The 68,517-nt window shown below is 48.2% G+C and overlaps 4 protein-coding genes, 1 long non-coding RNA gene and 4 other non-coding genes across 17 annotated transcripts; 4 read left to right on the top strand and 5 right to left on the bottom strand.

Annotated features, from left to right (window-relative positions):
• Positions 1-8,198: 8,198 nt before the first annotated feature.
• Positions 8,199-8,271, bottom strand: Trnak-cuu. The gene has a single exon. It is a non-coding gene; the product is annotated as a tRNA-Lys (tRNA).
• Positions 8,272-19,517: 11,246 nt separating this feature from the next.
• Positions 19,518-31,238, top strand: Alox12 (arachidonate 12-lipoxygenase, 12S type). 2 transcript variants are annotated; one of them, XM_027426936.2, is made up of 14 exons: positions 19,518-19,652; positions 20,186-20,387; positions 21,388-21,469; positions 21,571-21,693; positions 21,797-21,900; positions 22,150-22,310; positions 23,176-23,319; positions 24,430-24,639; positions 27,066-27,152; positions 27,376-27,545; positions 28,041-28,162; positions 30,576-30,676; positions 30,790-30,960; positions 31,059-31,238. In XM_027426936.2, exons 1-14 carry the CDS (start codon positions 19,518-19,520, stop codon positions 31,236-31,238), a joined length of 1,992 nt encoding a protein of 663 aa, XP_027282737.1. The 2 variants fall into 2 exon arrangements, with proteins under 2 accessions (XP_027282737.1, XP_035303702.1); XM_035447811.1 differs by having other exon boundaries at positions 23,176-23,333; positions 24,444-24,639.
• Positions 29,060-38,084, bottom strand: LOC118239154. The gene is made up of 3 exons (XR_004770776.1): positions 37,902-38,084; positions 33,182-36,821; positions 29,060-31,064 (listed from the first exon to the last, which is right to left on the bottom strand). It is a non-coding gene; the product is annotated as an uncharacterized LOC118239154 (long non-coding RNA).
• Positions 35,664-38,342, top strand: CUNH17orf49 (chromosome unknown C17orf49 homolog). Of its 6 annotated transcripts, none has more exons than XM_027426940.2 (6): positions 35,664-35,795; positions 35,954-36,048; positions 36,584-36,685; positions 37,345-37,532; positions 37,746-37,850; positions 38,084-38,342. In XM_027426940.2, exons 1-6 carry the CDS (start codon positions 35,775-35,777, stop codon positions 38,086-38,088), a joined length of 516 nt encoding a protein of 171 aa, XP_027282741.1. In that variant the 5' UTR covers positions 35,664-35,774; the 3' UTR covers positions 38,089-38,342. The 6 variants fall into 6 exon arrangements, with proteins under 6 accessions (XP_027282741.1, XP_027282740.1, XP_027282742.1 ...); XM_027426939.2 differs by having other exon boundaries at positions 38,080-38,342; XM_027426941.2 differs by lacking the exon at positions 36,584-36,685 and having other exon boundaries at positions 38,080-38,342.
• Positions 38,343-38,412: 70 nt separating this feature from the next.
• Positions 38,413-38,492, bottom strand: Mir195 (microRNA mir-195). Its single transcript, NR_105159.1, has one exon. It is a non-coding gene; the product is annotated as a microRNA mir-195 (primary transcript).
• Positions 38,493-38,698: 206 nt separating this feature from the next.
• Mir497b (microRNA mir-497b) lies at positions 38,699-38,823 on the top strand. The gene has a single exon (NR_162767.1). It is a non-coding gene; the product is annotated as a microRNA mir-497b (primary transcript).
• On the bottom strand, positions 38,714-38,794 carry Mir497 (microRNA mir-497). Its single transcript, NR_105246.1, has one exon. It is a non-coding gene; the product is annotated as a microRNA mir-497 (primary transcript).
• Positions 38,824-52,518: 13,695 nt separating the features above from the next.
• On the top strand, positions 52,519-57,255 carry Slc16a13 (solute carrier family 16 member 13). Its single transcript, XM_027426946.2, has 4 exons — positions 52,519-53,082; positions 53,227-53,370; positions 54,304-55,041; positions 55,719-57,255. The coding sequence occupies exons 1-4, from the start codon at positions 52,884-52,886 to the stop codon at positions 55,922-55,924; spliced, it is 1,287 nt and encodes a 428-aa protein (XP_027282747.1). The 5' UTR covers positions 52,519-52,883; the 3' UTR covers positions 55,925-57,255.
• Slc16a11 (solute carrier family 16 member 11) lies at positions 57,219-59,710 on the bottom strand. 3 transcript variants are annotated; one of them, XM_027426950.1, is made up of 5 exons: positions 59,430-59,710; positions 58,983-59,329; positions 58,597-58,740; positions 57,578-58,345; positions 57,219-57,495 (listed from the first exon to the last, which is right to left on the bottom strand). In XM_027426950.1, the coding sequence occupies exons 2-5, from the start codon at positions 59,182-59,184 to the stop codon at positions 57,266-57,268; spliced, it is 1,344 nt and encodes a 447-aa protein (XP_027282751.1). In that variant the 5' UTR covers positions 59,185-59,329; positions 59,430-59,710; the 3' UTR covers positions 57,219-57,265. The 3 variants fall into 3 exon arrangements, with proteins under 3 accessions (XP_027282751.1, XP_027282749.1, XP_027282750.1); XM_027426948.2 differs by having other exon boundaries at positions 58,983-59,193; positions 59,430-59,571; XM_027426949.2 differs by having other exon boundaries at positions 58,983-59,190; positions 59,430-59,569.
• Between the last annotated feature and the right edge of the window lie 8,807 nt (positions 59,711-68,517).

The following is a 68,517-nucleotide window of genomic DNA, read 5'->3' as shown; positions in this document are numbered from 1 at the left end:
CCCCCTTCCCTCTCCAACGTCTTTCCTCCCTACCTCTCCTCCTTTAAAATGTCAGGGGAAACTATACAGGGCTCCTAGACTTCCATTTGCACAGAAGCAAGACAGGTTACTAGTCTTGCTTCTGCTGGAGTCAGGAGGGGAAGCAAGAATTGTCTCTGTGCTAACAGGCCTCCTTCCGACTTCCCTTCTTCCGTGTTTTCTGTCTTCTCTGGCAGGCTCTGGGCAGGGAGAACCAACTGGACTCAACATGTCTATAGTCCACAAGCTTGGCAGCCACAGTGAAAACAAAGACTTCATTCTCTTTCCATCAAAGTTCCAGAAAAGGCCTCCTTTGCTCTAATTAACCCCTTCCGGCCATTCATCCATCCACCTCATATTACCCAAGAGGGTACAGCACCTTCCTTGCTAGTTTCTCTGGATTGCTGAGCAGTAGGTGGGCAAAACCACCAAGCCAGCTGAGAGTCAACCTCGATACCAAAGAGAGCAAAGCAACACTAAGAAGGGCTCTCTGAAGGCTGAGCAGATCTCCAGACTTTATTCTCCCCAAGATAATGATAAGTACCTCTCCTTTAAACCTCATAAGCACCCCTGAGGAACCCGTCATGGGTTAATATTATAAAAATCTCTTAAAAGATTGTCTGACTTGGCCAGGAATGGTGATATACACCTTTGATCGCCAACAGATCTCTGCTGCTTTGAGGTCAAACAGGTGCACATATGAGTTCCAGGACAGCTAGGGCCACAAAGTGAGACCCCACTTCAAACAAAGTTCCACAAAGTGTCAAAACTGGAGCCTGAAGCACGGAAGAAGGATTCTGGAGAAAGAGGTATATCTTCATAAGGAGAGTGGAAGACAGAACAGTTTCAATATTAAAAGCAGTGTGACCTGATTTGTACCAAACTGGTAGAACAAGATATACTGGTTGAACTACTTTTTGCTGTTTTGATTCATCATTTAATGATCACAAGACAGTTCTGGAGTGTCTTCTTAATCAGGAATACAGCCTGGTATAGAGCGCATCTTTAATACTGGTTACAAGACAAATTCCACACTGAATTCTAACCATAGAAATAACAAAAGCGGGCTAGAGAGATGGCTCAGTGGTTAAGAGTACTTGCTGCTCTTGCAGAGGACCTGTGTTCGGTTCCAGGTGTCCATGTCAGGTAGCTCACAACTGCCTTTAACTGCAGCTTCAGGGAATCTATGGGCTTTAGCAAGTGAAAGGGCGGAGCAGATGCCATAACAGGTTGCTTAGTCTTCTCTCAGAGGTCAGGACTCAATTTCAGTTTCCTGAGGCTGAACAAGCAGTTTATGAGGAAAAGCCACGAATAAAGGACAAGCAGTCTCCAACAGCAAGGAGAAGGCCTGGTACATGCAGTACTAGGCCAGGCCTGAGCCAGCCTCCACAGCAGCTCAGGGACAATACCCAGGCCTTCCCAAAAAATGGGAAACTGTAGCCCTGGCCAGTCTCTGACTAGCCCCAGCCAATTAGAACATACCAATTCACTTGCTTAAGCCAATCATATCTAAAATGACCTAACTTCCTTAGACACGCCCCTCAGTAAGGCTTAAAAGAAGTCCCCACCTCCTTCTCAGGGTTGTAGCCATCTTGCCTTTATGTAGGATGGTTGGCCCCAGAATGCTGGAATAATAAAAAAAGACTCTCTGCTTTTGCATCGGACCTGGTCTCTTGGTGATCTTTGAGTGTCTGGACTCAGGGCACAACATTGGAGGGTCCACCTAGATTCCCCCAAGTCCACCATGACTGCCCCTCCATTGAGTTTCAGGTGCCAAACATCATGTAACATATCCCAGGCATCTGGTTTCTGTATTTCTATATCTGGTTTCTGTTTCTAGCTATTGGACCTCCGTCTGACCTAGCAGACGGGCTGGAGGGTCATGGGCTGGAGTCCCAATAGACATTCTGGGACTCTGCAGAGGGGGCTAGAGACCTGTGGGGTAGGGAGTGGGGGATTGGAGACCCCTAGTTTCTGATGAGTCAGCTGGTAGGTGAATGAATGCTCTTTGTTTTTGTCTTGGTCTGCAGGAGAGGCCATCTGTGTGGTGGTCATCTGAGTGTTAGTGTGCCAGTACTTGGTTGTCTGTGATTGTTGCTCATTTGTGTTTACCTACCTCCCTCATTTTCCTAGAGAGAGAGAGAGAGAGAGAGAGAGAGAGAGAGAGAGAGAGAGAGAGAGAGAGAGAGACAGACAGACACAGACAGACAGAGGCAGAGGCAGAGGCAGAGGCAGAGGCAGAGGCAGAGACAGAGAGACAGAGATGACAAAGGACCTCTCCCTCTGTTGTTGTTCTTGCTCTCTGGCCCTCAGCCAGCTACAACTCTTGCAAGGGGCTGCAAGGAGGCTCATATCTGCTCATACCTGGATATGGCTTGGCCTGCAGGAGAGGCCTGCAGCCAGTCAGTGACTCTCACAAGAGGGCTGGGGCTCACACACTCACTTGAGGGACTATAGGGAGACGTGCTCTTTCGAACAGGGCAGCAGGGAGTTGACTGCCTTCAGTTGATGAACTGCACATACGCCAAGCAGGGAATCTGGGGTTTGGCCAGAGGGGTTAACAGTCTCTCTTGCAGGACTCCCAAGGGCACACTCTGTGGCCACCAGCACTGTTCCCCCTCCCTTCCTTTCCTAAGCCAAGTTCTTCACTGTGATAACATCCAGGTCTAGTCTTGGCTGCTGACCAGATGCTAGCTTGATAGTCAAAAAAAAAGGTTAAAATTTGACTTTAAAAGTCAAAGGTACATTATGTTTTTTTTAAAAAAGAGCTGGGCAGTGGTGGTGCACTCCCAGCACTTGGGAGGCAGAGGCAGGTGGATCTCTGTGAGTTCCAAGCCAGTGTGGTCTACAGACCAAGTTCCAGGACAGGCTCCAAAGCTACAAAGAGAAACCCTGTCTCAAAAAACAAAACAATCAAAAAAAAAAAAGGTTATGATTTTGTTTCCACAAAAAATACATGGGTTTTGGTCATTTAAATTCAATGGGTTACAAATACTTGTCATTTTTTTTAAAATTGGGTACAAATTATCATTAAGATAAAAAAACCTACTAGTCTCAAATGTTTCAAACTAGTGTTATATGTTATGCATTATTCATATATATATATATATATATATCTGTTTTTATTCTGGACTGCTGAAAGAAATCACAGAAAAAGACTTTGGTGGAAATTTGCATGTTGTCTGAAAAGCAAAAAAAAAAAAGTTTGTTTATGTCTGGCTGAACCAGAGGAGCAAAGGTACCAAAGGTCTGACCTGAGAGTACATGGAAAGTTGTAAAACCCCAGAGAAGATGTGGACAACACTGAGTTTAAAAAAAAAAAAACAAACTATAAAATATGTTGGAGATTTAACCATATTAGGTTAATTGTGATTGTTTTTCTTCATTAAAAAAAAGCTGGTGATTATTTGCTGCAGAATATTTATGTTAAAAATGGGATCATGGCCGGGCGTTGGTGGCGCATGCCTTTAATCCCAGCACTCGGGAGGCAGAGGCAGGTGGAACTCTGTGAGTTCGAGACCAGCCTGGTCTACAAGAGCTAGTTCTAGGACAGCCTCCAAAGCCACAGAGAAACCTTGTCTCAAAAAAAAAAAAAAAAAAATGGGATCATGGTCTTAAAGGTATACAAATTAATAATTATCATCATTAATAATTATCACAACCCTGTGGGTTATGGGGTTCTATACAACTGGCCACCTATGAAACGACAGGGCTAAAACTATTTTTTAAATTAATTTTTATTTAAATTAAAAACAATCTTATTTTACATATCAATCCCAGTTCCCTCTCCCTCCCAACCTCCCATCCCACCCCCATCCACTCCTAAGGGAGGGTGAGGCCTCCCATGGAGGATCATCAAAGTCTGTCACATCATTTGGGTCAGGGTCTAGCCGCCCCCCACCCCATGTATCTAGGCTGAGAGAGTATCCCTCCCTAAGGAATGGGCTCCCAAAGCCCATTCATGCGCTATGGGTAAATACTGGTTCCACTGCCAGAGGCCCCATAGACTGCCCAGGCCCCCCAACTGACATCCACGTTTAGGGGGCCTATTTCAGTCCTATGCTGGTTCCCCAGCTGTCAGACTGGGGTCTGTGAGCTCCCACTTGCTCAGGTCAGCTGTTTCTGTGGGTTTCTCCAGCATGGTCTTGACTCCTTTGCTCATCACTCCTCCCTCTCTACAACTGAATTTCAGGAGTTTGGCTCAGTGATTAGCTGTGAATCTCTGCTTCTGCTTGCATCAGCTACTGGATGAAGACTCTAGGATGGCATTTAAGGTATTAGGCAATCTCATTATAGGGGAAGGACATTTAAGGTAGTCTCTCCACTCACTATTGCTTAGATTCTTAGTTGGGGTCAACCTTGTGGATCCCTGGAGATTTCCCTAGTGCCAGATTTCTCATTAAACCCACAATGGATCCCTCTATTAAGGTATCTCTTTTCTTGCTCTCCTTTTCTGTTCTTCCCCCAACTTGACCTTCTTGATCCCTCATGTTCTCCCCATCCCCCGCCTTCTCCCTCGAAAGATGGCTAAAACTCTTAACTACTCAGAGTTTCATAGAGAAGTCCAAATCTATTTCTTAAAAAATGTCAACATCACATCTATTGTCTATAAATAAGTTGCAGTCTAACTGCTCCTATAATGTCTATAAAAATACTTATCAAACTAAAAAAACAGGGCCAGAGAGACCCATCTGACTAATATATCTACAGGATAACATAATGGCCTGGTTGTTGTTACCAAACTTGGTGATGTTTTCAAGATTAGGTCTAAGATTTTTAGCTCAAATATATTTAATAGATAATGGTCCTCAAACATGTCAAATATCTGGTCAATATGGCATTTAAGTTATTTAATTAAAAAACTTACTATGACAGAGACTGCCAACTCTTAGCAATGACTCCCAAGGTCTCCAAAGGAGGTATGAAACAATACAAGGACCATGACACCTAGTTGATAACACTGACCACTGGGCAAGATGCCCCAATACAACACCTGCTGCCAGGATCTGCCCCAGACTGTGGGCAAGTGAGACACTGACAAAAAAAGGTCAGTCTCCCCCAAGTTCCTCCTCAACAGGAGAAATTCTTACCGTATGAGTCTTGCAGCTGAAGATTGTTGTCCTGCCAGGGCTACGAAGACAGTTATAGACAGTCCCTGTCATTTCTTAATAGATCTAAAAACTGCTCAGTCTATCCTTATCAGATCTCTGATGGTATTGACGACTAGACTAGCTATAATTTTGTTAGCATAGCAACAACAGACAAAGTCTCCTACAAGGTTACAGCCACCTTGACCAAGTTCGTTGACCAATACATTAGTTAGCTAAAGCTACTAAGTTTCTTGGTCTTTTAAATAAAAAAAAAAGACAAACAGGTTTGCCTTACTCCCAGGCTTCATATTAAGGGATAAACAGGTTTTAAACATAACTTAAAATTGCTGTTCTTAATAATAACTGATTATATCTGTGATAAATAAATAAAAATATAAAATTATATAAGTTCTGAGGGTCTGAGGACATAAAGGCTTGGGTTATAAACATCTAAAATGTTTTAAAAATATTAATAAAGTATATAATGATATAAAATAACTTAAGGTATATAAAAATACTTCAGATTTTGTTTCCCTTCAATAGTTTTATTATAATAGAATTTCAAAAGTTCAGAGTTTAACATTAATAGAATTCTGACAAGCTAATAGAGCAATGGCTGCTTACTGTTTGGGTCACAAGCTCAAGATTTTAAATTTCTTTTGGTTGTATTCTAAACATAGACTTAGATGCTTTTCATTGGACTAAAAATATTTCAGTTCAATCTATACGTTGATCTCTGGATGAAAGAAAAAATGTAAATACTTTGCTTCTGAACCCAAATCTATAGCTTTTTCTAGAACTCAAGGATGTAGTCAACTCCTGCTGTTTTATAGATACCTGTTACCTGCATTTTCTATAATATGGATTTCAGTACAGATTGATAATGCTATTATATCTAGAACTTTTATGTCTTTTCATGAAATGGAGATTCAAACAAACTTCAGAAAATCGAGAGAGTCATAAAACTTGTATGTACTTCTCACAACTCAAAAGGAATCCAGATAAGTACAACCTAAGTTTCACCACTTGTCTATTCCTGAAGATGGTATTTTTCTCTCTTCTGGTCTTGGGAATCCTTGTCTTTCTCAATTACTGAGACTATGGGTCTACAAGTTTCAAATAAGTTCATAAGTTTTAACTTATGTTCCTAGTTTGCATCTGTCTTGACAGGTTTCCACTTGGCTGACAGAAACATCCAAGCATCAATTGCTGACAACAACCTGCTCCAGAAGACTTGAGCCCTGACCTCGCAGAAAGCTGATATGGACCAAGTCAACCGATGTAAATGCTGTCTTTTCACCTAGCCAATGAACCAAATGCTTTTACGTTCCCTCCTTGCCTTTGACTAACATTCTAGCCTCCTAGGGCCCTGATAAAGTCCCAGCATCAGCAGGAAGTAGTTACAGAAGTGAACATGTCCTCCTTGTCCCTGCACCCCAAATGTTAGATAAAAAACAAGTTTCCTATGATAAATAACCTGAGATAAAATAACTGGCCCCCATTCTCATTTCCAAGTTCTTTCTGGATAAGGAACTCAGTCAGCCATCACAGGGTTTTTTGGCCCTTCTGCTTCTTTTAATTGCTATTGGCTTTTGTGTCATTAAAGCCTTAACTAAATGATAATTCCTGTCTGGGTACCGTTAAGTTGATAATGCTAAAATCATAAAATCAGCCGCTGGACCAAACCCATCTCAAGGATTTGAGATGATACGCTACTCAAGGGGGGCAGTAGTGAAAGGGCCAGGCAGATGCCATAACAGGTTGCTTAGTCTTCTCTCAAAGGTCAGGCCTCAATTTCAGTTTCCTGAGGCTGAACAAGCAGTTTATGAGGAAAAGCCATGAATAAAGGACAGTCTCCAACAGCAAGGAGAAGGCCTGGTACATGCAGTACTAGGCCAGGCCTGAGCCAGCCTCCACAGCAGCTCAGGGACAGGGCCTGGCTCCCAGGCCTTCCCCCAAATGGAAAATGTTGGGAGCCAAATTTCAGGGCTTGGCATGAGATCCTAGGCCATGCTTGGCAGGCCACATAGTCAACCTTTACATAGCAGCTCCTTAGAACCTCAGCTCAAGAAAAGAAACAACTTGACCCAGTCCTCCACCCACAGGCTCAGTCACCTAGGCAACCCCTTCCTGGACCTCTTACTCATAAACTCTTTACCCTGCCAAACATCCTCTTTGTGGCTTCCTAATATCCTGCCTACACTAACACCTGGCTCACAAACAACCCATTCTACCCCTCCCCATATCCTGCTCTGCGGACTATATAAGCTAGCCTGAGAAAAAAAAAATAAAGTTTGCCACTTGATCAGAATCCTGTCTTGTGGTCGTTCTTTCTGTGTCTCTTGTCCCCATTCCCTATCCCTGACTCTCTTGCCCCAGGTTGATGTCCTGCAGGTCGGGACAGGAAAACTGTAGCCCTGTACAGTCTCTGACTAGTCCCAGCCAATTAGAACATACCAATTCACTTGCTTAAGCCAATTGTATCTAAAATGACCTAACTTCCTTAGACACTCCCCTCAGTAAGGCTTAAAAGAAGTCCCCACCTCCTTCTCAGGGTTGTAGCCATCTTGCCTTTATGTAGGATGGTTGGCCCCAGAATGCTAGAATTAAAAAAAAAAAAAAAGACTCTTTGCTTTTGTATAGGATCTGGTCTCTTGGTGGTCTTTGGAGGCCTGAACTCAGGGCACAACACAAGCACGCAAACACATGGCACACACACACACACACACACACACACACACACACACACACACACAAGAATTTTTTTAAAAATCTTTAAAAAATAATTAACAACAAAAAGAATATTATAAACAAGTTTGTAGGGAGACACCCTAGCCCCGCCCCACAGGTGCCAGGTGGACCCAGGACTCGCCCATGAGGGCGGGGTGAAGGGAAGTCGGGGTGACATAAGGGAAGGTTCTTAAGCGCTGCACGTGGAGACCCTGGCCCCTTCTCTCTGGCCATGCTAGCTTGCTTCCAATGAGCTCGCTCTGGCTTGCATTTTGCTCTGGTGTTTACCTAAATAAAGAAACCTTACCATCAGGGACTACAGTTCATCTTTGAGTGCACGCGGTAACCCTTAAGAGTTGGCGCCCAACGTGGGGCACGAACCCACGACCCTGAGATTAAGAGTCTCATGCTCTACCGACTGAGCTAGCCAGGATTTTTCCCACAGGACCCCACATGGCTACCATCGTCCCATTTCAGCAGGAGGTAACATAGAAGATGCTATGCCCCAGTTCCCCATTATTATTTATTAGGGTAGTGTAAGCCTAGTTAAGAATGACCTTCTTATTGTTTAGAGTTGGGATTGGAAGGAGGTGTTTAAGTTAGACACCCTTTCCATATGACTTTAAGACTTAGCTGGAATAGACATAGGATGTGCAATAGCAGATTATTGTATCTTCTTATATTTCACCTTTATGATTGCTAATTTTAGACATTTTACACTATTAAGTTTTAATCCTCTTTTAGACTAAAAGGGGAATTGTAGGGAGACACCCTAGCCCCTCCCCAGGCAACCCGGACAGGTGCCAGGTGGACCCGGGACTCACCCATGAGGGCAGGGTGAAGGGAAGTCCGGGTGACATAGGGAAGGTTCTTAAGGGCTGCACCTGGCCCCTTCTCTCTGGCTGAACTAGCTTGCTTCCTGTGAGCTCGCTCTGGCTTGCATTTTTCTCTGGTGTTTACCTGAATAAAGAAGTCTTACCATCACGGACTACAGTTCATCTTTGAGCGCACGCAGTAACCCTTAAGACAACTTGATAGTATGCTGCAGGATAGAGCTGCTTCCTGGAATGCATCTACATTAGGCTGACATGGGGAACTGAAACTTAGCACATCAAAGGAAAACAGAAGATTTCCTGCTCAGGTAGAAACTGGACTATACCCTGGGGGACAGTAGCCACAGAAGCCCTGCCCACACGGAAGAAGGAACATTTGCAACTGGCACACAAACTCCCTAAGTATCTCACAGTACAACCCACCCAGTCCCAGCTTTCAGTGTGAAAACCCAAGGGCAGGATTGCCCCCTCCACCCACTTAGGCTGTGAAAAACAAGACACTCATTAAAATGTTATCAGCCATGAGAAGGACCGAGAGCATGCACGCAGGCACACACACACACACACACACACACACACACACACACACACACACACACGTTCGATATTCTCCCTCCCTCTCTCTCTATCTCTCAATCCAGAAGAAAAACTAAAAAAAGAATCATTATACTTTAGAATAAGTATAATGAATATCATCAAAAATAAGGATGATGTGGAAAGAGGGAAATTTCCCCATGTCTACTCCCTCTCAGCTCTAGACAAAGAAAGATCGATAATTAATGACTGCCAAGAGAGGGAGAATTAGCCTCTCCCCAAGAGTGAGACTCCTTATTGGTTATCCAATACAAATTGGTCAGCCCTGAAATCATATACACACCAACAGCCAAATTGGACTCAGCAGGTTGTAGTTACAGATTTCTGAATACCTGCATACATGTATGTAACAATAGTAATCAAAGAAGCTCTGTCAGTTTGAGATGGGGCATGGAAAGGTTTGGAGGGAGGAAAAGGGAAGGAGCAAACTGATACAATTCTATTTTATTTTAAAATGTATTAAAATAATAAAGTACAAATAAGGGTGGGCAATGTAATCATGACACGGGAACTGGAAGTTGCTAAATGAAACACCAAGGCCTTGGAAGGTGACAACTGTCAGGATGGGAAGGTGGGCAAAGCTAAAGAGCCAACTGTTGCACTAGAAAACTTGGCCACAGAATTCTCTGGAAATGCAACACTCAGAGATAAGGGTTTATAACCAGAGTAATAAAACACTGAAGAAATACAGAGAGTACACTCAAGAGTTCAAACATTAATCTTAAAGCTCAAAAAGAAGAAATGAAAACAATAGGAGGTAAGTAAGAATGTCCTTCTGGACATGGTGGTTCATGCCTATAATCCCAGCACCTGAGAAGTAGACAGAGAATTGGGAACTCAAAGTCATTGATCACTAAGTTTGAGGCCAGCCTGAGATACTTCAGACTGGAGGAGGTGGGGGAAGAGGGAGAGACAAGAGCCAGACAGAAATAGACAGAGACTGACTGACAGAGACAGACTGAGAAAAAGGAAGGAAAGATGGAAAGAAAAAAAGGTGTTTCCTGTGGTACATCCTGAAAAAACAGCATTTCCTTCCCTTTTTGCTTTCTTCCTTTCCCAACTAGACTGAGGGCTAATTGATTTAAAAGGTAGGTTATAGACCACTAATACAGAAAGAGCAGTAGATACAAGATGAGATCTCTTGGTTCTGAAAGTAAATGAGCTAATGGTAGCTAATACAACTGTTCAAAGAACATCTAAAGTCAAATGCTGGGTTTGGAGAGATGGTTCATGGGTTACGAGCATGGGATACTCTTCCAGAGGACCTGAGTTTGATTCCCATCACCTATATGGTGACTAATAACCACCTGTAACTCCAGTTCCAAGGGATCCTATGTACTCTTAGGCCTCTGTAGGCACTGCTCATAATGGTACACAGACATACATGCAGGCAAAACATACATAAAATAAAATACTTAAACATCAAATGCTTGCAGCCTGTGGTGGTCCAATCAACATTTGTACTCAGAGCCAGGAATGTGTGAATCATTAACCCTTGAAGGTGGAACTACGGCTGTGCATAGTGGGGCTGATTGAAAATATTCCTGGAAATCTAATGTTCATCATATCCCCGAATCATCCCATTGGGTCAGCCAACTCCCCTCCACCTCCTCCTTCTCTCTCTTCACCTCCTCCTCCACAGAGGTCTAGAAGTTTATCCTCTGATACAAAAGAGACTCTGGGCTGTGTCCATTAGCAGATGTGCCCTGTTGAACACAGAGGACCCAAGGCAAGCCCCATGCTAATGGTTGAGTCCCCAGTCCTCTTCTTCCCAATGCTGATGGTCTAGCTTCTGTGACCCAAACAGGCATCTAGAAACCAAGTGTCCCAGTGAAAACAGGCTTGCTGATCCTGGCCACAAGTGATATCACACTAAATGCCCAGATCCTTGCCCGGAGCCCGCACTAGTGACCACAGTTACCTTTTCAGAGCCTCATTCTTAAATGCAGAGAGAAAACCATGCATCGCCAGACAGCAAAAAGAGCCAGAGAAGAACTCAGGAAACAAGGGTCAATTTTAACCTAACTAATCTACTATTTAACCTAAATGCAGGACCACTAGGGAAGACAGCACATTCCTGATGCAACGGCAAGGGTTAAAACAACACAAGACAGGGGAGATTCCATAATAGGATCAATAAAGATCAACAAAAGACCGCAAAGACGGGTGCAGTTTAAAGAAGTAATGACAGTGAAGGAGCCATAATACCACAAGTCTAAGTTGCTGCTTTTGTTTTGATTTTTCAAGGCAGGGCTGGTCCTGGAATTAGCTCTTTACAGCAGGCTGGCCTTCAATTCACAGAGATCCGCCTGCCTCTGCCTCCCAAGTGCTGGGATTAGAGGCATGCGCCAGCTAAACTGTTGTTTTTTAAAGCTCTTAAGCTAAAAAGCCTTACCTACACTTTCACCTACAAAACTAACTTCCAAATTCTGAATGACTTTTACTTTTCACCCAGAGTCCTCTTCTCACACAAAATTGCCAGTAAAATATGAGTTGGATAAAGGAAAGTTCAAATATGGAAGACTTCAAAATGTCCTCCTTAAGTGTTTCTCTCAAAGAAATTATGAGAGTGAATGTTGAGACTAAGCTCCAGGTGCAATGGTTGTCTGAAGATGTAAACAGTTCATCATCTCACAATATATATATGTATATATGTATGTATATATATTTCATAGTCATTAATAAATCATCATACTTTTGTAGAGGCCAATGAATTTTTGTCATAAAATTTTAAGCTTAACATTTGTACATGGGCTAGAGAAAGAAAGAAAGAAAGAAAGAAAGAAAGAAAGCAAAAGAAAGTTAACTTCTTTCAGTTTTGCCATTACTGAGGAGAAGGCCTGGAAATAAATAAGACACAGTAAAACATTTTTAGGACAAGCCATTTATGGTGTTGGGAATGTGGGTGTTGTAGGTCAAGTCAGCCAGAGGACATTTCTGATTACAGGAATGGTTCAAAATATCTTAAGAATATAAACAGCAGCTGGGCATGGTATCACTTCCTTGCTGTCAGTCTCATAGAAAACACACACGCACAGGACAGGTTACAAATGCCCATACCTGATTTCTTATCTACCAACACTCTTGGGTATTCCCTTCCTTTCCCTATCACGAGGGAGGTGGCATCTCCCCTGCTAGTCAGGATCAAGTTTCTCTACCTTTCTTCTACCATTGCCCTGCTCCTGGAGTTTTTAAGACATTATTTTCTAATTGCTGCCTGTGACACCTCATAAAATTCAATACCTTCATACACTTTTACATACAGTGCTCTTTGGGGGGCCTGCAAACCACTGGAATAGCTAAGATGTTTTTGTCCTGCCCCCTTTGATGAGAATACATCACCGAGAGCCTGTTCTTCCTTCACACATCCTCAGAATTTTCTCTCCTCCTTCAGCAGTGGTTCTCAACCGTGAGTCATGACACCTCTGGTGTTGAACAACCCTTTCACAGGGATCGCATATCAGATATCCTGCATATCGAATGTACATTATGATTCATAAGGATAGCAACATTACAGTTAAAAGTAGCAATGAAAATAACTTTATGGTTGGGTCACCACAACATGAGGGACTGCATTAAACGGTCACAGCGTTGGGAAGCTTGAGAACCACTGTCCTCCAGGGTCTTCCACCCTTTCTCCAGCACCTCGGCATCGGCCTCTTGCTAGCCCTCTTGATCGCCCTCGCTAGCTCTGCTCCCTTCTTCCCAACATGAAACTACTTTCTGGAAGGCTCACTGTGCTTCCGCCTGTCCTTTTGCCTCGCCTCCACTGAACTGTCCATCCACATACGCGGAAGAGCTCAGAGCTCTGCACCGCCCTCACGGACTGGTCCATCTGAGCTCTCCGGCGAAAGAATGTTAGCTGTGTTAGCCAGGGGAAAGCAAAACCACGTGCCCAATGCAACTTTGCCCCTGCTCTGTGGAGGCATCATGGGAAAACGAAAGTTGTGTATTTTAATAGGGCACGTGTGATGGTTTTATATATATGTTGTGAAATTATTGCCGTAATCAAAATAATTAACACGTCTACATCGTATCTAGTTGCCCCTATATTCTATGTATACCTGTTATTACTATGTTGGGTCCGGGGTGGTACAATGATGGGGAACAGACCACTGAAGTCTATAAAATCAGAAGCAAACTTTATTCCAGAAAAAAAAAATCACTGAGGGACACAAATAGCTTATCAGCTAGCTGAGACTACAGCCAGAGTTCTGGCTTCTGAAACTGTGGCAATGGGGGCTGGTTTGGGGCCTCCTCTTATAGTAAAATCAAGCACCACTGTAGGTCAGAGTGTTTACAACCTTGAGGTCCGGCTTAAAGTCACGTTGCATTTTAAGTTTTACAACTTAGGATGTTTTCGGAAGCCTGTGGCTGACACAGCCGCTTTTCGCTGTCCCTGCAAAGCAGAGAGCAGAGTCAGGAGGAGGACAGTTAAAAATTAAGGGAATACAACCCAGAAGGTCCCATAGAGGCAACGGTTAGAAGCCAACCTTTGTGTTTCATTCCTGCTTAGCTGGGAAGTTGGGAGGCAGGAGACAATGGTTAAGCTTAACTCTGTACACAGTGGCTGCCAGGATGTCTGCTCTTAAGGCAGAAAGTGGTTGTTAAACGTTAACAGTGGCTGCAAGCTTTATTTTTCTCCAAAATGTGTTTGGGCTTATAATTTTAATTTTCCTATATTCTTGGACCCTTTAACTTATATTATTCGTATTTTATAATGAATATTTATTCGTTCTAAGAACACCTGGATTCCCTTAGTAAATTTCAGATACACATTATTACTAACTGTAAGGTGTCCTTGGTTCTTATCATCATTATTATTATTATGGTTTGTGGAGACAGGCTCTCTCTGTGAAGCTTTGGAACCAGCCCTGGACCTCACTTTGTAGACCAGGCTGGGCCTCAAACTCATAGAGATCCGCCTGCCTCTATCTCCTGAGTGCTGGGATTAAAGGCGAGCACCACCACTGCCGGGCTCCTACTCATTTTATAAGCGAGGTCTTGTATACTGTGACCAATATTTCCCCTTTTCTTCCAAACCCCAAGTGCTGGTTAGCTTTTGTCAACATGATACAAAGTAGTCACCTGGTAAGGAAAAACTTCAATTGAGGAATTACCCCATCAGACTGTTCTGTGGGCACTTCTCTGGGCTTTTTTTTTTTTTTTTTTTTTTTTTTTTTTTTTTTTGCTTTTGGAGACAGGGTTTCTCTGTGTAGCCCTGGCTGTCCTGTAACTCAATCTGTAGACCAGGCTGGCCTGGAACTCGGATATTCACCTGCCTCTGGGGCATATTTTTGATTGATTGCTAAATTTGATGTGGGAGGGCTCAGACCACTCTCGGCAGTGCTGCCCCTAGTCAGGTGAGTTCTATAGGTTCTATAGGAAAACAAGCCGAGTGAGCTATACAGAGTTGTGCAGTGATCAGCCTGCCTCCATGGTTTCTGCTTCTGCTCCTGCTTGACTTCCTGCTTTGCCTCCCCTCAGTGGTGGATTGTGACTAAGGCATATAAACAAACAAAACAAAATAAAATGAAACAAGCAAAACCCCAAAACACTTTCATCCCTAAGTTGCTGTGGGATAGTGTTCCATCACAGCAACGTCAATCAAACGAGGACATGCCAGCTCCCAGTGACCACCATTTTACTATTTTACTGTTAGAAGTTCAGCTTTCCTGTAGGTTTCGAATAAGATGGAAAGCAATTAAGGGAAGTCACCAATGTCAATGTCAAACTCTGGCCTACACACACACACACACACACACACACATAAACACACACACACACACACACACACACAGCAACTAAAATATATATATATATAATATATATATATATATATATATATATATGAATCAGATAGGTGACTACAGAGCTCCAAAGATGTCGATGAGTCAGGGCACACACACCCTTTCTCTTTTAGACAAGGTTTTACTATATAGCCTAGGATGGCCCTGAATTTACAGAGACACGCCTGCTTCTGCCTCCTCAGTACTAGAATTAAAAAACATGAACTAACCATGCTCTCTACAAAAGCTACAGGAAAAAAAAAAAAGACAGTATAGCACAGGTTTTTTTTTCCTTTTCTCCTTTCTTTTTTCTTCCATGTTTATTATTTTATTTATTTATCTCTCATATATTACATCCTGACCACAGTTTCCCCTTCCGCCTCTCCTCCCCCACCCCCTCCTCCTCCATTCCCCTTCAGAAAAGGGCATGCCTCCCAGGCATGTCAACCAAACATGGCTGGACCAGGCTTTTCTTTTAGGCCACCACCCAGCTCCCACATTGTGACACACAGACTCATTATTAGCTCCGAATACTCAGCCTAGCTTAGGTTCGTATCTGGCTAGCTCTTTTAACTTAAATTAACCTGTTTCTCTTTATCTACCTTTTGCCTTGGAGCTTATTACCTTTTTTCTTTTCTTTTTCTGTTTTTCAAGACAGGGTTTCTCTTTGTAGCCTTGGCTGTCCTGGAACTGGCCTCGAACTCAGAGATCCACCTGCCTCTGCCTCCCAAGTGCTAGGATTAAAGGTGTGGGCTACCACCGCCCGGCTTGCTTATTACCTTTCTTACATCTGTATACTTAACTTTCACTGCTTCTCTGTGTCTGGCTGGCATTTGCCTGGCTTCCTGCCCTGGGCATGTTCCTTGTTCTCTCCCCCTCTCATTCTTCTGTCTTCTTCCGAGCCTAGAGCTCGCCTCCTATTTATTCGCTCTACCTGGCAGCCTCACCTAGCTATTGATTGTTCAGCTTTTTATTAGAGCAATCAGATGCCTTAGGCAGGCAAAGTGAAACAGACGCAACACATCTTAACATAATTAAACAAATGCAGTATAAACAAAAGTATCACATCTTTAGTCTAGTTAAAATAGTCTATAACACATGGCATATCAAGTTGCAATAAAACTAGGCACCTCTTCTCATATTAAGTCTGGGCAAGGTCACCCAGTAGGAGGAAAAGTGTCCCAAAAGCAGGCAAAAGAGTCAGAGACCACCATGAGTCCCACTGTTAGGAATACCACAAGAAGACCAAGCTACACAGCCATATAAAATAATTAAAACCAACCATCCTGAACAAACCCTCCTGGTCTCTTCCCTGAGACTTGAGTGTTCCCCCTTGTACACCCTCCAAAGGCACACAGTCCCCTCCTTCCTGATCTTTCCTTTTCCACGCCCCCTCCTCCACTCCAACACCCCTGTCATATAGCTGAGGGTGGAGGAAAAGGAAAGAAATCTTCCACACTGTTCAGTATCTCCTCCTCTCTGAAAGCCTGGGGAGGTCTTGGGAGAGGGCTGCATCATGGAAAGACCCCCATGATCCCAAGGGAGAACCTGCCACAATCAGACTCAACTCCAAGCCTCAGATTTCAGGACAGAGCCTTGGCACAGTTACCTAGCGCCACAGCCATGCTCGGGGACCCTGTCCAAATTTGTGTGAACCTGGAATTTGGAAGCTCTAGTTTGTGTCACTGCTATGGTCTATGCAAGATATCCCAGAAGCATTAGGAAATGGCTTTATTAGGTTTTCACAGGACAAAGGTTCTCCTGCCATACCACGTGACACCAGATACCAACGACCACACTCAGAGAGGGGAATCCTGGTTGTCCTGCAAGTAGAGACAGGTTTCCAAATTAGTAATTAGAAAAGTAAATGCTACATTATCTGCCTTGAAATCATATCCTCTGATCACACGCTTAAAATTACATGGTTAATAATGACTTTCTTATGAGTAAATGCCTCAAGAAACTAATATGAGTTTATATAGCCCCATGCTATATATGAGCTCCAAGTAATAACACAGCAAAGACAATAGAGGCATCATGCCCCCCCCAAAAAAAGTGACTGCAAAGTGAGGCATATTGGCATTGGAGAGAGAAAAAGGATGGGATTGTTGTGTTTAGAAAGTTTTAAGACGCATCTTTAGCTATGGGATTCAAGGGTCACCCCGCTTTTCCACGTCTCCAGGGTATAACATGGTGAAAGAAGCTTTGATCAAGAACTTAAAAGTTGCAGAGACAGGTCATGGGACTGTAGGCACAGACAGTAGGCACTGGAAGTCTGGACCAAGAGTTTAGCTTTGAAGTGTGCGCCTGTGCCAACCTGAACTTCCCACTGCAGGGCCTGAGGAGGAAGCAGTGGTGGTGAGAAACAGGGGAGGAACTTCTAAGAATAATACGTTAATACATAAAGTGCTATGTGTCAAACATTGTGCTAACTGTTTGAACATATTAACTCATTACACTTACGCAGCAGCTCAGATTCTTTTCCTTAGTTATTCTCTCTCTCTCTCTCTCTCTCTCTCTCTCTCTCTCTCTCTCTCTCTCTCCATGTAACCTCATAGCACACTAAAGTGGCAGAAAACTAGTCACAAGGCACTAGAGAATCGGCTTTAAATTAAAGAATCATGGGGCTGGAGAGATGGCTCAGAGGTTAAGAGCACTGACTGCTCTTCCAGAGGACCTGAGTTCAATTCCCAGCACCCACATGGTGGCTCACAACCATCTGTAATAAGATCTGGTGCTCTCTTCTGGCCTGCCGGTATACATGCAGACAGAACACTGTATACATAATAAATAAATAAATCTTTAAAAAATTAAAGATGTGAACTAAACTCTTTGAGAAGGCAAAACAGAACCCATGAAAATGCATGTGGAGAGGACCACATCCTGCTATTATGAACCACTGGGGAATGTACAGAAAACGGTGACACCAAAACATTGAAAGACTCCCAGTCGAGAACATGGGGCGTATAGACAGAAATGGGCCTAGATATAGAATGATAACCCACCAAGGACCATGGGCTTCAAGGTTTGGAGTCTGGAAGCCCCTGTGACCTTCCTTACCAACCGTCAGCATGCCAGCTCCAGAAAATGGATCTGCTTGGCCTTAGCCTACTCCAAGCCACCAAACGATAACGTCTTAGTTCATAAAAGCCTAGACAGAGACTTGTACAGGTGAGAAGACCTGAGTGCTGACCCAGTTTTTGGTGTTCACAAAGTCTAACAAGCATCGCTCTAAGTTTGTGACTTTCCTATTCTGAGAGCCAGGACCAGGGGATAGCTTGGGAAGAAAATCCAACCTGGGATCCACTGAAGAAGGGCTCACTTTCCTTACCTGAGAGGAATAAATTCATGGGACCCACTTACAGATGCCTAAGTGATTGTATACTGCACCCTCATACAGACTGGTGCTCTTGGGTGCCTATCATTTTCGGCACCCACTGTCTGGAGGTTGGACAAAATGAGGCATTCACTGTCTTTAGCCTCCCTCAAGATGTCTGGCCCAGGACATTTGGTGTATTTGAATCTTAAAGTCTTGATATTAGGGTAAGTGGGAGAGAAGCTGGGGGTGGGGGGAGAAGGGAGGGCTAGGGTTGTAAGTCTGGAAATGCTGTCTTTTCAGGCTCAAGGCAGCCTGGTGATCCTTGGGCACTCGTTAAGGAGCAGATTTCAAAAGCAATACAGAATGGAGACTGGGGGTGTTGGAGGACCACAGCTGGCTCAGCAGCTGGGCATCCCCCACACCCTCTCTGGCTCACCTTCTAGATGCACTCTCTGGTCTCAGCCCAGAAGAGACTTTTCCCTCCTCTTTTGAAAACTGGGTTCAACCACTCTGCTCGTTATCCTAAAGACCCAGAGACTTTGGGAAGCCTCCTAAGTCTTTTTAGCTCCAGCCTGGATGCTCCCACCCTGGGGAATCCTCTGTAAGTCTAGAGCAGTGGTTCTCAACCTATGGGTGGTGAACCCCCCTTTCACAGGGGTTGCCTAAAACCACCGGAAAACAAAATATTTACAATTCATAACAATAGCAAACTTCCAGTTATAGAGTAACAACAAAAATAATTTTATGGTTGGAGATCACCACAACATGAGGAACTGTATTAAAGGGTCAAAGCGTTAGGAAGGTTGAGAACCACTGGTTTACACACACACACACACACACACACACACACACACACACACACACACACACACACACACACACACTTACTTCCAGGGCACCTTTAGTTTCTCTCACACCATAGCTAACCCGATGGCACAGCCCTTCCCCAAAGCCTGCTGGACTAGCAGGTTCAGGCTAGTCTGGGGCGGGGACTTGAGGAGTGCCTAGAAGTTGAGAGGGCGGGGACACAGATCCATCTTTTAAAGCCTTGGGACTGGGCCTGAGGCGACGGTGGCCCTGGGCTGTCTTCGAATTGAGCTTCACTTGGATCGCCTCCGGAGAGGCCGGAGAGCCAAAGGGCACCATGGGCCGCTACCGCGTCCGAGTGGCCACTGGAGCCTGGCTCTTCTCGGGATCCCTCAACCGAGTGCGGCTGTGGCTGGTTGGGGCGCATCGGGAGGCGAAACTGGAGCTGCAGCTGAGGCCGGTGCGGGGCAAGGTTAGCGGGCAAAAGCTGAGCCCCCCCCCCCCAGTGTCCGCGCTGGGCGTGGGAGGCTGGCAAGGGACAGGAGGCTAGGGGCTGTGACAGCAGGACCGCAATGGAGTTTTGTGGAGGGACGCGGGGCGTGAGGTCAACTACTGGCCTGGGCTGGTCTCCTTTCCGGGACCCGGACCCAGGCATAAATAGCCCCAGAGCCGTCGTAAATTCAGCACTTGTGGTCAGACCTGAAGCTGCTCGGAGCTCCAGCGTGGTGGGAGCTCAGTGAACAAATGAGACAGGTGATGACGATGCTCCAGCATCATCAGCTCAGATCTCTGGTCAGCGCTCTGCAGTCTCTGGTCTTCCCACAGAAACGGGACACCTTAGACCCACCAGACAGGTTAGGGGTGGAAGAGGGAGGGAGAGCCAGAGCGAGGTGTGTTCTTTGACAGCTCTCTGAGGTAAACTGAGGCTCCACAAAGGGCGGCTCCGTTTCCCGAAAGGCTTCTCCCAATTCCTGCTACTAAGTCTGGCGAATCTGGTCCCCACAGGAGGAGGAATTTGACTTCGATATTCCCGAGGACTTGGGGCCACTGCAGTTTGTGAGACTGCACAAACAGCACTGGGTGGTGGACGACGCCTGGTTCTGCAATCTCATCACGGTTCAGGAGCCCTTAACAAGTGCAGAGGCAGTATTCCCCTGCTACTGCTGGCTGCAGGGAGAGGGAGTACTGAGCCTGCCGGAGGGTACAGGTGAGCAGGCAGCATCTCACCCTGCGGAAGTGGGCGAAAGGGGAATGCTGGAGGTGATGTGTTGGGGGGGGGGGGCGCTAAAGGAACCTCAAGAAAGGACGGACAGACACTGGTACAGTGAGTTTCCAGGACGCACGTGAGGAAATGGAAGAAGTTAAGAATTCCCCCAAGTGTTTTCCAGAATAAGTGATATTGCAAATGAATTAAAGAGGGAAATAAGCGATCTGGAGATCCTGTTTTCCTAAATAGGAGTAGGTCACAAAACTGTGGATACAAACAGAAGCAAAGAACAACAGGACGAGTTCTGCGATTCAGAATAAGTTAGGGCACCGGCAGGTGAAGGGTTCACAGAGCAGGTGATGGCCAAGGAGCAACAGTTATAAAGGGATGATGGACAGCTGGTTTGATTGGAGTAGTGAGCACCACCTGGCAGGAGAGGGCATGCATAAGAACTACAAAACTTCAAATATTTGCCATGGCAACCAGGAGAAAGATGTGCAGAGATGAAGGAAATCTGGGGTGGTAAGGGTGGATCTAATCGAGGTGACAGTGGGGACAAGTCAGTAACTGCAGAGCTCAGGAAAGTGAAACGAGGCAATGAAAGGAAGGGTGAAAGTGTACAGACGTCTAGGGTGTGAGATTAGCCAGAGCAACACGGAGCAATAGACAGGTGTGGTGTCGGCGACCAAGATTTTCTCACCTTAATTGGGGCGAATTCCCTCCAGGTTTAGCCATTGGTGAAATAAGGTCAGGTAGGAGATTAGACACGTAAGGAACAAAGACACATGGCAGATATTTGGTCCAGAAGGAAGATGTGGGTTGAAGTCGGTGAAACTGTGAGCACAAGAACCAGATGAATGTCCAGGGATCAGTCAAGTGAGGCAAAGCCACAGAGATAAAAACAACGGAACTCAGCAGAAAGCATGGGCTGGCTGCAAAAAGAGCAGGGGACAAGTGCTCAAAACCAGACAAGAAATACAGCTAATTCTAACTCTCCCAGCCCGCCTGGCAGGAGACAATGCCTCGGATGTCTTCCAGAAGCATCGAGAAAAGGAGCTGAAGGAAAGACAACAGACCTACCGGTGACAGTCTACCCACAGACCTCCCAACTGCCCCCTCTCCCTGGCCCACCCTTAATCACTTATCTCGATACTCTCCCTGAAGTGCTATCCCCAACTTCTAGCTGGGCCACCTGGAAGGAAGGCTTACCTCAGACAATAGCAGCAGACTGTAAGGATGACCTACCTGTGAATATGAGATTCCATGAGGAGAAGAGGCTGGACTTCGAGTGGACACTGAAGGCAGGGTAAAAAAAAAAATGGCTGAAGCTCATGGCATGGGAGCTGGGAGACCCAGGTGGTGTATAGAGAGGAGATAAGGGTCAGATGATATCTTAACACCTGTCCTAGGGTTCTGGAAATGCGTCTCAAACGTATTTACACCCTGTTGAGAAGCTGGAACCGTCTGGAAGACTTTGATCAGATCTTCTGGGGCCAGAAGAGTGCCTTGGCAGGTCAGTGGCTCCCCCAGATCTCCATAACATCCCAGTGGTCCCTTTTCATTGAAATGCATGGTTCCCGTAGCTCCTCGATAAATTAAAATATATTATGCCTGATATCCTCACAGAGGCCTCAAAAACGACAAAAATAAAAATGGCTGAGCATAGGATAGTCTAAATCCCCAAGGTCAAATGTGAGGAACAGAAACATCTAGGCTGAAGTAAATTCCCTCCTCCTTTCTGTGCCTTACCCCTGCACCACAGAGAAGGTTCACCGCTGCTGGCAGGACGATGAGTTTTTTGGCTACCAGTTCCTCAATGGTGCCAACCCCATGCTGTTGAGACGCTGCACCTCTCTGCCCTCCAGGCTGGTACTGCCCTCTGGGACAGAGGAGCTCCAAGCCCAGTTGGACAGAGAACTCCAGGTACCTTCCTCCTGCCTGGCACTGTTCTCTCATTACTAATGTGTAAGACCTAGTGAGACGCCAGCGGCAAATGACAGTAAAGGAGGCACCCTTGGTGCATGCCTTTTTCTAAGAAAAAAATATCTGAAAAGTGGCAATGTCATGTAAAAGCTACAAGGGGCTCCTTATGATTAGGGGAAAGAGGGTGGATCCTTACCGCACAGGCTGAGTTCAGAGACATTAGGAGTAACGACACTCTCGAGGCTGTCGCTTTTCTGGATCCTAGTGATCTTGGTAGGGGAAAGGGCAATGTCTGTGTTGTGGAGGGAGGAGATGCAGGAGATGTTCTGGAAAATATTAGAGAGCTGAGTTTGGGAAGGATGAACTGGTCACCAGAAGGATAAGCCTATGCACACTGTGTTCAGTGGCAATGGCAGTTCAGCGAGCTCTGGGGAATATCCCTCAGAGTAGGTGAGATTCTTATAGAGCAGAGGAGGTGTTGCTGAGCTGATGGGAGCCAAGAGCAGAGAGAAGGCGAGGGATAGGACAAGGGATTGGCCATCTGGACACAGAGTCAGGTTGATAGTGCTTGTGCTACAAACTGGATTGAGCAGGTCTATTCTGAACCCAGATCTGCTACAGAAATTCCCATACAAGACATCTGTTTTCATCAGGTGGCTTTTGTTTTGCGTTGTTGTTTGTTGTTATTGTTTCACTTTAAGATTAGAGGAACTGGACCAACTAGATACTGTAGCTCTCTCTGTCAATAGAACTCTAGGACTGATGGATGACAATGACAAGAAGCTGGAAACAATGTCTTCCCTTTGTCTTGGCCCCTCTATATGTGAACTTTGAGCTCTAAAAATGGATGCATTCCTTTTTCCAGAATGGTTCCCTGTTTGAAGTTGACTTTATCCTGCTGGATGGAATTCCAGCCAATGTGATCGGAGGAGAACAGCAGTACCTGGCTGCCCCCCTTGTCATGCTGAGGATGGACCCCAATGGGAAGCTGCTACCCATGGCTATCCAGGTAAGGCTCCCTAAGTATCTCATTCCTAACATTGTTCTCTGTCACTTAAACTTCTGCACCCAGAAACCCAGTTTCTAGGTGCTTGGCTCCCAGACCACATCTCTTCTGAGAGCTTCCTCATTTCATTGCCTAATCCCCCCAAATGGAAGGGCTTGTTCGTGAGTCACCACCAGCACACAGAAGGTATGGTGGTGCATGCCCATACTCCCAAAACTCTGGAGGCAGAAGGATCATGAGCTCAAGACTACCCAAGGATACATGACAAGTTTCGGTCCAGCCTGAGCTGCATAGTAAGATCTTCAAACAAACAAAAAGAAATGGCCTCTTGAGTTCTCATCCTATTACCAGCAGTTCTCAGATATTAGTATGCTTCTGGGTCACTTCAAACCCATGTTATTAAAAACGTGGGTTTCTGGGTGGGGGGGTGTAGCTCAGTGAGAGTCACTCACCTAGCATGCACAGGCCCTGTGGGGGGGGGTTGTTAAGTCCCACCCGCAGACTTTGTGGTTCAGGGTATCTGAGGTGGATCTAAGAAAGTGCTTTCTTTACAAGTTCCAAATTAATGAGGTTAAGTAGCTGAGGACCACACCAAGAACCACTATTAAATCTGTGTCCTCTGCTCTATATGTCCGTTGTCTCTTGACTCTTCACCTACACTCCCATCAGTCATTGACCAGCACTGTCAATAATCTTACATCTCCACCCTGGAACTCACCATGTAAACCAGGCTGGCCTTGAAACCACAGAGATCCATCTGCCTCTGCTTTGTGAGTGTGAGAATTAAAAAGGAACACCACCACACCTGGTTCACGTCCACGAAGCTTCTGCTCTCCATCCCATCACCCGATCTCTGAGCCCCACCACATTCTTCTCACACCACTACTAGGACCTGGTTTCTGCACCCCTGCTTCCCATCTCTCCTGCATTCAGTCTGCCCATCGTGGCACAATAGCTAGGAAAGCAGGGTGATGGGTCTCTCATTCTTTCTACTTAAGTGTAAGCTGCTGGAAGGAACCCATTTTTGCTTAGTTGTCAATTTCCCCGGGGAACTGTGTCCATGTCATACACAGAGGGGGAGTTCCCTAAATACTCAATTTCTATTTCTTCCAGATTCAGCCTCCCAGTCCCAGCTCCCCAGCTCCAACATTGTTCCTGCCCTCAGATCCTCCACTTGCCTGGCTCTTGGCTAAGATCTGGGTTCGAAGTTCAGATTTCCAGCTGCACGAGCTCCAGTTCCATTTGCTGAATACTCATCTGGTGGCTGAGGTCATCGCTGTTGCCACCATGAGGTGCCTCCCAGGACTGCACCCTATCTTCAAGGTACATACAGACTCTACCCTCTGTCTGTCTCCCTTAGAACCCAAATGAGATGTTTTGAGACAAAGTCTCTGACTAGACCTGGAGATCACCATTTTGGCTAGACGGCTGACCAGCAAGTCCCTGGAATCTACCTGTCTCCACCCTCCACAACTCAAAGGAGGTAGATACAACAGCAAAATCTTCATAGCAATCTCTGGGTGAAGGGGAGAGGGTTGCAGAAAACTGTATCAACACCTTGGAACTTATTTTAGTCAAGCTGAGTCATTTAGTGCCTCTTCAGGACTATTATAAGGGAGATCTCAAATTCTCAAACATCTGACCGTGTCACAGTGGACTTACAATACAGATGAAACACTGTCAACTGGGAGTGGAGAGAGTGTTACTCCTTCCTTAGAAGACAAGTGGCTAAGAACCAACTAGGGGCTTGGACAGTGGATAAAATGCTTGCCACTCAAACATGAGGATCCCAGTTTAGATCCCCAGCACCCATGCAAAAATCCAAGCATGGTGGCTCATCTGTAGCCCCAGCAGTGTGACGATGGGAGGGCAGAGGGGAACCAACTTCCAAAAGTTGTTCTCCAACCTCCACATGGGCACCATGACACGCATGCACCCATACACACACACACTCACATGCAACTAAAATAATATAATGAAGATAAAAAGATTTGAAAAATCTTGACAACATGTCACATATAGAGAATATGCCAGACAAAAATGGTGCAAGTGTCAGGGCTAGTTTAAGGGCAAAATGAGGTGTCTGTTTTAGCCACATGGCAAATAAAGCATTGTCTGAGTATTTAAGTGAGGAACAGGAACACAGCAAGGAGAACAATTAAATCCCTCCAGCTGGGTGCTTCCATCTGCCCACCCAAGCCTGGCCAATATAGCTGTGACCCCTTTGGTAACACAGGCTGATTAATTGTCTCCTGGATTTCATTCATGCCACGATGCCATCTGCACCTGCATCGCCTACTCAGTGTGTATAGTTAAAGCCTATGTTCACACTTGAAATTTTCCCTCTGGCTCAGCCTCCTTCTGGCTCCATCCACCCTAGCAACTACATCCCATGGCAAACTTGGCAAACTACTGTGTATCACAGGACACACAGGAGGGCTCAATGTGCCAATGCCCCAAGGACCACCTCTGTGCAGAATCTGTACTTCGATTGTCAGGGTCTAAATCCTACATCTGACCTTGATATTTTCCAAATGTCCACTTTTTTGCTTTGTTTTGCTTTTGAGTCGGGGGTCTCCTACAACCTAGGCTGGCCTCAAACTCTCTATAACCAAAGACTTCCTTGAGCTTTTCTGATCCTCCTTGGTCCACCTCCTACATGCTTGGATCAGCGGCATGCATCACCACACCCAGTGTATGGAGTGCTGGAAATTGAACCTGGGAGCTTTGTGCAGGCCACCCAAGCATTTTACCAACCAAGCTACATCTCCAGCCTAGATGTGCACAGGAGGTCTGTTAGGACTGTTAAAGGATAAATGACATCAACTGTAATGTGACACACACTAGATGCTTTCTAAAAAGTTCTTGCCATTTTTGTTCAGAGTTGTTCCCAGACATCTTTTCTCATGTGACTTGGGGCATTCTATGGCATTCAGAATCTTGTGTGTGAATCTCAGACTAATGTGAGCTGCTTTGATGTCTCAAAAGCAAAGAGATCATTTGAGCTATTCCTGTGTTTGTCATAAGCAATTTGGGTAAATGCCAAAATTAGACAAAATACAAATATCAACTGTGTTTAAAAAAAGAAGACAAAAAGAATGTATGAGGATAAGGTAGATTTTTATAACAGCCAAGGAAAAGGAGAGAGGAGACCCAACAGTACCATCAAGGCTGGGGGACAGAATGGATGCTGTAAGCTCTATAAGCAGACAGCTTCATATAGCCTCCCCACAAGCCACTTCTAAAGAAACCCAAAGAATGGAGGTGCAGTTTTGATAAGGAATACACAGGCTAACTTAAGCTAGGAGGATATAAATGATAGAATGTAAGAAAATCAAAAGGCCCTGAGTCCCTAAAAGACACCACACTCAAAGTGGAAGAGAATGAGTAACAGCTACTATTGGGAATCCTTCATGTAGACAAACACCTCACCTACATAGTCACACAGGCTACAGCTTCCTCAGATAAGAGCCCATTATTGCCCCCTGTTGGCAGATGGGAATATTGAATATTAAATAGAAATTAACTTGGCTAAGTATCAGAGTGGTAAGATGTAGGTTGAAATTCTAGTCACCATGGCTCTAGAGGACAACTCCTGGTGAATTTAAAGAATATGAACGAGTGATCAGAGTCCAGCCTGTCAAGGTAGCAGCATGAATGAAAGCATCAAGAGGACGGTAAGACATTACACTTGGTGTCAGAACCTACAAGGAAGATCTCAATACAGTCCCCTTTAATCCCCACCCCAGCTCCTAGTTCCCCACATTCGTTACACTATGGAAATCAACACACGAAGCCGGACCCAGCTCATCTCAGATGGGGGACTATTTGATCAGGTAAGAAGGATGTGGTGCCCCTAACCTCCCAGCATCCACTAATAGTCTGAACACTTGGGGACGACAGACCGACTTCCATGAAAATCTCAAGCCTTAACCTATGAGTCCAGTCCATTCATATACATGACTTTAAATCCGAAAACTCCATGCCTGAGCACCATATAGCCCTTGGCTCTCTGTTTCTGCTTCCATCCATCAAGACTTGTCAACTTTCTTGTTCCAGGGAGTGAGCACAGGTGGAGGGGGCCACATTCAGTTGCTCACTCGGGCACTGGCACAGCTGACTTACTCCTCCCTCTGTCCCCCTGAAGACCTGGCTAACCGAGGCCTGCTGAGAATCCCAAGTGCCCTCTATGCTCAGGATGCTTTACAGCTCTGGGAAGTCACTGCCAGGTGAGTGAAAAGGAACCGGTGAGATCTGGCTTGGGGCAAAAAGTATCTCCCCAGAGAGGGGTAAGGAACAGGTGGAGTCAGTTGTCAGGTTTAAAAGCAAAGAGACTAGAGTAGGAGAAGGACACAGATGAAGAGAGCTGTTAGAGCAGAGGCTGGGGGATCTGGAAGAACCAGGGTTTTATCAGGAGTGACTAGCAGTCATGTGTAGATGTGTAGGATGACTGGCTTTTATCACTTTTCCTTACCTCAATCTACCCGAGCCCTGGGTGTAACTTAATCACAGGATGCTTGCTTAGCATAAGCAAAGCCTTCACTTTGATCTGTAATGCTGCAATAAATTAATTACTTGAATTCTTAAATGAAAATTAAAACTTCAAAATACAAATCTGGTAGGCTCCAACCCAGGCACAGTGAGAGCCAGCTGAGAGGCGGCCCCAGAAGAGAGGTCCAGAGGTTGGAGCCTCTGCTCTCAGCTCAGCTTCCTTCTCTGGGCAGGTACGTGGAGGGGATGGTCCACCTCTTCTACCAGAGTGATGATATCGTGAGGGGAGACAAAGAGCTGCAGGCCTGGTGTTGGGAGATCACTGAGGTGGGACTGTGCCATGCCCAGGACAGAGGTAAGATCTGTCCCAGCGACAGGCGCCCCTCCCCAGACCTCGGGGACAGAACTCCCTAGTCACACCTCCCCGTCCATTCTTGAAAGCATCCTCATGCCTCCGAATACCCAGAACCATCCCTATACCCAGGTTGTCTTCCTAAAGAGGCCCCGTCCACCAGCTCATTCTCAGGTTCTCAGCTAGAGCAGAACCACAACCAGTGACTTCCAACCTGCTGGGGCTCATGGAGTTCTGCGCCCATGGTTCCCTGTTTTTCTACCTGGAGACATAAATGGGAAGATTTTCCCACCAAAGCCCATCATGTGTCACCGTGGCTATCCCTTTCCTTCCTGCCTGTTCGGGCACGCTGCACATTTGCCAGACTGCAGTGTCATTTCTGGATGCCCCCTCAACGCTATCTGCATGCTATGGCTCCAGTCCCCATCCTTGGGGCTCAGGTTTCTTTGGTTGATCTGGTCCTCAATCTCCAGCTCCCCTACCCACCAGCCAGGGTGCAGTCATTACTCCAGTCAGCCTCCATCCTCCCCCCTCAACTCCTGAAAGAACTCACCTTTCCTGGGCCATTTAAACACAAGGCCTCCTCCTGTCTGGCTTTGAGGTTTCTTTCAGTCACTGCCCTCCATAGTTGAGACTACCACCTTGAATCCCACCCACTGCTTCTTTATGGCATAGCAGTGCCACCATGGCAAGACCCTGCATGCAGCAAACACCTGTGCCCTGGAGACAGCCTCTCCTTGGGGAAGCAAGGGGTTCTCTCTGTTCTGATCCTTTGGCTTCATGTGTCCAAAAAGGCCCTTCTTCTCCCTGGCCATCTCCTCAAGCAGTATCTACATCTTGAAATTTATCATAAATATTCAGCGTCTTTGTCTGGGTTGAAATAATGAAGTGAAACAGACAGTGTGGCTTAAACATCAGAAGTTTATTTCTCACCATTCTGGAGGCTTAAAGTCTGAGGTCATAGTGCCAGCATGTTTGTGTTCTGGTGGGTGCTCTTCCTGGTGACACGGGTGACTTTCATGGTACCACACGGCAGAGAGAGAACAAACTAGATCTCTGTCCTGCCTCATAAGGACAAGGCCATTACTCATGAGAGCTCCAACCTCATGACATTATAACCTTCCAAAGACTCTTCATGCCCAAATACCATCACACTGGCAAATAATTTCATAATATTAACTTGGGGGTGGAAACACAAACATTCATTCCATACCATAAATATTAACTTTAACCTCCACAAATAGCTTCTCAGCCCCTCCTCTCTATTCTCTCTCAACTCACTGAGCCCACTTTTGCCTAATTTTCCTGTTGGACTTAGAGGAAACATGCTAAAATTAAAATGGGTAATAGAATAGCAGTTGGGAACCTGAGTTCAAAGTCAACCTCTGTTTGTCCCGCTACTAGGTAATCTTGAGAAACATTTAATCTCACTGGCCTTTGATCTTCTTATCTAGATAACAGGTATAATTATATATGCACCAGCTCAACTCAAAGCTCCCACACACACTGTAAATAACTGGCATGAGGTAAGCTCAGGACTTTGCTGTTTTCAGACAGGGTAATTTAGCCTAGCTGGGCCTCAAACTTACTATGTAGTGAAAGCCCGCCTTGAAGTCATGCTCTTCCTGCCTCAGCTTCCTAAGTGTCGGGGCTACAGACATGTGCCACCAGGCCTAGCTTAGGACTTCTCTTACTCTCCATTGTGTAACTAAAAGACTATAATCCCTTGTTTAGAAATAGGAAGAAGCATCACTAATTCCTAATCAACTAGGGATAACTGATTGCCCAGCTCTTAATCTTTCCACAATAACAGTATCTGTTATTTGCGGGGCACTATTTAAAAACAGATGATTTTGATGCTTTTTTTTAAAGACAGGATCTCACTGTGTAGTCCATACAGTGGTGTAGACTGGCCAGGAACTTTATATGAAGGCTGGGCTGGCCAGGAACTCACAAGCCTCCTGCCTCTGAGCTGGGATACATGCACTACATCCATTGTGTGGATGGGAAAAACTGGCATGTGGAGAGGTTAGGTAATTGGTCTAGTGCAGTGGTTCTCAACCTTTCTAATGCTTCAACCCTTTAATGCAGTTCCACATACTGTAGTGAACCCCAACCATAAATTATTTTGTTGCTACTTCAGAACTGTAATTCTACTACTGTCACAAATCACAATGTAAATATCTGATGTGTAGGACATCTGATATGGGACTCCTGTGTGAGTCAAGACCCACAGGTTGAGAACCTCTAGTCTAACATAACCACAAAGTAAGTAATTAGGCCAGTATTGGAACCTATGTCTGATACAAATATATCTACATGAATAAGAAACCACACATTTGCTCTAACATACAGACCATCCTTTTTTCTCCTCTTACTGTCTGTAATGTTTAAACCCTGCTCTTTTCCTGGCCAGGTTTCCCTGTCTCCTTCCAGACCCGGGCTCAGCTCTGCCATTTCCTTACCACGTGTGTCTTCACATGTACTTCCCAGCATGCTGCCATCAACCAGGGCCAGGTACCAAGAGCTCAGGGCCCAGAGAGCAGGCTCTGGACCCTGGCACATCCAAGGGAGAGGTGGGGATTCAAATCGTAATGCTTGGGTTCTAGAGCTACAGTTTTCTTCCCCAGATGGACTGGTATGGTTGGGTACCTAATGCTCCATGCACAATGAGGATGCCCCCACCCACCAACAAGGAAGATGTGACAATGGAGATGGTGATGGGGTCGCTACCTGATATTCAGAAGTCCTGTCTTCAAATGACCATCACATGGCATCTAAGTCGCCTCCAGCCGGACATGGTGAGTGAGATCAAGAAGGGGGAAATAACAGTGGGGGGGCAGGTATCATGTGAGGGGCTGGGTGTCTTCAGGCTGGAATCTGACTCTTTCCACCTCAGATACCTCTAGGACAACACAAAGAAAAGTATTTCTCAGATCCCAGGACCAAAACTGTGCTGAGCCGATTTCAAGCAGATTTGGAAAATTTGGAAAGAGAGATTACAGCCCGGAATGAGCACCTTGACCTGCCCTATGAATACCTCAAGCCCAGCCACATAGAGAACAGTATCACCATCTGAGCCTGAGTTGCCGGCACCCAGGAGAATCCCAGGAGCTCTAGGGCTGCCACTGTCCTCTTGAGTCTGTGCCTCCTTACTTTTGCTGCTAAGACTCAAATTCCACATCAGTACCACAGGGCATTAAATGCTCTGCTAAAGAGGATGGTTTGGTCTCTGTGGGCCACACCCTTTCTGCCTCACTACTTAGCTCTCTCGAAGTACCATTAAAGCAACCACCGACTTCATGTGTGTGACTATGTTCCAATAAAACTTTATGTATGGACACTGAGATGTGAATGCCACATGTCACCAGATAGTATTTTGGCTTGCTTTTTTCTTCCCCCCATTTAAAAACAAAAACAAAAGCCAGGTGGTGGTGGCACTCACCTTTAATCCCAGTGCTTGGGAGGCAGAGGCAGGTAGATCTCTACAGAGTAAGTTCCAGAACAGCCAGAGCTGTTACACAGAGAAACTATGTCTCAGAAAAACAAAAACAAAAGAAAAACAGGCAAGTGGAAGAAAATAGAAGTGCTTTGCTTGATGGGTATGCACAATTTCAGATTAGATTTGGTCTAACCTCACAAAAACCTCAGCCCTAAAATTCCAGTTTCAAAACATCCAAGAGCCAGGACTGCCGAGAGGAAACTTATATTTCTGGATGAAATAAACTATTTTGGCAAATTCTCCTTTACCAGGAACCACATTTGGTGGCCAACTTGTAAATTGACTCCCTTCCTTGACAATTTCTCTTCTACCCCTACTTCTCCGATTCCAACACGTATCCTGAATAGCCCTCAATGGTGTTACTGGCCCCAAATAAAAGACACTTCCCCAAATAGCTTCCTTCCCTAACAGCCGAAAACAAAAGAGGCAGAAAAGCCTTGTTTCAAGCCCACTTTTCCTGCCTGCTTAACACCTGGTAATCACTATGTGCTTCACAAATTCTCTTTCACACAAAATAAACAAAATGCCTCAAGATTCTAGTCCATGACAGTGTTCCTCTGTTTGGTTCTGAGGTCTTGAGATTAAATGTATTCTAGAAATTCTCCTATGGCTATTGTCTTTAGTAGCATGTGTACACCATTCTCAGTGCAAAAGTTTTCTTCCCCTGTGGCCTTGAACTTGAGCTCCAGCCCTGGAGAGGAGGGTTGTTCTTTAAACATATCTAACTACCTAAAATAATTACTATAAATATGTTTCTCACTAATATTTCCAAATTTGTTTTGGAGAGGAAGGCCTATTACTTTTACATTTTGTGGTGGTTTGAACGAGAATGGCCCCATAGGTTCATGTGTTTGAATGCTTGGTTAACGGAGAGTGAAACTGTTTGAAAGGGTTACAGGATTAGGAGAGGTTTGGCCCAGTCGAGGAAGTATGTCACTGGGGGGTGTGCTCTGGTTCCAAAAGACCATGCCAGGCCCAGTCAGTCCTGTCCTCCCCAACAAGATTAGGGTACAGCTCTGCTCCCACCGTGATGATAATGGACTAAACCTCTGAAACTATAAGCCAACCCCAACTAAATGGTTTCTAAGAGCTAGCTGCCTTGGTCATGGTGTCTCCTCAGAGCACTGGAACAGTGATCAAGACACATCTCACGTCCTATCTTACTCAAAGAGCCTGCAGCTTTTTTAGTGGAGAGAGAAACAACAGCGACTTTTCGTGTATTTACTCTTTTCTCCCCCACACTTAGCAAGCCCACTTGCCTTCATAATGTGTCCAATGAGTCTGCTTTTCTAGTCCATATATTTCCTGAACGTGGCATTTAGAACGATGCTTTATTTCAAGTGTAGCATTTCCAGGGTCAAGAAGTCCGCAACTATTTAAAAGCGGTCCTTCAAGCAGGATGATAAGTCTTGGGAAGGGACTCTTCCTTTTTCCTCTCCAAGCGTCAAAGCATCTTTCAAAGGGAGCCCTGGATAGAGGCGACAGAGCAGCATGCCGAGTAATCCCACCGTCTCGCTCACCGTTTCCCCCATCGCAGAAGACCACCGGAGAGTAAGGCATGTGTATATGTGTGTGTGTGAGTGAGGGGGGGTCAGACGATCCCCCAGCTTCCCGACGTAACAGAAACAGTCCATTACTCAACTCAGAGTTCCGGTTAGACTCTTTCCAGACGCCGGGTTAAAGCTGATCATGTGACCTGCCAAGTCGGTCACGTGAGATGCTTGCTCCTTCCATTCCGAGACGCGGGGGTAGAAGAAAAGGAAGAACCGTCAATCAGGCCCTAGTTCCGGCATCGCTCACGTCCCTGCCACCTGGGTCAAGGAAGTCTTGTAGAGACGCCGCTTCGAATTCTGACGCGCGGCATCCTTGGCCGAGGCTTGGCCCGCCGAGTGGAGCAGCGCTCTCTTCCAGCCTCCCCCTCCGAGTAGTCCGCGCCTAAGACCACGCCCCCTGTCGCTCGGCGCCGCGCAAGTCCCCAAATCCAGCTCCCTGTCCCCGGCGTCTCCAGGGCTCCCTCTCGCCGCTTCTGCTCCTCGCTCAGTCTCCGGAGCGCTCTCCCTCTCCCTCCCTCCCTCCTCCATGGCGTCCCTCCTGTGCTGTGGGCCTAAGCTGGCCGCCTGTGGCATCGTCCTCAGCGCCTGGGGAGTGATCATGTTGGTGAGGAGGCTGCCCGGCGAGAATCGGAGCGGGCCTGAGGGGCTCCGGGGGTGAAGGGTTGGGAGGCCAGAAACCCCCAGACCTTTGGAAGTAGCAGACAGATTAAGGGTCTGGCTGTCTAGCCGCTGGAAAACGAGACGGAACTTAGATCGCAAAATTGGGAACTAGAGCGAAAGGGTGATGAAGCAGGACCCTGGGGATGGGAGCCAACGCCGGTAAATTTGTCGACCCCTCAAGGTAAACGAGAGCTAGGTCCCTGAGACAAGCTTGAGTGGAATGGAGGCGAGCAAGAAGGGTGCTTGCTCCCGAAAATGGTAGCTGAGGACTTGCTTCTCCAGGGTTCTACCGGCCCTCATTTTCAAAAAATGTGAAGTGTTGGGTTTCCCTCGTCTCTTCCGCCTAGTCCCATGATAATGACGCGCCTTGGAGAGCTGTTGACTGTACTTGCTTGTACCCAGCCACTCTTCCCAGTGTCCTACCTCACGACCTATTCAGATGGCTGAGTCCGAATCCAGCCACAACCACCCTGCTCCGAGCCCTAAGGAAGGGGCAGGTGTTGGGCCAACACTAGAAATGGGAGGAGCGTAGGGAGCGACCCAGGGAGAGGTAAGGTGCCAGAATTTGACAACCTACCTATTCCTTTGTTCTTCCAGATAATGCTCGGGATATTTTTCAATGTCCACTCTGCTGTGTTAATTGAGGACGTTCCCTTCACAGAGAAAGATTTTGAGTAAGTGCTTGGGTACTTAGGCGAATCTGGGTGCAAATGAGAAGTAGCAGGGTCTAGGCTCAGAATCATGTAGGGGACGCTGCTGAAGGCTGAACGTCTGTGGCCCTAGGTTGGGGGACTGCAAGAAGAGCTGCTCTCTATGAAGCAGTTCGGGTAGGAAAGAAGAAAAGATAAGAATGAAATAAATGAAACTAGAATGGAAAAAAAAAAAGAAAGCAGTTGGGTGGCAAACGCGTGCTTAAAACGCAAGGTCCTAGGTTCAATCTCCAGCGCTAAAAACGCGCTTAGGAACAGTCTTGCAAGCCAGACTTTCGTGGCCACCCCAAGCCCACCAGCTTAGACGAGGCCTCTTCCAATATTTTGCCTTCCCGCGCCTTAGTCTACCTCCACAAAAAAAAAAAAAAAAAAAAAAAAGATCGCATGATAGAAGTCCTGCCGTACGGTTGTCAGGAAGCCGAATAGAAATCAAAGCGTTTAGTGTGGTGTCTGGTGCAAGGTACGTTGGATGCTCTGAGCGACTGACATTTCCCTGCCTTCTCGCCACCCTCCAGGAACGGCCCTCAGAGCATATACAACCTGTACGAGCAAGTCAGCTACAACTGTTTCATCGCCGCCGGCCTCTACCTCCTTCTCGGAGGCTTCTCCTTCTGCCAAGTTCGGCTCAATAAGCGAAAGGAATACATGGTGCGCTGAGCGCAGCCCGGTGCTCTCCCTCCCCGCCCCGCCCCTCTATTTAAAGACTCCTCAGCCCCAGTCTGTCCCACCCATCTGGCGTCCTCTGGGACCGAGTCACCCTGGCGAGACCGCATCCCTGGCCCTGCAAATTCTGCTGTCCAGCCCCTGGAGGGGACCGGGGCTGACCCCGCCCCGCCCCGCCCTGCCCTACAATAAAAAGAAGCGGTTCCCCTAAGCTTGGTGTCTGTGTTTTCAGGGAGAGGGCGGGCCTGGGCTAGCAAGACTGAGCGTAGCCTCAAGGAGCAGTCCCGACCCTCCGACGGAAGTGGAATGAAGCCAGCCGGAAGTGAGGCGACGTCTTCCATCTCGTCTTCCTCCGCATGGCGAGGCGACCTGAGTGACGGGGGAGAGGTTGCGTTTCGGCCAATCGGCCGCAAGGAGGGCGGGACTTCCTGCGCGGGAGTCCGAGCGGCCGGCCGCCCGGCTCTCCGTGGTTTCCAGCTCGCGTGGTGGTAGCGGCGGAGCGTCTCCGTGAGGAGGTGCGCGGGGCCATGACGTCAGCGTCCACCAAGGTTCGACCTCCCTCGCGGACTGCGCTCCCTGGCGGCCACGGGAGGGTGGGCCCCCTGCCTGGTTCCCGGCTGGTGCGCGCTGGGCGGGGGGCGGGCGGATCCGAGGCTGGGGTGGGACGGCGCGCTGCCGGCCTCCCGTAATGCTGCTCCGCCCCCAGGTTGGAGAGATCTTCTCTGCGGCCGGCGCCGCCTTCACGAAGCTCGGGGAGCTGACTATGCAGCTGCATCCAGTATCGGACTCTTCCCCTGCCGGGTACGTGAGACCAGCCTAGGACCTGGAAGCCGGGAGCAGGCGCTTGGATTCAGTCACCGACACGACCCTCTCTAGAGCAGGGAGATACATTAATTCCTCTGTGCCTGGCCCAGCGTAGTGTAGTTGTTAATCATGGTTGAACTAGTGAATGACAGGTGAAGAGGCTACCAGGTCCACAATCCCCCGCTGCAAACCGACATACTGTCTCCCACCCACCCCAACTCAGACTGCTGCTACACATCCTTGAAGGGTTCTGTTTGAAAGGCCCCTACTTGTTGCATTGGTTTCCGTGGGTTGTTTATAGCAGCTGTTACATGATGAAGAGAGATGTTTTCAAGTGGCTCTGGATGCAATTTCATGTGGCTAGCGGTTTGTCCCCAGGGCCTTTCTTAAGGAGATCCTCTCTCCGAATCTTTGAAAGGTGCCCTAGAGACTAGAGGGAAGAGGCTGCTTGACTGTGGACGGAATAGCCTGTGGGCTGGCCCCACACACTCCTCCTTCCATTTTTGCTATCACCCTTCTCCCCTTCCGACAGTGCCAAGTGGACGGAGACGGAGATAGAGATGCTGAGGGCTGCTGTGAAGCGATTTGGGGACGATCTTAATCACATCAGCTGTGTCATCAAGGAACGGACAGTGTGAGGGAGGGTGGCTGGCAGAGAAAGGGGAGGGGTGGGCAACTTTCTTCTCCTTACCCATTGTTCTTCCTCAGAATCCCCTCAGCTCAGCATCATTCCTACTTTGTTGCTAGTTGTGTTAGCATTTCCTTGAAGGCTGAAAGAATATAATAACTGTGGCAGTTGGTCGGAAGTTCAGGAAATGCGATGGTAATTAGGACCTTCAGAGAATTTTATTTTCAGGTGCCCAGTTACTCAATGGGTGTGCTTGATGATGAGGGTTCCATAGCTATCTATATAAATCCTTTGAGACTAGCATTTCTGGGGATGCATTCTGAACTAGTTAGCTGCCAGCATCTGTGAAAAAGTCTCAGTTTGCCTTTATATCACCAATACATACCTGGTGGCCTTACACATCCAGACATCTCTCCTAAGGTTCATGAAAAGGACCTTTCTGGTTGCTCTGTTCAGGGGCTCCAGTCTCCATAACCCATCAGCCCTAAGTGGGTACAAAGCTGCTAAGGGTAGGGGAATCCTTATTTCACATGGATTAGGGCCTTGATCTGGATATTTGTGAAGGAACTAGGAGTCCTTCAGAGTGGCCCATTATTCCCCCCCCTTCCCTCTTCCCTCAGCTTCTCTGGTGACAATCTCCCTAATCTGCTTTCTCTTATCTTCAGGGCTCAGATAAAGACCACTGTAAAGCGAAAAGTATATGAAGACTCTGGCGTCCCTCTTCCAACTGAGTCACCTAAGAAAGGGCCCAAGAAGATGACATCTGGGGTCCTCTCCCCTCCAACTGCCCCTCCACCCAGCAGCTCCAGTGTCCCTGAAGCTGGGGGTCCTCCCCTAAAGAAACAGAAGGCTGGTGAGGGCTGTGGAGTTGCTGCCTAGGGTAGGGGTTAAAGGTCCTATCTGAGATTGAATGAGAGAATTGGGCCTGGGTCAAAGGACAGATGATTTGTGTGCTCAGGTGTCATTCCAAAACGGGCAGAGGGCTGTGTAGAGCATGAAGCTTTGGGAAACTGGGACGAGGGAGAGTAGTCAGGAAACCTAGAACCTAGCCTATGCCCCCTCCCAGATGTGACACTCAGTGCTCTGAACGACTCCGACGCCAACAGTGACCTGGTGGATGTTGAAGGGCTAGGAGAAACTCCTCCAGCCAAGAAACTCAACTTTGACCAGGGTAGGAGTCCTCCTCCTCCCACACTGGCTGGGGTGGGGAAGAAATACTCACCTGGATGGTAGGGGAGGGTCCCAGCAGAAGCCCCTTTGTCGTGCAAGGGCTTCAGACAGAAGATACTCAGTGCAGGGGGTTGGGTCAGCTAGTAATACGATGTTTGAGGAGGTGAGGGTTTTCTTGGAAACATATTCCTTGCTTGGTCCATCTCGGTCCATTTTACTTCCTGTTCCAGACAGCCTGACCCTGGACTCTGGCCTTCTCTCGACCTCTGCTGATGCTCCTCTACTCTCCTGCTGAGCCTTCCACCTCTGACCCTCACTGTTCACCGTGGACCTGTGGATCACCTGGGACTCTAAGCAAGGACTGCATGAGAGAGGGTCAGAAAGCCACTGGAGCTGTCCATCTTGTTCCCGATAAACATGTGCCCGCACCCTCTGACCTCCGTCTGATGGACATTTTTATACAGAAAATTATAATAAAGAAATTCTCTTAGCATGGTGCTGCCAGCTGCTGTTCCCTCTCCTTTCCTTAGCCCTCGGGGGCCAGCCCCTCTCAGTAGCTCTCACCACCCTGCCTGGAGCAACACAGCCAATATTGGCAGACTCGCTTCCCAGTGCCAATATTTCTGTGCTGCTAGAGCCAGGAGAGCTGGGTGTGGGCAACAAAGACTCTACTTTGCTCTGTGGGGCAGAACTTATTCCCGGGGTTTCTGACAAAGACCACTGGGGTTTCTAGAGGGGCTCTTTCCAGTGTTTCATACTCTCCCGCCCCACCTTGTCAGAACTCCCTCACAATACCCCAGATGGGTTTTTTTGTGCTGCTTCTCCAGGGTGGCCTCCCTGGGCCAGGCCTCAGCGGTGCCTCCCCCACCCTCGCTCTAACACCACAGTGTGGTTTGGACGTGGCCACAGTGCCGTACAAACCACAGTGTGCTGCTGGGGCGGGAGCAGGACTTGGATGGGTTGAGAGGAAGACAGCACAAGACGGTGCCATGAAGACCCCCCACCAACCATGAGGCGATGGAGAAGGTGTGAATGGCAAACATGGCCCCCAAAAAGGTTAGAAAAAACCAGGGTAGGGTCCTGGGCGATGAGTTCAGTGTGATAAGCTTGGAACATTCTTCACCTCTATAGGAATTCAGCTCTGGGGATCCTTAGAACAAGGCCTGGGGAAACAGGGAATGACTAGGGAAGACCAACAAACTGCCTCCCGACAAAGGCAAGGACCTAAGGCTTCCTGTGTCCATTCCTCCCTCCCTAGGTCAGAACCCAAGAGAAATGCTAAAAGAGACAGGGCCAAGGACAGCAGGGTTGGGAGTTGGCAGTCCAGAGGTGGTGGGGCTGGAACACGGTTGAGAGAGGGGGGCCGGAAGTCACCCTGGGCCCTGGGCCTGCCACAAGATGGAGGCCAAAGGCAGGAAATGGAGGCCAGGGAGAAAGGGGAGCAGCAGAGCCCAGGAAGAGGCCCATCTAAACCTAAGGGCCAAAGTATCCAACCCCAAGTGCTGCTTCCATTCCCCATGGTCCCCCAAGACCCACGCCCCACCCCCAGAACAACACTCATTAGCCCATTCACCAGGCCCAGGCAGGCAGGCCCACCCCTGAGAGCCACGTTTAAGCAAAGACAAACATGTCTCTCCCCACCCCCAACCCTAGGCCTTCCCTTAGCCTTTCCCTCCTGTCCAAGACCTGATTTTAAAAAGAACCTCCCAGAAGGCAAAAGTTTCTTCTGGAAACTAAAAACAAAATATTCTATAATACCCGAATATTAATTTCCCATCTCTCATCCCACCCTTCACCACCACCAAGCTCCGACACACCCCCCAAAACTCTTAGCAATCAAAAGAGCTAAGATGGTGTGTGTAAGCAGTCTTTTTAGGGCCCCTGAGGATGTCAGCCCCTCTCCAAGACTACTACCATCCTCTGTCAAGCCTTGCCAAGGCCTCCTTCTCCTTACACCCTCTAGAACCCCCAAACAACTGCTGCCCCCAGCTCCTATCTCAGCAAAGCTTTTGTGGGGGTAAGAAAATCAAACACTATCCTAATGTCTGGGGACACTGGGGGGCTCTCAAGTCTCAGACTTTGGTTCCAATCTGGGGGGCTACATCTTAGGGGTACAAGAGAAAGGTTCTCTGGTCATCCCCCTAATTCCAAGAGTTACAGAGCCCAACCCCACCCCAGCACGCACCTCCAAACCTCCCCCCCAACCGCCACGTCTCTCCTGAAAACAGGGGACACTTTCCTCCCCACTTACCTCAGCTACTCTCCCCTGAGATCCTGGTCCCCTATTTTGAAAGGAGCAAATTTTGGGGTGCATCCCTCACATTTGGGGTGCAGGAGAAAAGAGCCGCCCCAGTCGCATCGCTGGCCTCCTTCCTTTCAGCTGGCTCAAGGACTGGGGAGTGCCCTGGGGAGGGGGACCCCCACAAGAGAGCTCTGGAGGGGTTCCTCCACTCCCAGTCAGAACTGGGGACACCCCCCCAAAACCCGTCCCAGCCCATCCGTCTCCAACTCGGCGGGAGAGGCAGCTGCAATGCCCCAGTCAGATTCCCCCAACACTACATTCCTCACCCCATCTAGAGGGGTCCCGGGGCCCCCAAAAAATCCCAAAAAAATCTAGGATGTTGGGAAGACGGTTCTGGACTAGCTACCCAAATTTGGGGTCCTTAGATACCCCCGTTTTTTCAGGAAAATTCTGTCTTTCTCCTGCCTCCCGCCAGCCCTGCTCTGTCCCGATGCCAATTTTGGAAGTCACTCCCTCCTTCCTCCTCCCCGTTTCTCCAGGCCCCCCCGCTTGGGGGCTAGGGTCCAGGACACCTGGCTTCCAGACCGGGGGACACTCTTTAGAGGGCTAGGGGCCAAGAGGTCAAGCTCATTGCCCCTGTCTCAAGGAAGCAGGAAAGCCCGATCCTCCCCTCCCCTCCCCTCCCCCCTGGCTGGTCTCGGTGGTGGTTTAGGAAAGCCTGGAGGACTGGAATCTGCCATTGCTATTGCACAGGCAGTTTTTTTTTTTTTTTTTTTTCCTTGGGTTGGGGGGGTGGGCGGTGGGAGGGAGAGAGGGGAGGAGAGCCGAAGAGAACAGGGACCTAGGCGGGAATATCTGGCCTGGTTTACCCTCTAGCCCCTGCTGCCGTTAGGAACCCCTCCCCCCCTCAGTTCACCCTCATTCCTAGTCCTCTGTCTGCTTTCTGTTTGGGGCTTTTATACTAAAAACTCAGGGTGCAAGAATCACCTCCTTGTAGCCCACTACAGCCCCTCCTTGCCAGTTTTAGCAGCACTGCATTGGTCAGAAGCACCCAGTTTAACAAGAGACACCCCATTTTCCTCCAGATTTTTTTCTTCCATAGGAAATCGGGGTTCAGAGTGTGAAGCTGCCTTTTCCCCCTTAGCTCAATTAACCAAATACTAGTAAGTCTATGATGAAACATACTGCTTTTTCCAGGCTTCTTCCTTCAAAGCCTCTGCTTATTTGGGGGTTCACTAAAACAGAACTTTCTGGAATCTGGGGTGAGAGGGGGGCTATCAGCAAAAGATAACCTAAACCAGAAATGTGCTCAAAAACAGATGAATTTCCAAATCAATCTCCATTTCACCAAATGTGACCAGTGACAAAACACCCCAAAACTGGACACCCCCAAATTATCCTGGGGTGGTGCTTCTCATAGTCTGTCTTCTGGAAGAGTTTCATACCTAAACATACACAAGAATGTCCTCCCCCCTCAAAATGAGTTTCCACAAAATTCAAATATAACCCCCCCCCAAAACAAGTCAACTAAAAAAGCCTTCAAACTTGACCCTAGCTTCCTGCTCTGCCTCCAACTCAATGTAATTTTTGCCTCCTAAAAGTTCCAAACTGAATTTTATGTCCCCAAACAATCTCATCTAAAACTTGAGACAAGAGCACTCAGAAGGCTCTCTCAGTAGACCAAAATAACAAGATGGACAGTCAAAATCATGATCATCAGGACCCCCCCCCCAACCTTTAAAACCAGCCCTACACTTCCATTAGCTCTCAAGACTAAAAAACTAGGCCCCATGGACTATAACAACATCCTATGGCAAGTAGCACACCAAAACTGACCACATACCTAACTCCATCCTGACATCAAAGGCACCCCTTGATGTTTTCAGCTCCAAACTGGAGGTTAAAAATTGGATAGAGATCAAAATAACCCTGACAAAGGGAAGAGACATATTCATCCTGAACCCTTAGGTTATCCCCAGTTCTCTGCTGGTCTACTGTTTTGTTTGTTGTATGACTGCTCAAAACAACAAACAATAAAAAACAAACCAAAAAATGCCCCCTAGAACAGAAGGGAGAGGAGGGAGGCCTCAGGCCTAGTTATGCAGCTCCACGGTCAATGCTCAGTCATTCCTGGTCAACTGCACATGCCCCTGACCCCATAACCAAAGAGCTCTTGCTTTGCCCCTGGGTTCTACTCTGGCCCCTCTTCTTCAAATGAACCTTGTCCTCCCACCACAAGGCTCCCCAAACAAAATCTAAGGGTGTAGTCCCTGCCTATCTCCTGGATGGAGTACTTAAAATAAGGTTACCGGGTTCTTCCTCCCTCTTCGTACTTCTCTCTTTGTTTACTCAAATAATGTTTATATAATGTTCACTAAAAATTCGCATCTACAGACATCTGGATAGCAGTGTCTATCTAATTAGAAAAGAAAACCCTGTGTTCGCAGGCACAGGACCGCACACCTTGTCCCAACCGCTCCCCTCATTCCAAGACCAATTCCACAGGAGTTCCAGCCTGGGTTTCCTTCGGAGACCCTAACTCTTCTGTCCTCTACCCAGTGCCCCATTAAGAGACAAAGGTGCAGAATAAACTCTCGCAAAGAGAAGGCTGCAGAAGGTTGAAGGCATCCAGCTCCCTGGTCTGAGCACATCTCCAGCCGGGAGACCTAGAGGCGAAGCGAGGCTATAGTGCTCGTCCGCCCCCTCGTGGAAGGATGCGGACATTGCCGAGCTTTGCCTACTTGCCGCGCTGGACCCCGGCGTCCCGCCAAACTCTGAGCGCAGCCGACCGGCGGGTGCTCGAGGCCCTAGTGCGCTAGGACTGACGGAGAGCAAGCAGCAGGGCTTTGGGCGGGAGTCTGTCTCTCTGGACCCCTAAAAGGGTTCAGAAGAGAGTCGGGAGTAAGAGGCCGGACGCCTAGGTCTCCCGAGCGTCTCTCGGTCCCCACCCGGGGCTTTCCCCACCTCCTCGAGGGGAAGCAGCTGCAGGAGCCGTCCGGACGCAGGACAATGGAAGGAAACGAACTAGAAATCATATCCGCCCTCTCCTTACCCCGCCTGGTCGGAGCCCCCTCTTTTGTGGACCCTGCCTGTCAATCACACCTCCTCCCACCGTCTGAGACCCCACGAGAGCCCACTACCGCCTCCCCAAACCCGATACCACTTGGGCTCTCTATTTTCTTCCAGTACATTGGAAAGGGGAGTTTTACGGTATTTCCTTTCTCCTTCAACAAGCTCTAGGCACCCTCTTCCAAAACCCAAAACTCAATTCTCGCTGTCCCAGGTCCTCCGACGACACAAGGCTCCTCCACCTTCCACATTACTAACCTCCTCCTCAATTCTAATATCCTCATCCTCGGGTGCTCATTTAATGAACCAAAGCCCCCTACGAGACGACCACCCCGCGATTCCGAGATACAGCGTTTGAGACAGAGACCCCGCCCCGGGCTCACCATCTGGAGAGCGAAAGAGGAAGGAAGGATACGGACCCACGGGTTCACCCCACCTCTACCCCCGCCCCCGACATCCCGGCCGGATAAAGGAGCCGAGGCCGAAAGAGAAGAGAGACCCCGCCCCCCTCCAGGAGAGAAGCCACAGCCCCTGCAGGACAGGGGTAAGAACCAGACTTTGAAGAAATCAGACTTCTGGGTCCCCCAAGTGGGGTGGGTTTTGTTGCTGGTAATAGGACTTGAATCCCAGAAATTGTGCTAAAAAGAGATGCGGAGTATCGGGTCTAGCGATAGGAGACGCATGGGCTTGGACGGGTGTGGGCTGCTGATCATATGTGGTCCTCAGGCGAGGTCTGGTACCTGTGACCCAGGCGCGCAGGAAAGCAGAGAAAGGGAAGGTAACGGATGAGGTAGCTAGAGTCGAACCAACACACGGCGTGCGCGAGTGTGGGAGTCTTCATGCTCGCCCTCCAGACGGAGGTATGAGAATTTCTAACTTGCTCCAAGAGCTCTGCGATCCAGCAACGGGAAGGAAGAGACCGTTAAGGGCAGAATGAACGAGATGAATTAAGAGGGTCTGGTGATGCTGGACCCGCTATCTGATGGCGTTGGCGCTAGGGGCACCCTGGGAAGAAAACACCAGCAGAAAAGAAAAGGGAATGTGTCTTAGGCATGCCTGGATCCCCTAACTTTTTCGTGGCTGGCGCAGGCCTGGGTCGCTATGGGTTCCACAGCGGCCCCAGAAGGAGCGCTGGGCTACGTTCGAGAGTTCACGCGCCACTCATCCGACGTGCTTGGCAATCTGAATGAGCTGCGCCTGCGCGGGATCCTCACTGACGTCACGCTGCTGGTTGGCGGGCAACCTCTAAGAGCACACAAGGCAGTTCTTATCGCCTGCAGGTTCGAGGGGATAGGGGTCCTGGGACTAACTGGGTAAAGAACAGAGTCACAAGGCTGTTGAGAGGTAATCCAACGCAGGAGGGAAGTTGGGAATAGTGGCCCACACCTGTAATCCAGAACTGGGGAAGCAGAGGAGAGGGGATAGGAAGGGAAGAAAGAGAAGCATGGGGAGCATCCAAGAATTGGGGCAGCAGTGCTAGTGGGGAAGCAAGACTCTAAGGCATCTTGTGTCTCCTTTGGTCTCCCAGCTCCTAACACGGTCCCATTGTCCTCTCTCCAGTGGCTTCTTCTATTCAATTTTCCGAGGTCGAGCAGGAGTCGGAGTGGATGTACTCTCTCTGCCTGGGGGGCCAGAAGCCAGGGGCTTTGCCCCTCTTCTGGATTTTATGTATACTTCAAGGCTTCGCCTCTCTCCAGCCACTGCACCAGCTGTTCTTGCGGCTGCCACCTATCTGCAGATGGAACATGTAGTCCAGGCATGCCACCGCTTCATCCAAGCCAGGTGAAGGAGCGGAGGGTTAGTGTTCTCGGTACAAGTGGTACTCCTGGTATTATGGGCCAGAGCAACGATTAGGAAACGGTGTTAATGGCCATCATACTTTTTCTAGCTATGAACCTCTAGGCATCTCCCTGAGACCCCTGGAGGCAGAACCCCCAAGACCCCCAACAGTCCCTCCACCAGGCAGTCCCAGGCGCTCAGAAGGACACCCAGATCCACCTACTGAATCTCGAAGCTGCAGTCAAGGCTCCCCCAGTCCAGCCAGTCCAGATCCCAAGGCCTGCAACTGGAAAAAGTACAAATTTATTGTGCTAAATTCTCAGACTTCACAAGCAGGGAGCCTGGTTGGGGAGAGCTCTGGTCAACCTTGCCCCCAAGCCAGGCTCCCTAGTGGAGATGAAGCCTCCAGCAACAGCAGCAGCAGCGAAGAAGGACCCACACCTGGTCTCCAGAGCAGGTACAGAATCTATAACTCCCAAGAGTTTTAGAGGCTGGCCTACGATAGGAGGCAGAGCTACTGAGGGTGCCTTCTGGGGATGGGGTTTCAGAGAAACTAGTCCACCTTAGGGATTAGGGAGTTAGCCAAAGGTCAGAGGGGATGTGACTTATTGACCAATATTAGCTCACTTCCAGAAGATATAGATCCATATTTTCCAGGAAAAAAGCAGTGTACCACACACATTCGAGTGCACATGTGAAACCACCCACCCGCCCCCATAAGCACTAATCTTTTCTATGGTTCCTACCATCTGCCCAGACTATCTCTAGCTACTACCAGTGCACAATTCAAATGTGGACCTCCAGCAAATGCCCCCTACCTCTTAACACCCCTGGCTCAAGAGACTTCTGGATCAACTTCTAAGCGAGCTCACCCAACACCAGGTAAGAGTCCTTCTTTCTCTTCTGGCTTCTCTCCTGTAGCTGTTCCAGGTCAACCTGGACCAAAAGACCTGGGGGGGGGGGCAAAAAACAAACAAACAAAAAACTGTTAAACAGTTCCCAAACTTGGCTGCAAAGTAGACCTTTCTGTGAAGTTTTCACCTCATCAGTCAGACTATCTGAGAGTGGGGACGAATCATAAAATTTTTTAAGCTCTCCATGTCCTTCCAAAGAGCAGCACAGTTTGGGAATTTTTGGCCTACCCCAGTCCAGGACTGAACAGTCTGCCCAGAGTTTGGCAGGACCTCTCTGGCAGTCTGTCACCCAGAGTGAGGAAAGAAAGGAGAGAAACAGAAACCTCCACCCACTTGCAAGAACTTTCACATACTGTCACCACCATCGAATTCTATAAGCATACTACTAAATCAGACATACCTTACTGAATATACGGCCATGAGCAAGCCAAGTGAGTCCTCCAGTAGCCTTCACAGTAAATTAGGGATTAAAAAGGCAAGTAAATTCTACTAGTGTACTGTTGTGGATTCACTGGTACCTGGGAAGTCCTCAATAAATAAGATTGTCATTATTCTCCACCCTTCCCAGGAGGTGAGTTTTTCAGCTGCCAGAACTGTGAGGCTGTGGCTGGGTGCTCATCGGGGCTGGACCCCTTAACTCCGGGGGACGAGGACAAGCCTTATAAATGCCAGCTGTGCCGATCTGCCTTCCGCTATAAGGGCAACCTGGCTAGTCACCGCACAGTGCACACAGGTAGGAGGGGGTCTAGTCTTCGTGCCCATCGTTCTCTTAAGGCGATCTGACTGTCTTCCTCCTTACTTGCAGGGGAAAAGCCCTACCGCTGCTCCATCTGCGGAGCACGTTTTAACCGACCAGCTAATCTAAAAACGCACAGCCGCATCCATTCTGGAGAGAAACCGTACAAGTGTGAGACGTGTGGCTCGCGTTTTGTTCAGGTAAGGAGAGGGCTGGAAGGCAAGTGGGAGGAGCAGAGAGGGTTCTGCCCCTCCCCGAGGCGATCATAAGGCTCCTCCCCTCCTCAGGTGGCACACCTACGCGCACACGTGCTGATCCACACCGGAGAGAAGCCCTATCCGTGTCCCACCTGCGGGACTCGCTTCCGCCACCTACAGACCCTCAAAAGCCACGTTCGCATCCATACAGGAGAGAAGCCATACCACGTGGGTACCCTATACGTCCTAGTAGTTATCCCCCCACATACACGCAGGCAGGGCCAGGTTTTGCCACCATTGCTAGATTTCTTAGAAATAGGCGGCGTGAATCAGGGGCTTGGATTTGGGAGAAGGGTGGTGGTAAGTATATTCCCGGACTAGGGACTGTGGTCCCAAGGGACTTACGGGTGTTGATGCTTTTGTTAAGTAAGGCAAGGCCCACCTCCAGGGCGCCTCGGAGGAATTACAAGAGTGTGGATGCTAAAGGATTGTCATCAGAGAGCTAGACAATTTTCCTTCCTGTCCCAACTAAAAGATGGCTGTGGAAGGGCAGGGACCTAACAGACCTGTCCTCCTACAGTGCGACCCCTGCGGCCTGCATTTTCGGCACAAGAGTCAACTACGGCTGCACCTGCGTCAGAAACACGGGGCTGCTACCAACACTAAAGTGCGCTACCACATCCTGGGGAGCCCATAGCGGAGTCCCCCACCCGAACCACACTTGCTCCTTGGGGGCAGCAAAAGCTGCAGGCCCAGGCTTGGCTTCCCTGAAGGTCTTGATACAGGAGTGTGATAGGCCACTCTGGTATCAGAACCTTCTGTCACCTTAATTTCCTACTGGGGAGAGCAGGGGTGGCAGATCCTGGCTAGATCTGCCTCTGTTTTGCTGGTCAAAACCTCTTCCTTATAATCCAGATTGGGTAACTAGTGGCTGGGGAAAAGGAGAGACACAAGGCACTTAACTTCTTCAAGGAACTGCCCCTACCCCCCCCCCATTTCAAATGGTTTATCTGTAAATATAATTTATTAAGGCCTATGGGTGGCACCAGGGTCTTCGTTCTGTTTGCATTGCCGACTTTCCTCTTCCACAAGTGTGATCAAAAGTGACCCGAAACGTAGGTGAGGGCACTGCTCTGCTGGCAGAGCTTCTTAGCACTTGGCTGTCTCCCTTGGCTTGAGCATTGCACATTGTTTTTGTTGTAACTTTTCTCTCTGGAATCGTCCTTTTTCTGTTTGTTTGCTTGTTGGTTTGTCCCTTCAATTCTAGGACTGCGACCTTTAGTTTTCCTAGGGCAAACCCTGAGAACCTGTAAGGTTAGGTAAGGAATCCTCTCTGGTATTCTGGATGGTGCAAGTCCTGCAGCAGGCTAGACATGGAAAGAAACTTTGCAGCTCTCTGTGGCTGATGGGGACTTTTTGATGAACACAAAATGTAAATAATAAATTCCTCCTGCAGGCTGGTGAAATGGGGACTGGATTCCTCATCATTCTAAATGGAGGTGGGTTAGTCTTTCCTGCAAAAGGCATAGCATCTAAACTGTCCCATTGATCTACCCACCTGTGTTTGAATGTACTGTGTTCATCTCTCAGACAGAACCTGTGAAGCCTCTAAGCTGAGCCCGTGATCCTCCCACTGGGGCTGAGTTAGTATGTCCATGGAGAGCTGAAGATTTGTACCAGAGATTATAGGCCCTGTTCTTATCTGTCCAGTTTCTAAGAATGTTTTGACCTGGGGAGAATTAATGACATTCCTTACCTTGACTACGAGTCTGACCCATTCTTTACTGCATGAGCAGCTGGATTTGAATGTTCCTTGGGGTTTAGTATATATACCCTTTGTCTTCAAATGTGTTTTTTGTTTTGTTTTGGTTTTGGACAGCTTCTGGAAAGTGTCCAGATTCCAGAACTTTCATCTTTCATGGGTGCTTGGTAATTTTCTTACATGAGTATCTGGGTCTGTGACTCAGTCTTCCTTCCCCCACTACATTCCTGTCTTCGACCAGTGAATATACTTGGACTTTACATGGGAAGATGAAGGGGGCTGAATTCCATGCTGGATTTGTTGTCATTGGGGATTGTTGCTGGAGTCACAAGCTTCAAGGCTTTAAAAGACTGGTTGCTGGATTGGCCAAATGCCCCTTTCTATGTGAACAGTCGCCAGATAGTGTGTGAGGTTAGCTGAGGGCTGCAGTTTTTGGTGTAGGCCACGTTGATAAAAATGTTATGGATGGAGTTCCCTGGTTAGATGGAGTGTCTGGAATGTTAGATGATATTTGGGAGCCTTGATTTATAGTCCTGGTACCTATTTGCTGCCCTGGGACCTATTTGATGATAGGACTTGGGTATGAAGGTTTGAATTTGTAAGGCAGAGCTTCCAGAATTAAGGCCGTCAGCTGGGGACTGGTGAGAAACCCTTTCTTCCACTTTCCCTTTTACTCCCCTGTCACCTGAATGGAAAATTGAAGAGGGGGAGCAGAGGAGAGACTGAAAAGGTATTGTGGTTTCTGTCTAGAAGATGGGTATGTGGGAAGTGCTGGGTGAGACGATGTTAGATCCTTGGAATAAAGAAGCCTCTCTCGCCCTCTCTGTGTGTCCTAGGCTTCTGTTTGTTGGGGGGAGGGGACACGTGGGGACTTGGAAAGTGGCTCCAAAATATAACAACTTGGATTCTGTTCATTTCACTCTTCCATCCCACTAGTCCTCTTCAATGGTCCTTATTCTCCCTTCCCTGCCCTAGCCTTCCGGCTCATTGTGTAGGAACCAGTGACTTCATGGAGCTTATCCGGAGCCACCTGCATCCTGCTGGTCTGAAGTCACTTCCTGACTGAGGTGTGGAGGCACAGGGAGAAAGTAGGAAAGCACCAAGGATTTGGGAAATGCATCTGTGCAAGCACAAGTTCTTAACTTTCGACCCACCCACTCGTCCATCACACACACAGCCATCACCAAAGAAAATGGGCAGGGCTTGGGTGCCATAAGAACAACAGAGGTGAGCTAGAGCAGCTAGGAGAAGGCGGAGTACGTAAGTGCCAACGTGCCTGCTCCACCGCCCAGCCCTGGTGTCTTGGAATTGATCTAATGTCCAACACATGTGTCTTTTCCCGTGACCCATGTGTGCAGGGTGCACAGGTGTGTTCTAGCCCAAGGCCAGAAGTCACTAATTCTAAGCTTACCTCCCTCTGGACTTTGCTCAACTGTGACAAAGATGAATGTGACCTCAGAAGCACCCCAATGACTACAGGCTGTGGCCGTGTTCCTTCTTCAGCCTAGTGTTCTCCCTGATAATCTATTTTAGTGATTGCCTGGATTTCTTCATTTTTTTAAATAAGTCCATAACCTACATTATATTTAAAAAACAAAAAAAAGTAGCAAAATACTAAGCAAAAGTTTCTGTCACCTTCCATTCCAGCTTGTCCCCTATTAAAAATAAGACCAGCTACTATTAAATGCCAGGTTCTAAATAAAGCATTTTAGTGCCCAGACTAATTTAGCCCCCTGGAGGCCCTCAAAAGCAGGGAGTATTCTCTGCAGTTTACAGGTGAGGAAGATTTATTGACCAAGTAATAAGTAGTAAAGTCAAGATTGGGACTGTGCCCTGAATCTAGAGATCTCAAGACAGGACTCTTGACTCCTGGGATTCAACTATTTCCTATACCATTGGCATATCCCTACTTATGATTCTACTTGCAACAAGACTACAGACCCATAGCATTTTGGTATAATTATTTTATTTTTCCATATATGCAATTGAAAAACTTAATATGGTTTGGTTTTTCTTGGTGCCTGGGGACTTCTACCTGTTAAGCCAAAAAAAAAAAACCTTGGGTTTAGGGAGGGGACTATTAGTTTCATAAATGTAATTAATTTATTATAGTGTATGTGTATATGATGTTTTGTGTGCATACATACATGTGACAATTAGCGGATGACTTTGTGGAGTCAGTTCTCTCCATGTTTCTGTGGATTCTAGGGATTGAACTCAGGTCATGAGGGTCTCAAAGCAAGTCCTTTACCTGCTAAGCCGTCTCTCTAGCCCCTCCTTGGGTTTTTGAGACAGTCTTATGTCACTCAGGCTGGTCTTTATCTCACTCTGTAGTCCAGGCAAACCTTGAGCTTGCCATCCTCTTACCTCAGTCCCTTAAATAGCTGAGGATGCAAACAGGCCTGTGCAATCAAACTTGGTGTATATATCTATTTTTATGTGTATGAGTGTTTTGCTCCATGAATGTAAGTGACCCACATTGGTATGGTGCCTGTAGAGGCCAGAAGAGAATGTCAGATGCCCTGGCACAGGAGTTACAGGCCATTGTATTGACCACTGTAGGTGCAGGCAAGAACTGAACCCGCTGCTCTGAAAGAACAGCAAGTGCTCTTAACTGCTGAGCCATCTCTCCACCCCTGAAAGCATGAATTCTTAAAAAAGCATAGGTGGTGGCACATGCCTTTAATCCCAGCACTCGGGAGGCAGAGGCAGGCAGGTCTCTGTGAGATTGAGGCCAGCCTGGTCTACAGAGCAAGCCCAGGACAGACTTCAGAGGAACCCTGTCTGGAAAAACAAACAAACAAACAAACAAAAAGCATAGCTCCTTATCCCATCCCCATGGTTTGCCTCTTTCCCCACAGGCCTGAGACTGGCCTAGGTATGAATTCTGAACCCAAGGTTGCAAGTTCAGTCCTGGGGAGCCTGAGATTTAATAAAGGGACAGAAAAGCCCAAGTCATTGTTGTCATGAGGTGAGGGAGTGCTTGCTAGGGGCCTGGCTAGAGGAACGAGGCTGACTGCTCCAGTGACCAGGATTATGGCTTGTCTCTTGTGTAGTTCAGTATGAGATCAAAACTGGTTAGGAAATGGCCATTACTAGAAGGCAAAGGGAAAGCTCCAGCACCACGGAGGAAAGGTAGGTGGTACTGAGGAACTCTGGATGATCTGGCAGCCACCCTTCCTCTCCGGTTATTTTTGGTCTCCGTGACCAGCAAGTTTCCTGTCAGAGGGGATAGAACTACAGGAACAAATCCCCATCACTGAAATGAATGCCAGGGGTCCAACAAGTATGCCCCCACCCCCCTACACAGGGTTTAGCTAAATTGCCCACGCACCATAAGATTGCCTCTGCCTCTGGAGCAGCTAGAATCGCAGGCTCTTCTCTGCCTCTGCCCATCTCGGACCCTGCGTGAGGTCAGAATTTTCAAGGCTTTTCTAGGGAGCTGCTCTATCAGTTTTCTTTTTCTTTTTTTTAAGATTTATTTATTTATTATGTATACAGTGTTCTGTCTGCCTGTGTCCCTGCAGACCAGAAGAGGGCGCCAGATCTCATTACTGATGTCTGTGAGCCATCATATGGTTGCTGGGAATTGAACTCAGGACCTTTGGAAGAGCAGCCAGTGCTCTTAACTGAGCCATCTCTCCAGCCCCTCTATCAGTTTTCTTGACTCTTACCTCATAGCCTAATCCTTCGTACCCACGCTGCCTGACAATTCTTGGATCCCTGACTAAGCAAGTGAGTTCCTGCCTGGCCAGGACCAGTTTATCCACCAGCAGCCCTTACGTGCAAGTCTTGAAACGTGAATTACTCCAGCTCCCTCACAAACCCGCGGTAGGTCCCTCGTCACGTGGGATCTATCCGCCTCATGCTCCTCCTAACGCATGCGCCCCTCTCACTGCAGGTTCAGAACCAGGCTGTAAACCCCGCCCACCCCCTCCGGGTCCACCCCCTGCTCGGGAAACCTGCATCCTAATTGGCTAGCTTGGGGTTGGATGTTGGCCCACTTAGGCAGGTGCTGAATTCTCAAAGATAACATCCAGACTCTCTCCTCTGGGTTGTGGCCGGAACCCAGTTTTGTTCTCTGGCTTCTAAAGAAATCATCTGGCCCGGGTCTGGGTTCTCTGCTGCGGGCTAACCGGTCCCAGCGGCAGTGGCAGGTCCTGGCTCGTAGGCCTCCCTCCTCTTGGGGGAAAGGCGCAGGCGCCTCACGCTTTCTCAGGAACTTCCTAGCGACCAGCCACAGTTAAGCGCCGAGCGTCCTGCAGGGTGGGTGGGTCACAGTGGGCGGTTTTATAGCCCTGATCAGGCAGGGGCGCTAGCTTTGTTCCTTCCCGAATGGCGCGCAGGGCAGAGCCCCCCGATGGGGGCTGGGGATGGATGGTGGTGCTCTCAGCGTTCTTCCAGTCGGCGCTCGTGTTTGGGGTGCTCCGTTCCTTCGGTGTCTTCTTCGTGGAATTTGTGGCGGCGTTTGAGGAGCAGGCAGCCAGAGTCTCCTGGATCGCTTCAATAGGGATCGCGGTGCAGCAGTTTGGGAGTGAGTGCTGCGCCTGGGTTCGGTGGCCTACGACCCTCGGAAAAGAGGGAATTTGGGGACCAGAAAAGGGAAAAGCGAAGGGTTGGGAGGATGCTGAGGGAGGACGGCGGAGACCACCTCGCAGAACCCCTTCCAATTCCCTAGGCCCAATAGGCAGTGCCCTGAGCACGAAGTTGGGGCCCAGGCCTGTGGTGATGACTGGGGGCATCTTGGCTGCGCTGGGGATGCTGCTTGCTTCATTTGCTACCTCCTTGACCCACCTATACCTGAGTATTGGGCTGCTGTCAGGTGAGACCCTGGGCAAGGGCAGAAGTCCAAGGCCTGGATCTTAAGCCTCTGGATTGTCACCTTCCAACTCTTTCCAAAAAGGCTTAGGGAGAACCTGTGCCCTGAAGGGAATTCTTTAACTAGATGACTAAATCAGAGATAATGAATCCAGAAAATACAAGCCCAAACCCATCGGACAGGAGTGTAGAGGGAAAATTTCTTTAAGATTGTGCTAGGTATCAACTGAAATAGATATCATTGGCCTATTTAAAAAATAATAAGGCTTTCAGTGTTTATCGATGTTTATACACCTGGGCAAAGGAAGATTAATGCAGCCAGAAACGGTAGAGATGGGGCTCCAATTCCAAAGTTCTGTTTTAGTTATTTTAAGACTGCTGTCTCTCGTCTTCCCAGATTCCATAAAGCAGAGGTTCTCAACCTGTCAGTCGTGTGTCCTTGTGGGAGTTGAATGACCCTTTCACAGGGGTCGCATTCAGATATCCTGCATATCAGATATCTATATTACAATTCATAACAGTAGCAAAATTACAGTTATGAAGTAGCAATGAAAATAATTTATGGTTGGGGGTCACCACAACATGAGGAACTGGATTGGGTGGTCACAGCATTAGGAAGGTTGAGAACCTCTGCCATAAAGTGTGTTAACCCCATTTTGCAGATGAGGTAAATGAGCCTGGTAGAGTAAGCAGAACATGCAAGGTCACACAGCTAGAAAGTATCAAAGCCAGCCCTAAAATAACCTAAGTCTTTGGGAGGCCAAAGCAGGGCCTGATCTTCTGCTAGGCAGTGTTGGGGTTACTGGGTGTTCTGAGCACCTCCAAAGTCCACAGGTCCCTGACCCGCTCCCTGTTTTTCTTTTGGACAGGCTCTGGCTGGGCCCTGACCTTCACTCCACAAGTCCCCGACCCGCTCCCTGTTTTTTCTTTTTGACAGGCTCTGGTTGGGCCCTGACCTTCACTCCGACCCTGGCCTGCCTCTCCCGTTACTTCTCCCGACGTCGCTCTCTGGCCATGGGACTGTCGTTGACTGGAGTGGGCCTCTCCTCTTTTGCATTTGCCCCCCTCTTCCAGTGGCTAATCAGCAACTATGCCTGGAGGGGCGCCCTCTTGCTAGTTTCTGCCCTCTCCCTACATCTGATGGCCTGTGGTGCTCTACTCCGCCCACTCTCCCTGACTGAAGACACTTCTGTGGGTGGCCCTGGGGCCCAGCTCACCTCCCTCTTCCATCATGGCCCCTTCCTCCGTTACACTATTGCCCTCACTCTGATTAACACCGGTTACTTCATTCCCTACGTCCATCTGGTGGCCCATTTGCAGGACCTGGGTTGGGACCCGCTGCCTGCTGCCTTCCTACTATCAGTGGCTGCCATTTCTGACCTCATAGGCCGTGTGGGATCTGGTTGGCTGGGGGATGCAGTTCCGGGACCTGTGGCACGTCTGCTGATGCTTTGGACAACCCTGACTGGGGTGTCATTAGCCCTGTTCCCTGTGGCGCAGGCTCCCACAACCCTGGTGGTTCTGGCTGTGGCCTATGGCTTCACATCAGGGGCCCTGACCCCAGTGGCCTTCTCCGTGCTTCCTGAACTGGTGGGGACTGGAAGGATTTACTGTGGCCTGGGACTGGTGCAGATGATAGAGAGCATCGGGGGGCTATTGGGAGCTCCTCTATCAGGTAAGCAAAGTGGGGATGCCAACTGGGCCAGGGATGTCATGTTGCATAATTGGAGGAAGGAACTGTTCCCACTCTGGTATATGTTAATACTGCACTCTAGTATGTTGTCCTGTACAGCCCGCATAGCCAGTCACAATAGTCCTGAGGTGGTTCACAGGAGGACAGAACTTGGGTCTAAGAAGGTCTCAGTGGAAAGACAAAGAGGACCCCGGTGAAACTGCAGGCTGAGTTTTTAGAAGACCTAGCTTGACTTAACATTGTCTTTTTTTCTTTTTTCTTTGGCCCACTGGGCTCCTCCCAAATGTCCGAAACATCTGGTTAAAGTTCTCCATGCTCAAGATGCCAGAACCTTCTGATCTTTAAACACCTTCCTCTTAACTATTAACTGAAGGTTTAGAAGGGCCACTGTTGCCAGGACAAAACACACAGTTATGCTTGACTTACTATAGCTCACCAAATCCCTACAGGCTGGTCTGGAGGTCCTACAGGGAGGGTGGTAGCTGAAATGGTCTTTTGAGGCTGTTTAAGCAGCTAGAGTTTCACATTCATTCAGTCCTACCTTGGGAAGTGCATCTCTTCTAAGACAGTGGGTCTTCCTTTGCCCCCAAACCAATCTAGGCCATTAGCCCCAGTGTGCAGATCACCCATCTGTGTTTCTTTTTCTCTCTTGGACCCAGGCTACCTCCGGGATGTGACAGGCAACTACACAGCTTCTTTTATGGTGGCTGGGGCCTTCCTTCTTGCTGGAAGTGGAGTTCTTACCACTTTGCCCCATTTCTTCTCCTGCATCTCAGCTTCTACCTCCAGACCCAAGGACCTTGTAATAGAGCCACTGGATACCAAAATTCCCCTGCCCAAGAAGGAGGGCTTGGGAGAAGACTGAACTCCCCCAGGGGGCAGTGGTCATGGAAAGCCAAAGCTTGACAGCACCAGGTCTTCTGCCCCATCAAGGCATGCGTCCACAGAAGCATAGTGCCTTAGGATTCTTGATCTGCCTCCACCAGCAGACCTGGGGTTCCTGCGATTTATGTGCCAACCCTTTGTATTTTGTTGATGACTCTTATATCATCTCCTTTGTTCTCCCAAGCTTTTCTGAAGGCTCCAGGAGATCTCAGCCCACTGAGTTCTGAATCAAATCTGAGAATCAAAGCCCAAGAGTCTTCTCATGTTTTATATGTGGTTTCTGGTGTTCCTTGGATATAAAACAAATAAGGAAACTGGACAATAATTGAAACCTCAAAAAGAGCTGGAGGTCCAGGTTCTTGGGGCAGCTAATAGGGCCATGGCTGAACAAAGGAGTGGAGACATCCATGAGCTCTGGTGACCCAAGTTCTTCCTTCCCGTCCACTTAGCTCCCTCTTCTCCACTAGTCCTGTGATAGAAGGGAAAAACGAAGAGAAAAGTCTATGTGTGGAGGAAGGTGGCTTGGGAGCCGAAGCTGCAACCTAAGATTCTTGTACTTTGAGACAGAGCCTCACCATGTAGCCCAGGCTGCTCTTGAACTTGAGACCTGGCCTCCTCCCAAGTGCTGGGATTACAGGTACTCACAACCATACCCACGTGGATTTTTGTTTTTCTCAGGCTAACAAAGGCAAATCAAATTCAAGAAGAAGTATGATGTTTGGGAGCTGGAAAAAAGGCTCATCAGTTAAAAGCACTTCCCGCTCTTCCAGAGGGCCAGAGCCACCCTCACAACCACCTATCAATCCGGATCCAGGGGATCTGGTGTCCTCTTCTGACTTCCGTGGACACCCATATACATGGGGCATACTTTCACACAAATAACTTTCACACATATAACACATATAACTTTCACACATATAGCATAAATGTCAATCTTTTTAAAAGTAGGTCTGTAGAGAGAGCTCAGCAGATTGCTTGCTGCTCCTCCTGGTGACCTGTTTGGCTCAGGGTGTCCACACCAGGCAGCTCACAATTGCCTGTAAGTCCAGCTCCAAGAGATCAGGCCTCCACATACCCACATAAATAAAAATGTAAAGTATGGGGTTTAGGATATGTCCCCTAACAAACTGAAAATGACTAGCTCACAACTTCTCAAAGACCCTCTTAAGGCAAGGATTGAGCAAAGGAAAACTGACTGGACAGGCATCCTTCCTTACTGCCAGAGCCACTGGGGCCCAGTTGTTTTCAGCTAGTTTGTTTGTTTTTCAACAGAGTCAGATAAAAATCCTTTATTAGGGAAGGGGCTCAAATGAGAAAGTTATCAACAAGCGGTATCCCGGGAGGAGTCAGCGCGCCCTGCCGAGAGCAGGGAGACCTGTGCAACTGGGAGCAGCTCCCCTCTTTCAGGGGGAGGGGTAGCTGGAGGTGAGACTGGACGGCAGGTTGGGAGGGCTCTGGGCAGCCCCATGTAGATGAAGCTGCCAGAGAGGATGAAAGAGCTGCACACCAGGAAAGAGGTACTGAAGTCTCCTGTCTTATCCCTTAGGAAACCTGAGAAGAGGGATAAAGGAATTTAGAGGCCCGGCATCCCAGGGGCAGAAGTCTTAAGCGAATCTCCAGACTCTGCCCTTACCTGACAGGGGAGGGCCCAGGAGTCCCCCGAGGCTCATCAGCATCATCACCAGCCCTGTAGCCTGCACCACACCTCCAATGCCCACCAGTCCCGGGAGCACACCGAAAACCAGTGGCGCATAACTCCCGGCGCTCAGGCCGTAGGCTCCAGCCGCAGCTAGCAGGGGAGCCCCCCAACCCTCCTCTGTCCCCGCAGTGGGCACTAGTCCCACTGCCAGTACCCCTAACCCAGTCAGAGACCCAAACACAACCAGAAGACGCGGAAGGGGCACCCAGCCCTGGTCTGCTAGCCATCCGCTGACCAGTCGGGCACTCGCATCTCCCACTGCAGCGACAGCCACCACCAACGCTGCCCCGTAACCCCCCATGCCCTGGTCTAAAGCGTGAGGACCCAAATGCACATAGGGGACGAAGTATCCGCCCCCAATCAAGGCGGTGCCCAAAGCAAAGATTGAAAAGGCTCGGCGCCTGAAGAGACCTAGGCCAAGGGCAGCTAAGGGGGTTCGAGGTGGGGCCAAGGGGTCACCAGAGAGAGCTAAGGGTCGTAGCAAGGCGCCACAGGGTGTGAGGTGGAGGGTGACAGCGCCAAGGAGGAGTAAGGCACCCCGCCAGCCGAAAGTATCAAGGAGGAACTGCAAGGCAGGTGCCAGGAGCAACGAGGATGCCCCATTACCGGTGAGCGCCAACCCTACCGCCAAGACCCGACGGCGGGAGAAGTACCGAGAGAGGGTACCCAGGGCAGGGGCGAACACCAGGGCCCAGCCGGAGCCTGCAAATGGATAGGACAGGATGAGGGTATGAGGATGGTTTTCCTAGCATTCCTTAGCCCTGCTTCTCTTCTCCACGCGTTCTCTCTCTCTCTCTCTCTCTCTCTCTCTCTCTCTCTCTCTCTCTCTCTCTCTCTCTCTCTCTCTCTCTCTCTCTCTCTCTCTCTCTCCTCCTGGTTTGGTCCCCTACCCCACAAGAAGCTCCTGTCCCCATTATAACCCCTGTAGCATACGGGCATCCCATTCTTCTTACCAGCGAGGAGACCCAGGCCGAGGTAGAGGTGTAGCAGGCTTCGGGCGAAAGCCGAGAAGACCAAGCCAAGCGAGGTTAGGACGCCCCCAACCATCACCACGGGGCGTGCCCCCCAGCGAGTGCTCAGGGCGCTGCCCACTGGGCCTAGAAGGGGGCGGAGTCAACGAAGACATGCCCCAGGACCCCCAAACTATCTCCAACACTTCTCATTGGCTGTTTTGTCTGGCCTGGTAACTCCTCCCTTTGACCTCAAGACCCACTCTTCTAGAAATTGGTTCCACCAGTAGCTCTCAGGTTGTCTGGTAATCAAGTCTCCTGTCTCCCATCACTACATTCACGGCCTCTCCACCCGGTTCCCGCCTCCCACCTCGAGGGCCCCCCCTCACTGGCTGCCTGCTGCACGGCCAAGGCCAGGGCGCTGACCCACGCAGTGTCCTGGGCGCTTCGTTCAAAGTGCTCCGCGAGGTCGGGGAGGGCAAGGCCCAGGGAGCGTAAGAGCCCGTAGGAGAGCCCGTTCACGGCGAATGCTGCGGCCGCCACCACCCAGCCCCAGCCCCCGTCCGGGGGTCCGGCTGGCTTGGGGGTCATCGCCGTCTGCTGGGGTGGGGAAACACCTGTGAATGAAGTCTCCACGCCTGGGCCTCCGCTAGGGAGCTGACGTCCCTGAGATCCAGCCTCGGGCTGCTCGCCCAGGGTGGGCACGTCGCCCCGAGCATGGGCGCGGGAACCAGGCCTGGGGATAGAAGTCCTGGGTGCGCGTGAGGTCCTGGAATGGGGGGCAGCAGGATCCCCCGGGCCGGGGGCTCCTCCTTCCCAAACCCTCTTTCTCTTACCCGACCTCTCCCGGCGTTGGGGGTAGGGAAAGGGCGAAGGTGGGTTCAGCCGGATTTTCCCCGCGGGTTCCAGGCAGGCAGGATTCTGCAGAGCAGCCAGCCAGTGCAGAGATGGAGCCCAACTTGGGCCGGCTCTCTCCGTAAACAGAGATCACCACAGGGGCCCGAGCCACCTGGGACGCGGGTGGGGGTGGGGGTGTGAGTGCTGAGGGCGGGCAAGCGAGACAGCCAATCCACCAAGCCTGGGCCGAGGCCTGACGCCGAGTCCCACGGGGATTGAATTATCCACACACAACCCCCGGTCCTGGATAGGGAACCGCGCGGAATGAGTGTGCCGGGTGGCCGCGCCCCGCCCCTCCCCGCGCCTCCCGGCGCCGCGGGGCTCACGCCCACGCACCTGCAGCCGGCTGCGCACGCAAGAAGAGTCGGGTTGCAATCCCTGCTCGGCCAGCTGCCCACGCGTGAAAATAGCGGTGGGTGATCTCCAAAGCCTAAAAGAGTTCTTCGATTCTCGGGTTGTTGGGGAGGATCCTGTAAACCTCCGACATCTAATCACTGGCCTCCAATGGACAACACTAGCAAACCCTCTGGGGAAGATAATTTCCAGTACCAAGCCCGGAGATGTTCCAGGCAATCTTTACACACTTTGTCATTTCATCTTTACAATATCCCTATGACGAAGGTGTTATCCCCATTTTACAAATGGAGTAACTGATGGTTTGGGTTAGGTGACCTCCCCAAATCGTTCAGTTTCAAAAAAAGAAAGTGGAAATATTTGAATTTAGGTTTAGCTCACAGTGGGAGGATACAGGGCGAAAAGACCAACGAGTGATAACAGCCTGCCACAGTCGAGGGAAATAGCCTGGAGACAGATTGATGTGAACTGCCCTGGAAAGGGCAGCGTCTATGCAGAACCACAGTGCGTAGGATTCTAAACCAAGGGTGGCTGGGAATAATTCAGAGAAATTAAGCCAGATGTCTTTTGTTTTGTTTGTTAGATTGCTGAAGACTCTAGCGAGCATCCCTCTTTACAGGTCACTATTGCTTTTCTTCAGCCATTTGACTCAATAGGTGTGCTCTTTGGTTTAATCATTAAACAATGCCATTGAAGTTTCAGCAATTTGCTGGTTGGAGCACATATCAACCCATAGCCACAGGATGGCAGTGTTTCCTAATGAATGAGAAAGCATCTACCTAGAAAGGAAAGAAAAGTATAGCTCAAAAGTTGTGATGCTGGAAGGCTAAAGAGTGCACAGATTTTCAGAGGCTCACCATTGTGGGTAAGGCCCACAATCGTCAAGGGCAAGCCAAGCTACTTTTCCATCCAACCCTCCCACCCCGGGGAATTAGCTTCTTCCCTACTCCGGTCTACACTTCTCAATTCTAGGTTTTAGCATACATTGTTTTTCTTTGATGAAATGCCCTCGTACAGGAGGATTTGAAGGTTTGAGGTCCTGCTACATACACTTTAGGAAAGTGCCCTCACTGGTTTCACCAGCCAGGGGCTGACTTTGTGAAAGTCACTGAGGTGGTGGAGCCTGCAGGTCACCAGGGAGGCAGGGAACTGGTTTTCCGAGAAGGCTAGTGAGGAACCAGGCCAACCGAAAGGAATTGCTTTCTCCATGGTGAAGTAGAAATATAGGCAGGGAGGAGACGGGGGCCTCTAGGTCTGGGCTGTACCAGGTAATGCTGTGCACTTTGGCAGGATTTGAGCCCCAGAAGCCTGTAACAGCACATTCCTCTTCTACCCTATGTTCTTAGCCAGAGTTGTGTGTTGATCGTGGAGTTAATGCAGCTTTGGAAAAATGGACTCCCAACAAGAAATACTGAGCCTGACTTTCAGCTCTATGTCTTAGCTATCTGATGGCAAACAAGTATCTGTTTCCTCATTTTTAAAAATGGTTATAATAATAGTTACTTGATAGGATTGTTAAAAGGATTAAATTTGTCATGGTGTATGCATGTGAAAGAGACTTAGAACAGTGTCTGAATGTGATGTGTGCTAGCCCCATGGTTACCACAGTAACTCAGGGCAATTTAACTGGACTCTATAGCATTGTTTCCCTTTGCCAGGTGGCTACTTCAGACTCAAACTGATCTAGTAAGTTCAAGGTCAATGAAACACATTAATCCAGTGAGTTTTAGTAGAATCACATGGGTTAGAAAATATGAATATTTATAGGAAAATTAAATGGAAATCGTGACACCTTTTCTTTGGGGTGGGGGTGGGCTCATGAAGCCCAGGCTGACCCCAAGTTCACTTCGTAGCCAAGGATGACTTTGAACTTCTGCTGCCCCCCACACACTGGGACTACAGGAAATCCCCTTTGAATCAATATATAATCCCACATCTGACAGTTTCTCCTTCCAAGCAAAACATATGGTCATTGTCAGAAGTTCTGTCTATTGTGAGGGTTTCCCTTCACCTGTCCCCTTTAAGGTTCCCTAGTCCCAGACAGATTGGAATGCTGCGGCAGCCCACTTCTGGGTGGTGCCTGCACAGAGTACCGAACATCTGTAAACCCGGGCCTAGTCTTCTCTTCCTTAGTCAACACACCATAAGGCACATTCCATGAAGCTCAGGCACAGAAAGCATTGCAAAAGGAGTAGAAATCAGAGACATTTGGGCAACTTCTTCATGTAACTTGCTTGTGCCTTCAGGACTTGCTCAGGCCCAATTACATATATACCACTTCCATTTGGTAATGGATTGCAGCTGTGTATATCCAATTCTGTGGCTTGGTGAGTCAGATTACACGGAGCTCACGATGGGCATCTCAGGTTGCATGGTAACCTGGTAATCCATCATCAAAAGTTCAGTTTCTGGGCCTGGAGAGATGGCTCAGCAGTTAAGAGCACTAGCTTCTCTTCCAGAGGATCTAGGTTCAATTCCCAGAACCCACAGGAGTTCTGAAGTTGCAGACACATGTGCAGACAAAAACACCAACGTACATAAAAACAAAAAATAAAATAAATAATATTTCAAAAAGAAAGTTCAGTTTCCACTAAGGAAGCCAACAGTTGTCTGCAGATGATGGAGAGCCATGCTCCAAAATCCCAAGGGCCTCCACTGTGATTCACCTATAGGGCTTGCCAAAGGCTCCAACCAGCATCTCTATTTGCCACTTGACACCTCAAGGACCATTGGGTCTGCTGCATCATATGGTCCAGGTGGTAGAGCAACCTGCACAGCAGCCTGGACCTATTGAAGAACTTTCTCCTATTCCAGGCCCCACTCAAAGTTATCAACTTTCCAAGTCACTTGGTATCTGGGCTGGAGTAACACACTCATGTGAAGAATGTGCTGTCTCCAGAATCTGAATAGTCCGCTAAACATTATGCTTCTTTCTTGGTGGTGGGAAGGACCAGGCTTAATAACTTATTCTTCACCTTAGAAAGAATATCCCTGCATACCCCATACCACTTGACTCCTAAAAAAATCACTAAGGTAGAAGTGTTGTGATATATTTTTTATGATCTAATAAAGCTACTGAAGATCAGAATACAAAGCTAGCCATAGCCATAGAAGCCGGAGGTAGTGGTGCCCACCTTTAATCCCAGGACCCAGGAGACAGAGGCAGATGTATCTTTATGAGTTCAAGACCACCCAGGACTACATGAGAGTGGTTCAGTCATGAAAAGAAACAGCTCATGCCTTTAATCCCAGCACTAGAGAGTATATAAGACAGGTCAGTGTTTCGTGCTGTATTCACTTGGCAATTAGTCTCCAGCCACGTTAAGGACAGGATCCCCCTTTCAGCCTTGGTAGAGGTAAGAACTTCCTGGTGACTTGGCTGCTTTACTTCTCGGATCTTCAGCTTGAATTCCAATATCTATCTCTGGGTTTTTATTATTCGTGTTACACAGAAGACCCTTGAGTTTTAGTTGGATTTGTTTCCTATCATCTGATTGCATATTGTTACCAGTGAGTTCAAAGCAGTTGCTACCCTCTCCTCACTTGGTCCAATCAGCACAGTGTTGTCAAGATAGCAGACCAGGGTGATATTTTGTGGAAGGAAAATGTGATCAAGATCCCTTTGAACAAGGCTGGAAAATCAGTATACATTTGAGGTATAACTGTAAAGGTATACTGGGGCCTTGTTAAACACTTTCCCAACTGATCTTCACCTCCAGCCCACAGGATCTTTATTACACCCACACATATGCATAAATACATGGGTTTATTCTGTTCCTCCAGAGACCCTTGCTTGAAACAGAGCATTTCGTTTTTATCATCGTGGTGGCCTTGTTTGTCTCATGTTTTCCAAGTTTATGAGAACATGCCAACTTCCTTACCTTGACTCTAAAACCAAAAGGAGAATCAAAGTAAGTTGTATTCATCTTTATACAAGATGTTTACAGAGTGGTAACACACACCTATAATCCTAGCACTCAGGTGTTAGGGACAGAGGGTCACAAGGTCAAGGCCAGCCTTAGCTATATAAATAGTTTCAGGTCAGCTGAATTGTTGTGGAACTCTGTCCATAAGGGATGACATAGCTTTTGCCATCTTGACACCAGAGTAGCTGTGGCTACCTGTGTGAGGCACACACTAACAGATTCTTATGGGAGAGGACTCACAAAGCTTGTGTGGAGATACATGGGTAGGTAGGTTACCAGGAGGGACAAAGGCAGTGCCTGAGGCACTCACAAGGCCCCACCACCTCACAGGCGGAGTAACAGCTGCAGAGAAAAGTTCTTTTTGGTCTAGCTGTCTGTAAGTTGCCCTATCACCCCTTCAGGGATGTGTTGCGGGTTTAGGTTTGTTTTTGCAGTGATGAGGCTGAAACCTGAGCTTTCTTAAATTCTTCCTCACCCATGCTTCTACAGTTAATCCCAATTAAATTCTTGGACTCTGCAAGCTAGATTTCAGGGGCACCTTTTGGGGACCACGGGAATGATGACAGAATCTTACCTCCTAACTCTGACTGGGCTGGAACCTGTTTGTGTAGTAGACCAAGCTGGCCTCAGACTCAGAGAGACCCATCTGGTGATGAAACTGGGGTTAAAGGTGTTTACTGCCATGCCTGGCTGGAAGCATTTCTTTTGTCTTGTCCTCAGTGCCCTAACTGGGTGGACAGACTTTTTTTTTTTTTTGTGCATCTTCCTTGGAAAATTATGCACTAGTTGGCACCAACCATATGACAAAACCAAAGATGACTTTAGGAGAGGCAGTCGCCTTGTCCCTGCTATGGGTGATAAGACTGAAGACAATCTGTCTGAAGGTGGAGTATTTTCAGAGGCGATCCTGATATGAGCACCCTTCCCTGCTTAGTATGCCATGGTACCCTTCCTGCTGTAGTAAGCAGTTGGATTGTTGTTGCTAGGCAACTGAGGCTGTGTCATCCGAAGTGAAAGGTCTGTGGAAGGGACCCCAGTAGGACCATCCTCCTCCATGTGGATAAATGACACACCTCCTTGATGAATGGAGTCTGTCACATAAGTATGAGGATCATTTCCCAACTCCACCAAATGGCTGACAGGGAAGAAAATACTTTGCAGTCCCCTAAAGTAGCACACAAATGGGACAAGTTCATAAGAAGGCTTTAGTATCAGTTGTGTGCCCTTTGCTATGATAATAAGGCATGAGGTTCAGCGGGTAAAGACACTTGTCACCATGCATGATGGCCTGAGCTTGATCTCCTACAGCCACATGGTAGAAGAAAACTGAATCCCACAGCTCTCCTCTGACTAAATATGTGCACACACACCCGTAAGAGTGTGTCGTGGAGGGAAGACTTGCACACAACGGTGGCTCAACTGTCTGCCCAGAAAGAGCATGATCATCTAAGGGAGAAGCTGCAACATGAAAAATATGTTTGGATTCTATCCTTTTCAATAGCCTCTTAATTGGTAGGAAATGTGGAAAAACCAAGAGGGGGGAAAAGGAAGGTATTGACTTGCTGTTTCTAGGGTGGGGCATGTGAGGAATAGCCCCTCCTGAGATCCAAAAACTTGGAACCCATAGGAACAATCTGACAGTGGGGGTGGGGGGGAGAGAGGACAGGAGACATCCTTCAAGGTCAACCTTTAATACAGAGGAAGGGAAGACCCCTGCTTCAGCAAGCAGGTAGAGACCTTAACAATGGTCCAGTGTAGAAAACCACGATGATCAGAGACTACTCTGAACTGCTTTAACTGGAAAAGACTTAGCCAAAAAAAAATTTATACAGTGCTTTCAACTCTGGCTGGTGAGAATATGAGATGTGGGGGTGGGTGGAATCAGTGTGAATGCTGTGGAAGCAAAGAGACTGGGTAGTACAGCTACTCCTTCATCCTTGTCTCAAAGATTGTGTATCTGAGACAATGTGGGAGAAACCAGTCCTGTTAGGGACACTTGGTTATTACTGCCTGGGGTCCTGTGTGTATCAGGAACTGGAAGATCATGGAGGAAGGACAAGCATTACTGAGGGACTTGGGTGTAGGAGAGGGTGTTTGTGGTTAAATTCCCCTGACCTGATAGGTGCACGGGAGAGTTAGAACAGAAGCTAATGCAGCAGGGACCTCAGGCCTGGCATTGGTGCTTAGTGGTTTTGCTGAGCCCTGTGATGGGCTATTTTCTTTATAAGATAGGAGAAGCACTGGTGGATCTGAGTGATCATTGCCGGCATGCAAATCATGCACATAAAGCGCTAAAGCAAGCAAAACAGAGTGAGAAAAAGAAAAAGCAGACACAGGGCTTTTCCAGGTCACTCAAAAGCAAATGCGGCAAGATTTTTGTGGAGTTGGAGTCCCTAGGGGGAAAGCTGTCAGGAAGTCAATGTCGGTGCTTGTGAGCCTCCTTGGGGGGGTAAAAGGAGTGAATGACAGAACAGTAAATGTGAAACAGAATAAGTTGTTCCCAGGGGTGGGCAATTATCTCCCCAGAGGATGCAGATTACATTTCTTCTCCAAGGGTAGAGGTTGCTCACCAAGCCCAGGCAAATGTGACCAATAGAAAGGAAACAACCACTCTAGAATCTATCAGATCCAGGAAGCCGGAACTTGTGTGGCAAACAATAGTACAGCCCTGCTCCTGGATGGCCTCATAGCAGATGGAGCAAGCAGTGTGAGCCAGACTTACTGGACCCTTCTGGAGTGAAGACGTGTGGAGACATTGCAGCGACACACAGGGTTGAGGAAATGGAATGGCTGTGGAGAAGGACCTTGAGATATAGAAACCTATATCAGATCATGCCTCTCATCCATGATGCCATAACCAGCATTGCTCTTTTGAGGAAACAGCTGGTGCAGAGTGATGTGGTGTCTTCATGCTGTCCTGAGTGCTGGGATTAAAGGTGTGCTATAAGGTTATTGAATGAAAATCTCAGTGCCAGAATGGGCCTCCATCTTATGAGATGTTGGTCAGAGATGTCCTTGAGGCCCCCTACACAAGACTGACTATTACCACTGTCTTTGGGTACATGCCAGCACTAGACTGTAAGACCCTATTGCTGAAGACACCACACACTGGAATTGCAAGATATGGAGAAATCAGATTGGAATTGAATTCAGAGATCTTTCCTTGCTCACTGGCTTTTTTGGTGCCAGAAGGTACTGCTAAGGTGGAAGCTTTACCCCAGTCCCTGGCATCCATATACCCAAAGAGTCTGGAATGTTATGTGGAAGTGCCTACCAAGCCCCCATTCCCTGATCTCCCTCCAAAACCTGCTGCATCTCAGAAAGTCCACCAAGTGCTGACTCCCCCCCCCCCATGCTCAAGACCATTCCCACAGAGTATTTATACCACACCCCAGAAGTTAGATGTGTGGTTTTTCCAGTCTCTCTTTCCCATCTCCTCTCTGGGTGGGGGGCTGGACTGGATTGGAATTGAATCCAGAGATCCTTCCTTGCTCACTGGCTTTTTTTGGTGCTAAGAGCATTGTATCCATTAAATGTGGGCTTTTTCTAATTTGGTTTGACTTGGCTTGATTTGGATCGCTGCATTGGCGGTGCAGAAACTTTTCAGGTACTCTGCAGACTGCTGGGGGAGAATTGTCATCCAGTCTTGTTTGGTTATGGACCCTGCACACTATACTATGATGTGCCAGACAACGTGAGCCCACTGGTACCATAGTGGCTCAATCGCTTTCTAGTTGAATTTAAGGGCCACTTTACAGGAAGGGACACACGTTTGTATCATAAGACAAAAATCCCTAGTGGAGAAGTTACTGCTGTTGTTTCCTGAAATGGGTATTATATGCCTGCCAAATTGCCTTCTAAACATGTTTGTACCTCTAGGTTATTACTCTTGTGGGTCTTGGGCATGGAAGCTTCTTTACAGAGAGGTGGAAGTTACTGTTGAAAGTATAAATGACTATTACTGTGGTATAGTGGAGCAATGCTCAGCTTTAAGTGAGAAAAAATAATCCTACATCCATATCATCTCCTCCAAGGCTCAGGAAACATGGCAGAAGAGAGAGCAGAAAGAACATAAGAGCTGGAGAAAACAACGGGGTATTGAGGAACTGTGTGCTCCGAACATGACAGGGCTGTTTCTGTCTTAGAATCATGTGACTGCATGAGACACTCACATGATGGGGACCACTAATATTCCCCCATGTGGAAGTGGGCAGAACTCACAAAGCTCACAAGGTAGAATGAGTGTTGTTTGAGGGACTCATGTCTCAGCCATGGGTTCTTCCCTCAGAGATACATAAGTGGCTAATAATTGCTGGGGAAGGAGATGTTTTTTCCATGGTGTCACCCACAGCTTGCCTATGCTCCTGTAAATAACCCTAATTAAACTCATCATTTCACCAAGCTAGATTGTTTCCTTTGTTCTGTCATCATTGCACTGTTCTGGGGCTGAACAGGAGTTTGTTTGCATTTCCCCAGGAAAAGTCATACACAACTATACACAGAAGGCTCTGTCTGAATAATCGTGTGCGTGCATGCACGTGTGTGTGTGTGTGTGTGTGTGTGTGTGTGTGTGTGTGTGTGTGTGTTTATAGACATCTGTCATACCCATCACTGGGCTTAGGAGTAAGGATACATGCATGAATAATAGTGAAATCTTCCCTCTCCTAGCTCCCACAATCAAGTCAGAGAAATAGTCATAGAAAAGAAGTCTCAGCACAAGGACAAAGAGAACTACTCTGTCGTGGCA

This window comes from Cricetulus griseus, chromosome 7, assembly GCF_003668045.3.
Source record: "Cricetulus griseus strain 17A/GY chromosome 7, alternate assembly CriGri-PICRH-1.0, whole genome shotgun sequence".
Classification (NCBI taxonomy): Eukaryota; Metazoa; Chordata; class Mammalia; order Rodentia; family Cricetidae; genus Cricetulus; species Cricetulus griseus.
The sequence above is the reverse complement of the archived record's forward strand: the minus strand, read 5'-3'. Positions and strand labels throughout refer to the sequence as shown.

What these genes read in the sequence shown, in the direction of transcription:
- Alox12 (XM_027426936.2), top strand. Translation starts at nt 19,518, where the DNA reads ATGGGCCGCTACCGCGTCCGAGTGGCCACTGGAGCCTGGCTCTTCTCG. An exon ending in CTCTGGGAAGTCACTGCCAG is followed by an intron (nt 27,546 to 28,040) that starts GTGAGTGAAAAG and finishes TTCTCTGGGCAG; the next exon opens with GTACGTGGAGGGGATGGTCC. An exon ending in GTCGCCTCCAGCCGGACATG is followed by an intron (nt 30,961 to 31,058) that starts GTGAGTGAGATC and finishes TTTCCACCTCAG; the next exon opens with ATACCTCTAGGACAACACAA.
- CUNH17orf49 (XM_027426939.2), top strand. Translation starts at nt 35,775, where the DNA reads ATGACGTCAGCGTCCACCAAG. An exon ending in TCGGACTCTTCCCCTGCCGG is followed by an intron (nt 36,049 to 36,583) that starts GTACGTGAGACC and finishes CCCTTCCGACAG; the next exon opens with TGCCAAGTGGACGGAGACGG. An exon ending in GTCATCAAGGAACGGACAGT is followed by an intron (nt 36,686 to 37,344) that starts GTGAGGGAGGGT and finishes TCTTATCTTCAG; the next exon opens with GGCTCAGATAAAGACCACTG.
- Slc16a13 (XM_027426946.2), top strand. Translation starts at nt 52,884, where the DNA reads ATGGCGCGCAGGGCAGAGCCCCCCGATGGGGGCTGGGGATGGATGGTG. An exon ending in CGCGGTGCAGCAGTTTGGGA is followed by an intron (nt 53,083 to 53,226) that starts GTGAGTGCTGCG and finishes CCAATTCCCTAG; the next exon opens with GCCCAATAGGCAGTGCCCTG. An exon ending in GAGTATTGGGCTGCTGTCAG is followed by an intron (nt 53,371 to 54,303) that starts GTGAGACCCTGG and finishes TCTTTTTGACAG; the next exon opens with GCTCTGGTTGGGCCCTGACC.
- Slc16a11 (XM_027426950.1), bottom strand. Translation starts at nt 59,184, where the DNA reads ATGACCCCCAAGCCAGCCGGACCCCCGGACGGGGGCTGGGGCTGGGTG. An exon ending in CGGCCTGGGTCTCCTCGCTG is followed by an intron (nt 58,346 to 58,596) that starts GTAAGAAGAATG and finishes ATCCATTTGCAG; the next exon opens with GCTCCGGCTGGGCCCTGGTG. An exon ending in CCTGGGCCCTCCCCTGTCAG is followed by an intron (nt 57,496 to 57,577) that starts GTAAGGGCAGAG and finishes CCCTCTTCTCAG; the next exon opens with GTTTCCTAAGGGATAAGACA.